Below are 72089 nucleotides of genomic sequence, written 5' to 3' on the forward strand. Positions count from 1 at the left end.
ATTTGAGATGAGCACCCCAATGTCTTTCCAAGGCACCACTCACATCCCTGTAGATTAGGTAATGGATTGCTCTTTCATTGCTTCCTCCAGCTCACTCAAGCATTAGGGGACCCCCGTATCATAGAGTTCATGTACCCAGACAATTAAGCAGCCTAGAACCAAATGTAGGTGCCAGTGGATTAGGTTTGTCTATCCTCACATAATTTCCGTAGGAAACAAGATTTTCAATTTTCTTTGAAAGATATTATGGAAGAAAGTGAAGGAAGGAATTACACTGTCCAGAATGAAATGCCCTCTTTACTTGAATTAGATAATGGTAGCCCATCTACATATCAAATTTAAAGTAAAAAAATGCATTAGAGGAAACAATTAGGGGACTAACTTATAAGTTGAAAATAACTCAAAACCAAAGTGCAGGAGGCAGGATATCTGACTACCAATTAGAAAGTTATTACTTCAAAGACTGCCTAAAAAGGAAAAACAAAAAGGCATGTTTCTGTCCAATTTTATTGAGGTAAAATTTACATATAACAAACTTGCCACTCAATCCTTGCAACATTCTTTGTTGGGCCCACCATCTGCAGACATTCATCATTCTTTACAAACTAACATTTTAAACATTAAAAAGATACATTCTTCCATTTAGAATCTATCTTGATAGATTCTTTTCTAGTAATGGATTGTACTAATGAAACTAAAACAATTAGGTATTCAAACAGGTAGAATTTATCTGATTCCATGTCAACTTTGGTGCTTCTGCAAAACAGCTCTTGGTTTGAACAACCTCCTCAGGGCACTTTTGAGGTTCTTGTTCCTCAGGTTGTAGATGAAGGGATTCAGGAGAGGAGTGACCACTGTGTACATTGCTGAGGACACAGTAATGCTCCTGGGAGAATGTGACATGGCCGATGTAAAGTAGACCCCCAATCCTGTCCCAAAGAATAAACACAGCAGTGACAGGTGAGAACCACAGGTGAAGGCTTTGTACTTCCCTCCTGTTGATGGAATTCTCAGCACTGAAGAAATAATTTTATAATAAGATAAATGATTCCAGAGATTGTAGGAATCCATATATTGTAGCAACAACATATTTGAAGATAGCATTTGTGAGTGTGTGCTTACAGGAAAGATCCTGCACTTGAGAAGTATCATAGAAGAAACTTGGGATTTCCACTTCCTTGAAATCAGTCATATGTAAGGCCATCCACACGTGCATCTGTCCACCAAAGATGTTGTTAACAAATGACGGCAGAGCCAAGGAGACACATTGAAGAGGGTTCCTGATGAGAGGGTAATTCAGGGGGTGACAGTTGGCCACAAAGCGGTCATAGGCCATCACAGTAAGAAGGAAAAGATCCATACAACCAAAAGTGACAAAAATAGATATCTGGGTGAGGCAGCCCGCATAGGAGATGGCTCTGCCGTGAGTCTGGATGTCCACCAGCATCTTGGGGACGGTGGTGGAGGTGAAGACAATGTCAACCAAGGACAGGATGGAGAGGAAGAAGTACGTGGGGGTGTAGAGGTGAGGGTCAGATGGGAAAGCCAGGATGATGAGCACATTTCTGAGCACAGTGATCAGGTACATGGACAGGAAGAGCCCAAAGAGCATGGGTTGTAGCTCAGGGCCATCTGAGAAGCCCAGGAGATAAAATTCAGAGATGTGTGTTAGATTGCACAACTCTGCATTAATTGGAGATCTTTGATATGAAGAGAGAGCAATACATAATGAAGAAGTCAGAATTCCACAATCATTTTGAACTCAAATACACATAGTCGATATCGACATTCTGTCCCACACTTTTCACTTGTGACAAACACAATCATCCTAGATTTTTTGTCTCATTTATTACCATTTTAGTATTCACTGTAGATACTCAACTATGTTAGAACATTATATGCAGTGTTTTCTGATCAGAAAAAATACAGATTATTCTGCATTTCAGGGTAGTTCACAGCAGTGATTTTTTTTAAATCTGTGAACTTCATTTTGATCCAATGTGCCTGCAGTCTCCCAGGATATTCTGCATCATTGCTTTGTTTTCTAATTCTGTCTGTCTGTCTGTCTGTCTGTCTGTCTGTCTGTCTGTCTGTCTGTCTGCCTGTCTCTCTCCCCCTGCCGTGTGTGTGTGGGGGTGTGTGTGTGTGTGTGTCCATGTGCGTCCTAGGATTTTGACTCTAGGCCTGGGTACAGGTCTTGAGGCTTTCCTGCCCAAAGGAAAGCTCGAACAGTTCAGTAAGAAACTCCACTTTTGGCTTCCTGGTAGCTAATTGGAGATGAGAGCTCACAGGTCTTTGCTGCCCATGCTGGCTTTGAACCTCTGTCTGTCGAACTCAGCCAGTTAAGTAGCTAGGATTCCAGGTATGAGACACCAGGGCTGGGACTGAATTATACTTAAAAAAACATGAAGTCTTCAGTCCTACATATAAATAAATCAAGATCCCCGATTGCCGGGGCCTACCGGCAGCAAATTGGGGTTCCTGTAATAGGGGGCAGGGACTGGAAAAATTAGAAGAGAGACAAACACATCGGGTCCGGGAGGTCTGCAGCCCAGGCAAAAACTGCAGCGCCCCGTTTATTCTCAACTCAAAGTTTATATCCCTTCTTGAGACCAGGGCACTGCCAGGTGTTACATCCAGATGGTTAATCAGGGAACTGTTGGGGATTACATTCATATGGTAAATCTCAGATCAATTGAACAGGAGAAGGCCAAAAAACAATAAGACAATCAAGCAATTATCTGATGCAAATCAAAGTACAGTTTGATTCCACTCTTGCTCCCGACATATCCCCCATTTTTATTTTAAAAGAAACACAAGTGCAATTTCTATTCTTTCCACTATCTCTAATTATCTCTAATTATCCTGTCTCACTTTCCAAAAATGACTGGTCCCTTCATCTAAAGGGGATTGATGGGCGGAGATTCAGCTTCTGTGACTTCTTCAAGCTGACTCAAGGGCGTTGTGTCTGTGCTTGACCAGGGACCTTAAGAAGCCTAGCCTGTTGTATCAGGGATTGCAAGGATTAGATATCAGGAATAATAATTTGCTCCAAACTGGAGATCATATTTAACATTTAACAACTGCACAAACCATCTTTGGCTACAATAGTGTAGCTTACATAGCACCCATTTGCAAAGGCTTTTTCTTGATTGTCTGGGGAACTAAATTTCTGCAACCTGAACAATGCTTCAGTTGTCAGATCTAAACAGATTAATAGAGACACAATCCTCAGATCCACAAACTTTTCCTGAATTTGTGGCTGGTGTCAAAAATAAATAAATAAATAAATAAAAATTTCGCTCAATTAGGGCTTTAAACTACCCACTATCACAGAAGATTGACAAGTTCCTGCCCAGTTATGAAAGGCACGGGCATTAGTAAGGCATGCTTACAAACTATTCTATGACCTCCCGGCTCTGATTAATTTGATTGGGCAAGCACAAGTGACTAAGATCTGACACCATCTCTGCCATCCAAGCAGAGGCTTTCGTATCCCAGTAGTGTCTCTCCACACAGGGATAAACATGCCATTGGCATTTCTCTTTGTTGGTTGCTGTACTTGAACTCGGGGCCTGGGCACTGTCTCTCAGCTCTCCAGCTCAAGGCTAGCACCCTACCACTATGAGTCCCGAGCTTGGTGCTTGAGTGCTTCCCCCCAGCTTTTCAGCTCAGAGCTAGCATTCTGCCACTTCAAGCTCCAAATCAACCCTGTCCCAGCATTCTGCTGGCAGATTAGACACCACAGTCTCACAGGGACATTGCTTTGCCCGGGCAGGCTCAAAGCTGCGGCTTTCAGATCAATGAGTCCTACAAAAGGCCACGTTACTCCAATTAAAGCAACAAGGTGGTCAATACAGAAATAGTCTCTAAGCATGAGCTTACCTAGAACCTGGTAAAAGCCAAAGTTATATCTGAATAAGGATTGCTGTCCTTCTCCATGGGCTAGCTGGAAGTTGCTATAAGGTAACTTACAAGAGCAAGCTGAAATAGCAATTAAGCAATTACTTCGGTAGTCCTAATTTTCCTTTTTTCTCTTTCTTTAAACATTTAAGACAACTTCACTTTCAAATATTGTTTAGGAACCCATTTCCAATGTTCTTAATAACTTTTACTGATACTGGCTTTAACAATTAACACCTTAGCCTTTATTTGCAATTGAAAAACCTTTAAGGGCACAAAGAACTCCTTCTGCCCTCAGGCCCCCTAGGGCCCAAGGCACTCCTCTTGCCTTTTAGAAAAAAGGGGCTCTTTTGCAGTTTAGATTACTGTCTAAAACTCCAACAACAGTTTAAACTCAAATAACAGTTTTTCCCTAATGCAAGAACTATAGACATCAGTGCACCAAAAGCCTAAGTCTGGACTTAGTTTCCTTCCTTTTTTAAAATACACCCAATTGCATGGAGATAAACCTTTAAACATTCCTTTAAAATACTAATCACATTATCCACATTTTACCATCAGATTTCTAGTGTCAGTTTGCAAGAAAAGACAGACAGGCAAAGTTTCTGACGTTAATGAACAATTTTACATTGAAATCTCTAATACATGTTTCCAAATTTTAACTTAAAGTAATAAATCCCAAATTCCCTAACACCTCTGTGCTAAACAGGATACAATGTTTACAATGTAAACAGCTGTATGCCTTGCAATAAAATGCAGATTTCAGGATCTAGAAAAATATTTACCAGCTTTTCTTTAAGACAATGCAATAAACCTTTGAAATATAGGAAACATTCAAACCTACTAATTTTTTTGAAGTTCAGACTTAGATTTACCCAATTCCCTTTGTGTTTCAAATGAGCTCAACCATTGTTTTATACAGCATGCTGACAATTTAACCTTGAACATGTTCACTCACACCCATTAGCACACACATTCATACTCAAAGATCTTAAAGCGCGCAAAATTAATATCGGCCGTTCATTTTCCAGAAAATTTTAGTATCATGAAGGTTTTTTGCTAATCTTATTCTTGTGGGTGACAACCAAGTTTTAAAACAAAGCCTTTTTTAACAAAGCGACTAGCTAAAATTAAAGACTGAAGTTTGTGTCCTGCCACCAACTGTCTCTAGACTGTCACTTCAGCAGGTTGTAGGAAAAAGGAAACTAGATGAAGACTGCAGCTGCTTTGTCTGGCCTCTGCTCACCTCAGCTGCAGCCAATTGGGAGGGGCCATACCAGGCCCGAGTGGAGCGAAAAACTTTTTACTTCCCAGAAATATTCAAAAAGATAACAAGGATGTGCTTGTGTACACGCAGAAAAACCATAAGGATCCATATTTAGAACTGGTACCAATTTTAAAGACAAAACTGGACAAAACAAAACAAAACAAAATACCCAAGGAAAACTATGTAACACGAACAAGACAGAGAAGCAGAGACTTTTAAACAGAATCAGACATTGACACATAACAAGAAATTTGGACTCAATCAGATACACTTAAAATAAAAAACATGAGCTCAAATGAATGTTTTCACCAAACAGTTATTTTTAGATTTAGACATGTCTTGCTGGTGGGACTCTCAGGTATGCCTTGTTATCGACAAGAAACTCAGAAGGGGAGGGGGGGGTCAAGGCGTCCCTTGACCACCCAGTCCTCTGTTTTAGGCCCACAGTGCACCTTTTCAAACAAACAAACAAAAATAAAATAGAATAAAATAAAACACAGACATACAGGGGGTCGGCCGACTTCTACTTACCTCTGGAGGCCTTTGCTTTTCACCTGGGCATCTTTTACAAAAAAGGTTATTAAGAAGAGGGATGGTAAAGACAAAATAATGTCACATATTAAATTTTGTAGAGTCAATGAATACGTTAAAAGGTCCCTACATAATAGTAAAAGGAGGAGAAACACAGCTCATATGAATGTGTGGAACAAGTGGATCAGTAGCAGTCCCAATTGACATGCACAAATAACTCAGGTCCTTCCCACGTCGCAGGATGCACCACTGGAGGGTTGGGGGTGTAGGCCCAGTGAGTCGCTGCTTGGATGGCCACTGTCACTCTCCTCGATCCGAACGCAGCGTTCAGGCAGCCAGCGGGTGTCATTTTCTCCTTGTGAAAAAACACATACATGCCCTCGACCCCAGGTTAGAACAGGATCGGGTCCATGCCAAGCACCAGTTAGGGGATCCTTCCACTTTACTAAGGCAAAAGCACGCTGCTTGTTGCTGGGAAATTGCCTTTTCTACAATTTGGATGGCCCTCCTGGCGTCAGGATTTAATTCGCGTAAGGATGTAGGGTTGGTATCTCCTTTTAAGAGATCAAAGAGGGGTTTTAACTCTCCTGTGGAGAGCTTTAGATAAGGCCGAAGCCAATTTATATCTCCTAAGAATTGCTGAAAATCATGAAGAGTTCTTAAGTGTGAAGTTTTTAATTGTATTTTTTGGCTTTTAAAATAGTGTGGGCCTACTATATGGCCTAGATATGTCCAAGGGGGTTGTTCCTGAACCTTTTCAGCTGCTATTATAAGGCCAAAGAGGCTCAGATCTTGCTTTAGTTGTCCAAAGGCTTGTTGTACGACGATAGGGTCAGAACAAGCCAACAAGATGTCATCCATATAATGAACAATATAAACAGAAGAAAATTTTTCACGAGTGGAAGAAATGGCTCTAGCTACAAAACTTTGACATAAAGTTGGGCTATTTGCCATGCCCTGTGGAAGCACAAGCCAGTGATATCGCTTCATGGGTTCTTTAAAATTAACAGAGGGGATGCTGAAGGCAAAGCGCTTACAGTCTTGAGGCGCCAGAGGTATAGTATAGAAACAATCCTTCAAATCTATAATAATCTTGTAAGTATCCTTTGGGATTGCCATGGGTGAAGGCAAGCCAGGCTGTAGGGCCCCCATCAGTTCCATTGTGGCGTTCACTTTTCTCAAATCCTGTAACAGCCTCCATTTACCTGACTTTTTCTTTATAACAAAAATTGGAGAATTCCATGGAGAGTTAGAAGGGGCCACATGTCCCAAGTCCAGCTGTTCCTGTACCAGCTGCTGTACTGCAATGATCTTTTCTAGTGAAAGAGGCCACTGTTCGACCCATACCGGTTCTCCAGAGAGCCAATTTATGGGATCAGCATGAGGGGCAGGACAAACGACAGCTCCCGTTAAGGAATACCCTAATCCTTGTCTCGTAGGGTGAGACTGGGGTTGGAGTGGCTCTAGCTCCCCCTGTGCTGCTCGGCCTAGTCCCCTAAAGGGGAGGAGGCCTTGATCAAGTAACTGCTTAGTGACCGCAGCACTAGGACTAAACATATACACTCCCATTTTTTCCATGATGTCACGACCCCATAAATTAATTGGCAGATGATCCAGGACAAATGGCTGAAAATGACCAGAGTGCCCCTCCTCATCTCTCCAAACAAGGATCGCACTGCTCTGCTGTGGGTCAGTTGCTTGCCCAACCCCCTGTAGGGAAGTCATAGAGGTTGTCAGGGGCCATTGGGCTGGCCAATGTTTTTTAGATATCACAGACACATCTGCTCCAGTGTCTAATATTCCTTTAAAGGGCTTTTCTTGTATAAATATAGTCATCTCAGGCCTCTCTTGTTTTATGCTTTGTACCCAATAGATATCAGAAGATCTAAATCCTCTCTGTCCACATGGGGAATTAGCAGTCTCCCCGGGAGGTAAAGGCACAAGTATTAGTTGTGCTAATTTTTGACCGGCTGGGATCCATACCACGTGTTTCGGGGCAGAGGCCATAACTTTGATTTCTCCAGTAAAATCCTGGTCAATTTTGCCAGGTGTAATCTGTATCCCTTTAAGGGCTGAGCTACTTCGCCCTAACAGCAATCCAGCCACACCCGGGGGAAGGGGGCCGAAGACCCCCGTGGGGAGAGCTTGTGTCCCCATCTCTGGGGTCAATACTGAGCAGGTAGAGAAACAGAGGTCCAATCCTGCACTGCCTGTGGTGGCACGGAGGAGGCTGGAGACTGATCTTGGGGGGTTGTTAGAAGATGCACTTGTGGCCGAGAAGAGGGAGGGACTGCCCCATGGTTTTGCGGGGCCAGGGGCTGGCCCCTTCTCCAGTTTCCCGAAAACGGGCGGCCATTGCGATTTGTTGCTGACTTGCAATCTTTAGCCCAGTGCTTCCCTTTACCACAGCGTGGACATGTGCCAGGTGATTTTTCTCTCTTTAACCTGGCTGTCCCTTGGTTATTTCATATTGTTACAATATTTCACCTCGTTATCTGATATATCTCATATGTGCTTAATTGGTTATTTGAAATAGGAGAGGGAAGGGGGAAATCAAGAGGAGCGGGGAGAGGGGGGAAGGGAAATGGGGACCATGTCATGAGAAAGGATATCAATATTCGTGAAGTAATGTACCTTCTATCGGGTGAATATAATGTAACCCTTCTATTAATTACAATAAAAATATATGAAAAAAACCAAAAAACGGAACCCCTACTTCAAGAAACACCTTGACCTAACCAGAAACTTTTTCCAGTATTCGTGTGTCATGAATGATACTAATGAAACCAGACAATACAAATAATGTGTTCAGAGAGGTAGGATTTACAGGACTGAGAGTTAACTATTCTTCCTTCTGCAAAACCATATTACAGATGTATTTCCTACCTCCTGATGTCAGCTCCTGGTTTGTACAACCTGCTCAGGGCTCTTTTGAGTTCCCTGTTCCTCAGGCTGTAGATGAAGGGGTTCAGGAAAGGAGTGACATCACTGAGGACACAGCGCTGCCCGGGGAGAATGTGACACTGCTGATGCAAAATAAACTCCCAATCCTGTCCCAAAGAATAAACACACCACTGACAGGTGAGAGCCACAGGTGGAGAAGGCTTTGTACTAACCACCTGATGATGGAATTCGCAGAACTGAAGAAATAATTTTATAGTAAGAGAAAAGGATTCCAAAGATTGGAGGAAATCCATATATGGCAGCCACCACATATTTGAAGATACCATTTGTGAATGTGTGCTTACAGGAAAGATGCAGGACTTGAGAAGGGTCACAGAAGAAACTTGGGATTTCCAATTCCTTGAAATTGGTCATCTGCAATGCCATCCACACGTGCGGCTGTCCTTCCCAAGAAGCTGACAACAAGTGACAGCAGAACCCAGGAGACACAGAGACGAGGGTTCAAGATGAAAGGGTAATTCAGGGGGTGACAGATGGCCACAAAGCAGTCATAGGCCATCACAGTAAGAAGCATAGCATCCATGCAGTCAAAAATGGTGAAGAGACACATCTGTGTGAGGCAGCCTGCACAGGAGATGGCTCTGCTGTGACTCAGGAGTTTCACTAGCATTTTGGGTACGGTGGTGGAGATGAAGTAGATGTCATCCAAGGAAAGGAAGGAGAGAAAGAAGTACATGGGGGTGTGGATGTGGGGGTCTGAGCTGACGGCCAGGATGATGAGCAGATTTCCCAATAAGGTGGTCAAATACATGGACAGGAAGAGTCCAAAGAGCATGGGTTGTAATTTTGGATCCTCTGAGATTCTAAGTAGACGAAAATGTGTAACAAGGGTTAGATTTTGTGCTTCTTTATCACCTGGACATATGCTCAAAGACAAAAACATCTTGATAGAAAAAAAACACATATCCAGGAATTGTCAGCTCTAATTACTTGAAAGTCAAGTATTTACAAGCCTGAATTTTGCACCACTTTTACAAGCTTGAATTTTGCACCACCTATGCAGTACAGTATACTAGTGTTTGTGAATTGTGGCAATTCTCTACTTCTAGAATCTTCTCAATCTCGGATGCCTTGTTCCTCAGGCTTTTGTCTCCATATGTGCCCCAGTGACACGCAGTTGTGTTGGAAAGCAAGAAGATAAAGGCTGGCTAGAGCAATGTCACCTGACAGTACAGCCCATGCTTGTAATGTAGTGTGGGGGAACAGGTTCCAGGGCAGCAGGAGAAATCCAAGAATTTACACATTTATGATGCATGTCTCTGTCTAGGAGCCTACTTTTGGAGCCAGTGCCCTGCCCTAGGCTCTAGGAAGCCCATCCACTGAGAGGGCTGGAGAGTGGGCTTTCATGTGTAGATTGAGATTCTGGGCTGTAAACAGGGCTGGAGGATTTCAGGAAGATTCCCCTGGGGGAAGGGCCAGCAGTAGGTCAAGCTAGGGCAATATTGAGTTAGGAGAACAAAGCAGTTTCCCATCCATTAGTGCAGTGAATATTTCTATCGCACTGAAAAGAAAATCCAATCCCATGAACAGTCACTCCTTATTTATCTCCACTGTGACAGCATGCAGGCACAAATCTAGTTCTGGTTCCTCTCAACTTTCCTCTTCTTGTATTATGGCATTGGTAGGGAAATGAGTAAGCCTGGAAATGTGATATTGAGTGAAATAAGTCAGGTTCAGAGAAACAAAGGACATGTATCCTTCTATAAAACATAAAAACATAAAATTAAATCTCAATTATCACACTATATGAATGCACATAGGGTCATGTGTATCAATGCACACACAAATTGAGTAAAGTGTGGCAGGAAAGGATTTTTATGGAACAACTCTCATCAAGTAAGCTATGGTTTAACCACATGAATAGGAGGAAGCTGAAACAGCCTGCTTGTTAAAAATATACAATGTTCCAGGAGTAGGTGGCTCAAATTTCTAATCCTAACTGTTCCAGAGGCTGAGGTCTGAGATTCACAGTTGGAAGCAAGTCTGGGGCAGGGAATTCTGAGAATATCTTGTTTTGAATCGGGAAGTTAGGAGCTGGAAGCTAATTGAGAAGACCTCCAGGATATGGAAACAAGAGCCATATGATGTGTAATTGTTGTTCTTAGTGTCCTAGGTTATTTTTAATCTCTTTTATTGTCCCTTGGGTATTCTCATATTGTTACACTATCTTAGCTTGTTATCTGTTTTATTCTATATTCATTCATTTGTTTATTTGGAATTGGATAGGAAGGGAGGAAACAAGATGAAGGGAGTGGGTAAGGAGAGGCAAAAGGGCACAAAAACATGAGAAATGGTATCAGTGTTTGGGAAATAATGCACTTTCTATCTGGCAAATACAACGGTAACTTTTCTATTAATTACAATTAAAAAGGAAGGACTAAAAGCAAGAAGTGGAGCTGTAGCTTTGAGCAAAAACCTCAGGGACCTGAGCACCCAGGCCCCGAGTTCAAGCCACAGAACCTACGTGTGTGTGTGTGAACCCACACACATGCACACACTACAGAAGGTGAACGATATGAAATGAGCAAGAATGCCCTAAAACCCAGAGCTCTGAGAAGGACACAGGGCATTCTGCCAAAAGTTTCATGGATGTAGTGTCCTTTTGTCATTTTCACCATAATCACAATCTTCCTACTCATTCCCCTCCTTTCTCCTCCTCCTCCTCCTATTTCTCCTTCTTCTCCTCCTCTTCTTCCTCCTCCTCTTCTTCCTCCTCCTTTCATACAGCCTTTAGGAGAACTTAGGAAACTGGTTTGAACCATTTATATCCTGCTACATTTGGGGAGCCCCAAATGAGAATAAAATGCACAGTATGTAAAGAATTCTCCATTACATATACTGGTAACCCTAACCTTCAACCCCTTCCTGCAAATTCACTGAGGACATACACATTGCAGTCTCCTTGTCTCCAAGTCCTTCACCAACCATCCTGCCCACTCAGTTGCTTAAGCTGCTTCTCTCTTCAGCTATGGCCCAAGTAGACAGATATGAGGATCCCAGATCTGGTGCCCGGCGCAAATCCAGCCTCTGTCCTCAGGAAAGAGATGAAGACACAGAAGGAACAGAGATGGTGGTGATGAGGAGAGAGATATAGGACCAGTGTCCTGGAGACAGGAGAGGGAAGGCTCATCCTTGACTTCTACATGGCCTTGGAGGGTTAATACCCACAGGGCACAATTAACCAACCTGTGTGTATTAACAGGCCAAGTCTCTGGACATTTCAAACATAGGGATGACAGAATCATAAAAAATTTCCATGACTCGTGGCTGGGAGTGTGGCCTAGGGTAGCGTGCTCGCCTAGCATGCACAGAGCTCTATGTTCGATTCCCTGGCATCATATATACAAAAAATTCCAGACCTGTCCACCTGGATCATGGCTAAAGAGAGAGGCAGCTTAAGCGAGTGAGTGCTGAGGGTGGATGGAGAAGGGATTTCGAGGTGTGTTTTGTGGACTATGAGGAAGGCTTTACTGAGAGGATGTTGATGATAATGATGATGATGATGCTGATGATGATGATGACGACGAGATGGAGGAGGTGGTGGAGGCTGCTGCTGCTGTCTGTGACAGGAACACCACACAACAATGAGGCATGGTTTACAGAATGCCATGTGATTATCTCTGAGATCAGTTTGGATTTTTCTTTTTGAACTCAGAGTCTGAGAGCTGTTCCTGAGCCTTCAGCTCAAGGCTACTGCACTACACCCTGACCACCGTGCCACTTCTGGTTTTCTGATGTTTAATTGGAGATAAGCATCTCACAGACTTCATGCCACGGGTGGCTTTGAACCATGATCTTCAGATCTCAGCCTCCTGAGTAGCTAGGATTACAGAAGTGGGTCACCAGAGCCTGGCTTCAGGGCTCAGTTTTAGAAGTCATTCATTCTCATTTCATATGCATCACTTTTCCTCCATAGTTTTGTGAGTGTGTACGTGTTTGTGTGTGTGTGTGTGTGTGAGAGAGAGAGAGAGAGAGAGAGAGAGAGAGACAGAGACAGAGACAGAGAGAGACAGAGAGAGAGAGACAGAGAGAGAGACAGAGAGAGAGAGAGAGAGAGAGAGAGAGAGAGAGAGAGAGAGAGAGAGAGAGAGAGAGAGAGAGAGGGAAAGGGAGAATATATTAGTGTCAGGTCTTGAATTCAGGGATGTAACCTATCCCTGAGCTATTTAGTTCAAGGTTGGCACTTTACCACTCGAGCCACAGCTCCACTTCCTGCTCTTTTGGTGGTTCCCTGGAGTTAAGAGTTTCAAAGACATCCTTGCTCAGGTTGACTGAGAGCTGCTATCCTCAGATCTGAGGATTACAGGCATGAGTCACTGGAAACTAGAATGTTGTATATTTTTTTAAAAGTAGGAGCTGAATGAGGTGGCTCCTGCATGTAATCCTAGCTACTAAAGAGGCTGAGTTCTGAGAATCCTGGGCACAAAAGGACCTGAGATTCTTATCTCCAATTAACCTCAAGTAAATGGGAAGTGGGGTTGGCTCAAGCGTAGGGTGGTACCCTTGAGCTGAAGTGCTCAGGGAACAGTGCCCAGGACAAGTTCAAGCCCCAAGACACCTCCAAAATAATAAATAAATAAAAACAATTAAAGTGGGTTGAGCATTCTGATATTCATTTCATTTTTTTAACTCATACACAAAGAAGCGTATTACAAAAGTGGAAGATTAGACTTACTCTTTCCTCCAGAGTAGTTGAAAGAAATAGCAAAGACTTAAAAAATAATTTTTGGCAGTCCAGGGCTTGATCACAGGGCCTGAGCACTGCCCTTGGGCTTTCTCAAGGATACAGCTCTACCACTTGAGCCATAGCACCACCAAGAAATCAGACCCCAGTCTTCATGAATGCTAGGCAAGCACACTACCACTAGGACAAACTGCTGGCCCAAAAGATAGCAAGGACTTTTAAGAAGAGTTAAAAGAATAAAGAGGAGGGCCAGAGTTTGTCCTAGTGGTAGAGTGCTTGTCTAGCATGCACGAAGACCCGGGTTTGATTCCTCGGTACCACATACATAGAAAAAAAAAAGCCAGAAATGGTGCTGTGGCTAAAGTGGTAGAGCTCTAACCTTGAGAAAGTCCAAGGACAGTGCTCATGCCCTGAGCTCAAGCCCACGACTGGTAAAAAAAGAAGAGTAAAGAGGAAAATGACATGTAAAATCATATGTATGAACTTCTACAGACCTGTTAGCCACATCAGAGACCATAAAAAGGGCATGGGGGAACTCCCACCCCTCTTTAAAAAGAGTTTATTAACATTGATTTTTACATCATATTTCAAATGTCATGTTTAACAAACAAGTATTCAAGAAGGGATATTCATTTCATTAAACTGCAGCTTAGGCGATCAAGGAGTTAACACCCTCAGAATCCTCTTCTACTCATCACACATTAATTTGTGTATAGATGCACATGAACCTGTATATGGATTTTTATATGGATATAAATGACATCTAACAGCCATGTCTGAGAGAGCACAAGTGACCTTTGTCTCTGAGCCTGACTTACTGAACTCAATAGCACATGTCTAGGTCTACTCATTTCCCTGCAAATGCCGTAGTACCAGAATAGGAAAGTCAACGGGGACAAGAAGCAAATTGGTCTGTCTGGGTTGCAGTGGGACAGTAAGTGACTGTTGGTGGGTCTGATTTCTTCTCAGTATAGTGAAATCCAACTAGGCTAAAAGCTGTCTTACTGTGAATCTATTGCAAATGATGGAACTGTATACTTACTATGATTCTTATACGAATGATCTCCCAAAAAAGCTGTTCTAAAAAGAAAATAAGAGTAGGCTGTATTGTTGTACTGACATGCTCTAGCTATTTTTATGATTTTGGATTACTAATATGTTGTTCTCCCAGTGGGTCAGCTGTGTAGGCACAGGACTGGGGAAAAAAGGCCTACCTGAGTTACCAGAGGCTACAAGTGTGGGATTGCCACAGCAGAGAAATATTTCCAAGTACACTGCACCTCAGTATGTTACACATTTAAACGTATACATATTTGAATATCAGGTATATACAGTTGAACGTTCCTAGACAAACATTATGCTTTTGTAATGAGATTTCTTCCTTTAGCAGTTGTCCAAGTCATCTCAGAGCAGAAAATCTAACCACAGTTTCTGAGTTCCATCTCCTGGAACTCTCAGATGACCCTGAAATACAGCCAGTCCTCTTTGGGCTTTTCCTTTTCATGTATCTAACCACCATACTGGGAAATCTGCTCATCATCCTGGCCGTCAGCTCTGACCCTCACCTCCACAACCCCATGTACTTCTTCCTCTGCAATCTCTCCTTGGCTGACATCTGCTTCACATCTACCACTGTCCCCAAGATGCTGGTGAACATCCAGAGTCACAGCAGAGCCATCTCCTATGGGGGCTGCCTCACCCAGATGTCTCTCTTCCTCTTTTTTGGCTGCATGGATGACATGCTTCTGACTGTCATGGCCTATGACGGCTTTGTGGCCATCTGTCACCCCCTGCACTACTCAGTCCCCTTGAACCCTCGGTGCTGTCGCATCTTAGTATTGGTGTCTGCTTTCTTTAGTGTTTTGAATTCCCAGTCACACAATATATTGATCTTACAATTTACTTGCTTTAAAAGTGTGCAAATCCCAAATTACTTCTGTGATGCTTCTCAAATATTTAAACTGTCCTGTTCTGGTTCCCTTACAAATAACTTGTTCATATATTTAATTACTGTAGTCTTGGGGTTATTTCCTCGTTCAGGAATCCGTTAGTCTTACTACAAAATTATCTCTTCCATCCTCAGGATCCCCACAGAAGTGAGAGGCACAAAGCCTTTTCCACGTGTGGGGCTCACCTGTCGGTGGTTTGCTTTTTCTATGGCACCTTGCTTGGTGCGTACTGTGGTTCCACTATGTTCCATGGCTCCAAGAAGCTCGTGGTGGCATCGGTGATGTACACAGTGGTCTCCCCCATGCTGAACCCCTTCATCTACAGCCTGAGGAACAGGGACATTAGCAGGACTCTGAGGAGGCTGGGCAGCAGGATCCTCGGAACCCAGGACTTGGGTAGGACACTTAACTAACTGGAAGAATTAGGCAGCTCTCTGCTTCTTCTTCCATATGGAAAATGTGAAGAGTAATTGGCTAATTAATTCCCCAGCTTGTTCCCTCGTTGCACAGTAGTTAAGAGCTTTAGGAGTCTGAAGACTGAGTATTTATAGACGGATGCAAAGATTCAGTTCAGGAGAATAAATGGTTTTTCTACCGATCAGTAGTGTCTGTGAGGCTCTCAATGCAATTGGTTTAAATAGAATGTGCACAGAAAAAAATTACAATGGTACTTTAGACTCTAAGAATTTCCTGGAAGAAATGGAAAGACTTAGAAAAAAATCATATTAAGTAAAGTAAGCCAGACTCCAAAGAACATAGGCTCAATGGTTTCCCTCATTTGTCATAATCAGTAGAAACCTTGGGCTCTCCCATCAGACATCTACAATAGAACAAAACCTAGATACATAAGGCCATATAGAATGACACTAAATGAAAGACCTCCAGGATATAGAGACAAAAGCCATATAATGAGTCATTGTTGTCCTTCATGTACTATGTTATCTTTCATATTTTTTGCTGTCCTTTGTTATCTCATATTCTTACAGGATTTAACCTGATTTTCTCAAATATTCTATATATGCATATTTGATTACTTGAAGTTGGACAGAGAAAGGAGGAAAAGAAGATGAGGGGTGGGGTGGTGGGAGGGAAATGAGGACCAAGACATGAGAAAGGGTATCAATGTTTGTGAAGTAATCCATCTTCTTTCTGGTGCATGTAAATAAACCCTTCTATTAATTATAATAAAAATATATGAAAAAAATAGTTTTCCTGGAAGGGGCAATGATAGAGAAGGGAAGAGTTGAATGAAATTAATTTGACCTTTGAGTTTCTCCTGGAATATATGAAGAGTCTGAACAAATATTTCTGTGGAACTATTCTAATTTGTTCTTCAAGCGCAAGCATATATTCTGAGAGACAGGGGACTTTTGAGGTCTGTGCTGTAACTTTAAGGCTCCTTACAGTAACTAATAGGCCTGGTCTGCACCCACATTCATTTTGAACGACTGCAGTTCTGATGGGCTCACAGCTGAGTATCTCGTGCCTGTGATGTTTGACCCTGGAAGCTAAACACTGGCTGCCCTCACAGGAACCCTAGAGTTGAGCCTTGAGCTTTCATCGACCTTCAGTCGTCGGGGAGGTTTGGAGTCAATACTGCCTTGTCATGATCTGGATGAGTAGATGAAGTCATGTGCACTCAAGGTCATTTTTCATCAAGAAGAAAACCACTGGCAAGAGAATATGAATAACTTTAAATCTGAAGGTCGGGAATATCTTTTGTCTGTTATGGAGGTTGAACTCTGCCGGTGTGTATGGGCCTAGTCTAGGCCTGTGGGTGAGCTGGACATGCCTGTACATCTGGAGCTGAGGTGGTGGTGAGACGTTGCCCCATTGCTGGACTTACTGAATCTAGTTGGAACTGGTTGAAAGAGACTGGTGAAGTGTCTGTTGTGTTAACTGAAACAGGTTGGCACCACTAGTGAGTATTTTATGTTCTGTGTACAAAATGAACCCACATTGGACCTGAATCCACTGTAAACTGGACCACAACTGAATCAGGATAGGTAAGTGCTGCCTTTGGGTGAGTTGAGCCTACCTGCAGAAGGTTGCTTCTGGTCAGGTAGAAAGTGGACTGAGTAGGGGGAGGAATTTCCTTCTGAGCTGGTTTACACAGCCTCTCTGGATCTTTTTCTGGGTCTGTGTTGGATGTTCTGCAGAATGATGTAGGGGAGCTGGGAATGGCTCACACAACCACCCACCCACTGTCTAGCACTATAGGGGACAGGAAGGAGAAGCTAGGCTCAGTGGGGTCTGTGCTCCTGGCTCCAGAGCTGGTGGTATGATGAACTGAGTGGGATGAGGGGCTGTGTCTAGAGAACACCCCCTGCTAGGTTGAACCCTCTTGGTGAAAATGATGTGGTGAGGACACAGGTGGTCACTTTACATGGCTGTGGAAGGGCTCCTTTGTGTGTTTCTCCTCTTCCCTCTACCCTCCTCCCAGTGCTTTCATGGACAGGAAGTGTTGTTTTCTCCAGTAGCCTGGTGGTGAACTGCCTGGCTACAGTGTGTCTCTGCCAACTCACAGGCTGAAGCCCACACTGAGGGACGCGGTCTGTGTCCCCTGCCTTTCCACCAATCATCTGTCCCAGGGATATACTTTAAATGATTTAAACTCTTTTATTCACCAAGTATTTTTAATGTTTTTATATTAGTGTCGCTATTAAGTGTGAATTTATTTCTTGGGCTCTGGTCCTGGTGCTAAACAAAGTATATAAGGCTGTCCAAATCTAAGAAATAGTTTTTATCTACCAATGCAGAATTGAATTCTTACAATATATTCGGGCAATTCATATCACAGGGAATATCTGGTTATGCCATAATACATACACACACACACACACACACACACACACACACACACACACACACACACACAATCATTTTGTCTTTCTCTTTCTCTCTTGGTCTGTTTGTCCCAAACAGGTTAAATGAGAACCTATCAAGTCCTAAACAGGTTAAATGAGAAGCTATTAACACAACCCAAAATCATAGGAGGTATTTCCTTGTGTACACATTTGTGTGGGTCCAAGGTCATTGACCCCACGGTCATGGTCACTTACCCCACAGACGGTCACTGACCCCACAGTTGGTCCCCAACAGTTATCAATTCTAGCTCCTCAGGAAATGGCAATCTGAAGTTCATGGTTACAATAAGGTTGCTGGAGAAGTGCAGGGGTCTGTTTTCTCTAATGAAGTAAGCTCCTCAAAATGCATACCACCTCCAAAAAGTGAGGAAATGAGAATTTTGACACAGTGGTACAGCACCATCCTTAAGCAAGGAAATCTCAGCAACAACTAATTTTCTACTGTAAAGATTTAGTTACTCAGTTCGTTGGTACTGAAGAACCAACACTCAATCATGTAGTTTTTCTGGTTGGTCTGCAATGTAAAACTGACCTAAGTGCCAGTGAAATACTAGAAAACTTGAAATACAGTTAAGTAGTATTTGTTTCAAAAACTGGAGTTATTAGCAGTGATGTTTTACCCTCAATCTAAGGCTATGTGTAACTATAATTTACTAGAAGAGAAAAGCCACTATTATAAATTTTTAATAGTTGGCCTATGAAGGTGAAATGTACATGGTTGGAGTGAAATAATTTTTGTCATGAATGTAGGGAATAGATAGAAAGATGCTTTCTGTCAACAACAGTAAAATTATCAACTAAGGATATACTGGAGTAGCACTCAAACAAAGTTCACACTCATCCTAGCTACCAGAGAGGCTATCTGAGGATCAAGGTTAAAAGCCAGCTGGGTCACAAAAGCACCCAAGACTCTTAACTCCAATTAACTTCTAGAAAATGGAAGGGGTGCTTGCCTCAAGGGTAGGGTGGTCGACTTGAGCTGCAGAGCTCAGGGACAGAACCCAGGCCCAGAGGTAGGGTGGTAGCCTTGAGTCTAAGAGCTCAGAGACAGTGCTCCATGTCCCTAAGTTCATACTCCATGACCCTAAAAACATTAAATAAGTAAAATTTAGACTTTTTTACATTTATATTCTTACAGAATCTACCTTCCCACAATATGTCATCCTCCTGTGTTATGGAAATAAGCCTGTCAGGAAAAGCCCAGTAGTTTGCCTTTAGAGATCAGCCTAGATAACCTCCTGTGGCCTAATGTAACATATCAGCCCAATGCATACAAAGCAGTGCTTTGGATCTGATAAAATCATAACTCGCTTCCTTATGCATGGCTTATCACAAGTCCAGGATTTGGGAAAGCTTAATATCAGAGCCAAGCTAAACCATATCTTTTGAATATTTCTCAATGATATAGGTGTACTTTACTTCCTTCTTGTGTCACTTGCATTTTCCTCTTCAGTCTTCAAGATTTTCTATCTGTCCTGTGAATGTCATTAAGTCAGTATGGCTCGGAAAAAAATGTTTGAAAACCCATTTTAACTATTCAGCAAAAAGGCAGGCTGGAGATATAGTTCAAATGAGCAAACAATCTGAGCAAACAGAATATAAACAGGAGATCCTGAATTGAAACCCTGGTATTGGACAGAAAACCCCACTGGTGTTATCATTCCTTTTCATGTCAATCCATGAAATTGTAATTGTGCCTATATGTATACTTAGAGTAGCACACATATAAGTATTAGAAAAGTACTACCTCTCTATATTCATAACTAGAAACCTATACAAATTGTTTCTGTGCATGTGTGTGAATTGTGAGCATGCAACTATCAATAATACAGGGGTTTCTTCAATCTCCAGGTACGGGACTGCTGAAACTTGGACCAAGCCGATGTCCCTTACTCTTGTTTTTTCTTCAAGTGAATTTGAGATGAAAACTCAACTCTCCAAGGAACCACTCACGTCGCTGTAGATTAGGTATTGGATTGCTCTTTCATTGCTTCCACCAACTCACTCAAGCATTACGAGACCCCCATATCATAGAGTTCATGTACCCAGAAAATCAAGCAGCCTAGAACCAAATGTAGGTGCCAGTGGATTAGGTTTGTCTATCCTCATGTAATTTCACTAGGAAACAAGATTTTCAATTTTCTTTGAAAGATATTATGGAAGAAAGGGAAGTAAGGAATTACACTGTCCCAAATGAAACACACTCTTTTCTTGAATTATATAATGGGAGTCCATCTACATATCACCTTTAAAATAACAAAATGCATCATAAACAATTAGGGGACTAAATTATAAGTCTAAAATAACTCAAAACAAAAGGGAAGGAGCCAGGAGATCTGGCTACCAATTAGAAAGTCATGACTTCAAAGACTGCTTAAAAAACATAAAGGTCTGTTTCTGTCCAATTTTATTGAGGTAAATTATACATATTAAAAACTTGCCATTCAATCCTTAGTAAATACTTTGCTGTGCCCACCATCTGCAGACATTCATCATTCTTTACAAAGTAACAATTTAAATATTGAAAACATACATTCCTCCTTTAGGAATCTATCCTGATATAGCCAGGACCTTTCTAAGGATGGATTGTACTAATGAAACTAGAATAATCAGGTATTCAAACAGGTAGATTTTATCAGATAATATACTCAAGTTTGTTGCTTTTGCAAAAACTACATAACAAATAAACTTCCTACATGCTGTTGTCAGCTCGTGGTTTGTACAACTTGCTCAGGGCACTTTTGTGCTCATTGTTCCTCAGGCTGTAGATGAAGGGGTTCAGGGGAGGAGTGACCACTGTGTACATTGCTGAGGACACAGCACTGTCCCTGGGAGAATGTGACAGAGCTGACTCAAAATAGATCCCCACTGAGGTCCCAAAGAATAAGCAGACCACGGACAGGTGAGAGCCACATGTGGAGAAGGTTTTGTACTTCCCACTTGAAGAGGACATTCTCAGAACGGAAGAGATAAACTTGTAGTAAGAGAAAAGGATCCCTAAGATAGGAAGGAAACCGAAAATGGTAGCAATAAATTATTAATGAGTGTGTGCTTACAGGAAACTTCCAGGACTTGAGAAGGGTCACAGAAGAAACTCGGAATTTCTACTTCCTTGAAATTGGTCATCTGTAATGCCATCCACACTTGCAGCTGTCCATCCAAGAAGCTGGATGGACATTCATGCACATGTACAATGCATCTTAAACTGAGTCACCCCTTCCAAAATTCTCCCTCCTCCCTCCCCCAGCTGCCACATTAATATCCACACATCGTCTTATACATACACATTGAATATTGTGACAAAATTCTCCCACTGTCTGTTCACTGATTCCATGTGATCCATTCCTTCCTGCTAGTCCCCCATTCAAGACACTGATATTCTAGGTATTTCCTTTATGAAATGTCTGGGAACTGTCCAAAGGGTTTGCAACACAGAATTGCCTTCTTGTATAGCCTATAATTAGTCATACTTTTCATCTCATCATCTATGCATAAACTAGAACAGCTTTGTTTATCAAAGGACATGCTTCAAAACTATTCTTTTAGGCATTTTTCTCCTCTACCACAGCCCGTCCATGTTAGTGGGTTCTTAGAGATGATTTGTTTGGCACCAGTTTGCCAAATTGTGAGCTCTGTGCATTGTGCATCCACGATCATAGAAGAGCCTATTACTGGCCAGTCCCCTGACATTTCCCTAAATATCTCCAATGCAATATTAGCCCCAGTTGGAAATTCTCCTGTGTTGTCTTTTCATGGTCCACTGTGAGGATTGAACCTGAGGTTTTCATACACTTCAGGCATGGGATAATCTTTTCATCTGTACTTCATGGACATGACCCAACTGAGAAGCTACACAACCAAGTGTGTAGTGAGTGTACTACACTATTCATACAAGCGAGCTTTCTGCAAGCATCCTGGTGATTTAGAGTTTTCCTTCTTGTCTGGAATAGAGTCAAACGTCTTATGTCCTAACTAAAGAGCAAAAGAACTGCAAGGACTCCTTCTACATAATGAAGACAAGCCAGCAAGTCGGTATCCTGTTAAAGGAGTCCAAGGAATAACAGTAGTGAAGGATGTAAGTTATTACTCTGTTCTATTCTTATATCAAATCTCTTATTGTTTTCCTGTAGTCTACCTTGCTATCTAATAGAATATGACTGAACACAGGATTCTTATGGAACTGGTGGTCTATCATTAGATTAAAAACAGTGTGAATCTAACTTTCTATTTGTCTACTGTCATGGAATATTAAATACTGGAATGTTGTTTATAAAAGGCCTTGATAGGCCCCCCGTGAGAATCTGGGCATCTGTCTCATTTCTCTTTGACTTCCAGGAAGAGAATACTAATTTCTTCTTTAGGGGACTATCGACTGATCACGAACTAAGACAAAGGTGGTCACAGCAAAAAATCAGTATAGGAAGTACAATAGGTGAGGTAGATGATTGAAAAGGAAGAAACCCAGTAACTAATTGCCAACCAACATTGCCTATATCTCAGGAATCCCTTGCTATTGTCAGCAAATTCCTCAATTCCTGAAATTAGTTTAGAAAGAAGCAGATATCATATCAGGTGTTGATTCATTTATATGTAGGAGACAGCAGAGTTTTTTTAAAGTACAATTCAGTCCAAGTCCTCATACTTGGAATCCTAAGGAATTAAGATGCTGAGTTCTGTAGACAGAGGTTCAAAGCCAGCATGGGCAGCAAAACCTGTAAGGTCTCATCTCCAATTATCTACTAAGAAGCCAAAAGTGTAGTTTGTTACTCAAGTGGTTGAGCTCTCCTTTGTGCAGGAAAGCCTCAAGGCCAGTTCCCAGGCCAAAGTCGAAATCCTAGGACACACACACACACACACACACACACACACACACACACACACACACACACACACACATACAGAGTCAGAGATAGAGATAGAAAGAGAGAAAGACATACAGACACACAGACAGACAGAGACATAGACAGAGAGACACACAGAAAGATAGAAAGAGGGGAGGGAGGTCAAGAAAGATGGGAATTAGAAAAAAGCAAGGATGAAATCTCCAGGGGGATTGCAGGCACATAGAGGGTTTCTGAACTGTCTATATGAAATTGTTTTAGATCATGAAGTTCTGTATAATTTACAGAGTGTTTATAAGTAGGATAACTTGAATTTTTCATCATAGCACCATTCACTATTTCCTTATCATAAAAGGAAGCATGAGGGAATGCTTCTTTGCAGATTGGATGACAATGAATTTCACAGATTAAAAAATCACAGCTGTGAACTAGCCTGTAATAAAGAATAAGCTGTATTTTCTGTGATCAGACATTATTGTACTAACACAGTTGAGTATCTAAAATGAATACATGAAAGGGAATCAATGAGAAAGAAAACAATTCTAGGATGACTGGGTTTGTGACAACTGAAAAGTTTGGGACAGAATGTTGTTATGAACTGTGCATATTTGAGTTCAGAATGATTGTGGAATTCTGACTTCTTCATTACGTGTTGTTCTTTCTCTCTCTCTTTTTTTATTCAAGGTCTGCGATAAATGAAGAGCTGTGTAATCTAACACACATCTCAGAATTTTATCTCCTGCGACTCTCAGATGACTCTGAGCTACAACCCATGCTCTTTGGGATTTTCTTGTCCATGTACCTGATCACTGTGTCTGGAAATCTACTCATCATCCTGGCTGTCACCTCTGACCCCCACCTCCACACCCCGATGTACTTCTTCCTCTCCAACCTGTCCTTGGCTGACATCTGCTTCATCTCTACCACCTTGCCCAAGATGATGGTGAACCTGCAGAGTCAGAGCAGGGTCATCTCTTCCTGAGGCTGCCTGACCCAGATGTCTCTTTTCATTTTATTTGGAAACACAGATGTTTTGCTTCTTACTGTCATGGCCTATGACCGCTTTGTGGCCATCTGTCATCCCCTGAATTACCCTCTTATCTTGAACCCTCGTGTCTGTGTCTCCTTAGTTCTGTTGTCATTTGTCGCCAGCTTCTTGGAAGGACAGCTGCATGTGTGGATGGCGTTATAGGTGACCGAATTCAAGGAACTGGAAATCCTAAGTTTCTTCTGTGACCCTTCTCATGTCCTGGATCTGTCCTGTAAGCACACACTCACTAATAATTTATTTAAATACATTATTTGTACCATATACACTTTCCTTCCTTGGGGATCCTTTTCTGTTACTATAACATTCTTTCTTCTGTGCTGAGAATGTCATCTTCAAGCAGGAAGTACAAAGCCTTCTCTACATGTGGCTCTCACCTGTCCGTGGTCTGCTTATTCTTTGGGACAGCATTTGGTGTCTACTTTGTGTCAGCTGTGTCACATTCTCCCAGGGGCAGCGCTGTGTTCTGAGCAATGTACACAGTGGTCACTCCTCTCCTGAACCCCTTCATCTACAGCCGGAGGAACAGGGACCTCAAAAGTGCCCTGAGCAGGTTGTACAAACCAGGAGCTGACACCAGGAGGTAGGAAGTTTATTTGTTATGTGGTTTTGACAGAAGCAAGAATCTTCAGCATATAGTCCTATAAATTCTATCTGCCTGAATGCTGTATGCGTCTAGTTTAATTAGTACAATCCATTAGCAGTGGAAAACCATTCTGGCTATGTCAGGATGGATTCCTTAAGGAGGAATATATCTTTGTAATGTTCAAATTGTTAGTTTGTAAAGAAAGATGAATGTCTACATATGGTAGGCCCAACAAACAATTTTGCAAGGATTGAGTGATGAATTTTTAATATGTATAATTTACCTCAATACTATTGGACAGTCTTTGAATTCAGAACTTTCTAATTGGTATCCAGCTATCTTGTCCTGCACTTTTAGTTTGAGTTAATTTTAAAATCATAACCTAGTACCTTAAGTTTTCCCCAATGCCTTTTGTTTTTTAAAGGTGTTATGTAAATGGGCTACTATTACATAAGTCTGGCGAAGAGTGGAATTCATTCTGGACAATGTAATTCTTTCCTTCCCTCTCTCCCAGTTTTTCCCTCCCATCATCACCTATGAGTCTTTAAATTCAATTTCAACATAGTATCTAGTGAGTTTCACTGCTTTATATGTTCACCCTCTTCTCTTCATTTCTGTTTCCCCTTACATTCCTAAATACAGATAAAGAAACAAACAAGGTAAAAGGAAAAGAAAGTAAAAATAACAAACAAAATGAACCTCTTGTTTACGTTTCCTGGAGTTCATTTTGATAAATAATGTTTTATGTGATCAGATGATCACAGGTATTGAGCCTTTGTGAGTCTCCCCTGAGTGTAGCTGACTTTGCTTGAACCACATGTGCATGCCTAGAGTCTTGTATAATTTATCATGAAGTGTATTACCAATAATACATCAGGCAAATGCTTAATATCCAGTATCTACAGTAAACTCAAGAAACTAGTCCTCCGCAAAACCAAACAAAACAATAACTAAATTGGCAAGGGAACTAAAGAGAGACTTGTCCAAATGTAAATACATAGACTTAAAAATCTTTGATGGGCTATAGACTCTATAGACCTAATATTTTACTACATATATTAATGGGTATCTATGGCATACAAAGATGCAACTTAATTTGAATCATGTTCTATGCAAATGCTAGTGATTGTATATAGAGATTTCCATCTTGAAGACTTTTTGTTTAACACGACATTTGAAATATGATGTAGAAATCAATGTAAATAAATGTTGGGAGCCAGAGTGGAATCAAACTGTACCTTGATTTGCATCAGACAATTGCTTTATTGCCTTATTGTTTTCTGGCTTTATTCTGTTTAAATGACCTGAGATTTACCATATGAATGTAACACCTGGAAGTTCCCTGGTTTCAAGAAGGGATATAAGCCTTGAATTGAGAATAAACGGGGCTGCAGTCTTTACTAAGGCTGGAGACCTCCCGGACCTCATGTGTTTGTCTCTCTTCTATTTTTTCCTGTCCCTGCCCCCTATTTCAGGAACTCCAATTTGCTACCGGTAGGCCCCGGCAAATAAAATCTTTAAAAACAAAAAAGTATCACAGAATGTATTCTATATGAGTGGACATGGAGGATTTCCACCTGCAGTGTCATATGGTGTTGGAGATTTTGAAGACAGGCTGATGACGGGCTTTCCTACCATCATGGACCCTGATTTGCAGAACTCAGAATCAAATCTTTCAATCAACTCACTAACATCTATGGAGGGGTAAGAAAATAAAAAAGGATGTCCAAAATAATAGATTTTAGCCTTGTCTTCTGGTAAACAAAGGTTCCAAATATTATGTCAAAGGACAGCATCTAAAATATAGCTAATTGGGGCCAGGAGTTTTGGTGGTAGAATGTTTGCCTAGCAAGCATAAAGACCCGGGTTTGATTCCTCGGTACAACATGCACAGAAAAAGGTGGAGGTGATGCTGTGCCTCAAGTGGACATGAGCTCTAGCCTTGAGGAAGTCCAAGGACAGTGTCCAGAACCTGTATTCAAGCCCCCTGTCTGGCAAAAAGTATGGTTAATTATAGGATATACAGGAGTGCAATTCCAAGTTGTAAATCTTTTGAGTAGTCCCCAGAAACTTTAACAACAGAAATTTCCTATCAGTGTCGTGAGTGGGATTCCATTAAGAGGTACAGGAATGAATGCAAACAAACAATTGTGGGAGAATGCAGTCATAATACTCAATGTTCATGTGTGTAAAAAAGGAAATTTGGATCTTTTTAGGGGTGTGGGGGTCATGGTGCTTGAACTCTGGCCTGGGTCGTGTGCCTGAGCACTTCAGCTCAAGGTTACTGCCCTACCGCAGGACCTGGGTGCTGTCCCTGACCTCTTCAGCTCAAGGATATTGCCCTATCCTTGAGCCACAGTTCTGCTTCCAGATTTCTAGGAATTAATTGTAGATAAGAATCTCTGGGCTTTGTTTTGCCTGGCTGGCTTTGAACAAGATCCTCAGACCTCTGCCCTCTGAGTAGCTAAGATTACAGCTGTGAATATACATTATACAAGAGTGTGGACATATTAATTTGTAATCCCTTTCTACAAAGAAGTCAAGATAAAAAGTTTTGAAGAGAGAAGGTAGCTTAGTCCTATTATTAAATTATATATACTTCAACGATCATCAGTGATTTTGGTGAAATGCAAACTTTTATAAAATTGTACCAGTTAACTATATGGGGAGAGCCAATCACACAAGTGACATGAAAGTGACATCAGCAAGCATTCATCTCCCCATAGTTCATAATAATACATGATCAGTCACACTCTGATATTATATATTGTCATTTGATATGTCTCAAACACATTCTGTAAATCAATGAACCTTCTGCAATAGCTTATGCATTCATTTTACAACCAAGTCAAAAATAATGTTTGTTTATTGTTTCCCTGATGTAAAACACTTTTAGCTGTGCACCTGTGCTTCACACCAAGAATCCTAGCTACTCAGGAGGCAGAGACCTGAGAATTTCTGTTTCAAAGCCATCCAGGGCTGGGAAGTGCATCAAAATTTTATGTCCAATTAATCACATACACACAACCCCCCACAGCAAGAAGTCAAGCTATGGCTCAAGAAGTAGAACAATAGCCCTGAGCAAAAAAGCTCAGGGAAAGTGTCCATATCCTAAGTTCAAACTCCAGGTCTGGTACAAACAAAGAAACAAAGAGGCAAGCAAACAACAACAAAAAATCATCCACCATGCTTTCATGAGCCAGCAGTTAGAGGCTCACCTCTGAGATATGAGCATTCAGCCAGACCTGTGCATTAAAAAGTCCTAGATCCTATCTATAAATTACTAAAAACAAAAAAGGAGGTTGTACATAATTTGCCAAGAAATCACAAAACCCTGAGTTCAAACACCGGTGCTACCAAAACCAAAATGATCTGTTTCTGTCCACTTTTTAAAAAAATTATTTTTTTGTTTTATTATAATGTATTGTGGGACTACAGGTATATTTCACACATAGTTGGAGTTTTCATTATTCATTAAGATTGGAATAAACAAAATAAATATGCTCAGAATGGTTAAAAATCAGGAAACACTAAAGGTAAATAGAGCCGTATGATGGTGGTTTATGCCTGTCATCCTAGCTACTCAGGGGACTGAGATCTGTGGGTAATGGTTCAAAACCAGTTCATCAGGAAGGACCAAGAGACTCTTGTTTTCAATGATCCCCCAGAAATCCTGAAGGTGCCTCCTGTCTCAAAGGGGTAGAGAATTAGTCTTGAGCAATAAAGCTCAGGGAAAGCATTCAAAAGAATATCATGGCTGCATTTGGTCATATACATATGGGGAAAGCGATCCAGACAAAGTGAGGGGATGGGTAGGGCATGAGAGAGTCTAGAAGAACTGTAGAATGAATGACTTTGATCACAGAGCGATAAATAAACATGACAAGTTGAATCCTCTGGTACAACTATTTAACCATAATAAAATTTTGAGAAAGGGAAAAGAAAGAAGTCACTGAGATTGAGAGATCTAAAGTGGTGAGATTTCAAAACTAATGCTGTTAAGATTTCTGGAATTTAGCACTGCAATCCTTTTATCTGAGTCTTGAACTCTGGACCTTACCCTGTTCCTGATTTTTTTCTTTTTGTCAAGGCTGGCACTGCTTTCATTGAGACATAACTCCTTTCAACTTTTTTGGTGTTTAATTGAAGGTCAGAGTCTTGTTGTCTTTCTCCAACACATAAGGATGTCCATTTCTAGAGCCCTATGTAGATTTGTTCTGTATTGGAAAACAAATTGTTTCCTTCCTCATGTGAGAAGCATAAAGCTTTAGCCTCTACCTCATTTCCCTGCCATCTGCTTAGGATCTGCCACAACATCTCTTACACCCGAGGGAATTCCTGCACTAGTCACCACAGCAGATGTATGGTAATGGTGAAGATGCTATTCAGTGGACAAATGTTAATCTGATATTAGAGTGCTTATCTAGCATGCATAGAGCCCTGGGTTCAACTGCTCAGTGCCACATGCACGGAAAAAGTAGGAAGTGGGACTATGAGCATAGCCTAATGGTAGAGTGCTCAACTCCCATGCAGAAAGCCCTGGATTCAATTCCTTGGTAACACATCCATAGAAAAAGCTGGAAGTGGCAGTTTGGCTCAAATGGCAGAGTATTAACCTTAAGTAAAAAGTGTCTAAGGACATTGCCCACGCCCCAAGTTCAAGCCCCAGGACTAACAAAAATGCAAATCAAAAACCTTGAGATTCCACCAAACCTCAGTTAGATGACCACTATGAAGAAAACTGATAATCACAGATGCTGGTGGGGATGTGGCCAGAAGGGGACATTCCTATGTTGTTGGTAAAATTTCTGAAAAGCTATGGAGATTCCTCAAAAGACTGAACAGAGTGTCCCTGGGACCCAGCATTCCCACTCTGGGCCATTTGATCAAGTCCACTACAAAAATGGCCCCACTGCATCTAGCAGTACCACCATTTTCATTGAAGCATTGTTTACTTATCCAAGATATGGAATCAACCGAGATACCCCTCGGTGGATGAATGGATGAAGAAAATGTGGTCTATATGCACAATGAAATTCTATACTCACATCAGAAAGAATGATAGTGTACAGTTTGTAAGGGAATAAGCAGATCTGGAAAATTAACACCCAACTTCTCAACTCTTCATCTGTATTGTATTTGTAATATCAGGGTTTGTACTGTAATGTTAACCTTAAATCATAGAATGTTTTCTGTATGTATTTGGGGATGGGAAGAAAAGGAAATATTTGAGTAAACGTTTATATGAATAATAAAACAAAATAAATTAGAAAAATATGAACTTTGAAGATGGAATCATGATGTTTCTGAAGATATATGGTATGGATAGAGAACAATGAAAATTTATTAAAAGTCACCCCAGTTTGGAGATCAATTATAAGGATTGTGAAAAGTCCATGCCACCTGTCCATCAGATAAGCATAGGTGATAGAAGTTTAATGTATTAATCATCTGGATAGACAGAGAGTCTTGAACCAGCATGGATTTCCTTCAGGTCCTCTCAGCTCTCTGTTTGAAATGTCCACAGAGACTTGGTCATTGATATGCTCAATTTGGCTAATTGGGAACTGTGGGCCACAATCCTCCAAGGCCATCTAGAAGTGGAGGGGGAGCCCTGCCCTTCCCTTTCCTGCCTGCAGGACCCTGCTCCTCCATCTGCCTCCTTGTCAGCATCCCCCAGCTCTGCTTCCATGGTGTCTTCACATCCACCCTGAGGCCAGAGGCTGAACTAGTTCTGCACGGCAGGTCTGGGGTCCTCAGATCTGTCCACCTGGGTCATGGCTGAAGAGGGAGGCAGCTTAAGCAAGTGAGTACTGAGGGTGGATATCTGAGAAGGGCTTTGGAGATGTGTTTTGTGGATCATGAGGACAGCTTAACTGAGAGGATGTTGTTGTTGATGATGATGATGATAATGATGATGATGATGGTGATGCTGATAATGATGAGAAGGAGCATGATGAAGAGGAGGAGGAGATGTACGGTGATGGTGCTTGTACTGCTGCTGCTGCTGTTGGTGACAAGAACACCACACAACAATGATCCACGGTTGACATGTTACCCTGTGCTCGCTTCTGAGCTCAGTTTTATGTCATTTTTTTCTCATTTCATATGCTTCAACTTCCTCCATGTGTGTGTGTGTGTGTGTGTGTGTGTGTGTGTGTGTGTGTGTGTGTGCGTGCATGCCTGCGCTGGTTTCAGATCTTTTACCCATGGTCTGGAAGATGTCCTTAAGTTGTTTTGATCAAAATTGGCCCTTTACCATGGAAGCCATAGCTCATACCATTTCCAGCTGTTTTGGTGGTTCCCCAGAGGTAAGAGTCTTATGGACATTCTTGCTCAGGCTGACTGGGAACTGCCTTTCTCAGATCTCACAATTGCAGGCAGGAGCCACTGGAAACCGGAATTGATATATATATATATATATATATATATATATATATACATATATATATGTATATATATATACATACATACATACATATACACACACATATATTTTTTATATATATATATTTTAACTAGCTGTTTTTGCTTTCGGGTGTTCATTTTTATTAATATGTAGCTTAGGTGATCCAGGAGTTGACACCCTCAGAATCCTTTGCTACCCCTCACACTTTACGAACTTTCTGTATAGATGCACTGACATGTTGATCATTGCATGTTGATAAGTGACATCTAACAGCCATGTCTGAGAGAACACAAGTGCTATTTGTCTCTGAGCCGGACTTACTCTCCTCAATAGCAAATTTCCACGTCCACCCATTTCCCTGCAAATGCCTTAATACCAGAATAGGCAAGTCCAGTGGGACCAGAAGTAGATTTGTGTCTGCCTGGGGTTGCAGTGAAATAAGAAGTGACTGTTCAGGGGTCTGGATTTCTTCTCAGAATTGTAAAATTTGAGTAGGTTAATAGCTGCCTCATTGTGAATGCATTATAAGTGATGGAACTGTATCCTTTAGATGATTCTTATGAGAATGATCTTCAATGAATCTGTTCTTGACTCAAGACATGAGTAAGCTGTAGTATCATATCAACATATTCTAGCTCATATTTCTGTTCTGTTTTTGGATTTCTTAAAAAATTAATTTAGGAAAGTACATTACTATCCCTTCCCCCTTTTCAATTTCATTTTATTGCCAGGATAATGTACAGAGGAGTTACAGTTACATACGTAATCTAATGAGTACATTTCTTGTTGGACATTGTTAAGCCCACCCATGTTTTTCTCTCACTTTCCCTCTCTCCACATCCCCAGTTGTAGAGTGCATTTTCAACACATGGTCTTGTTTGTGTTACTTTTACATATGGTTATCCTTTGTCCTTTGTCTCACCATTTTGTTGTTTTGCTTCCCTTTCCTAATTCAAGTACATATATATATATTTATACAAATCACCAGGTACCAAAATCAGATTCAGTGACAAGAAAGGAAAAATCATAATGGGGGGAGGCATTAGAAACAAGAAATACCTTCACATACTATATTAAAATCATGAAGAAAACCCTCTTGTTTCCATATCCTGGAGTTCATTGACCTTAGCATCATCCTATATGGTCATATGCACATAGATTTGAGCTATTGTGATCCTCTGCTTGGAAAATCCTAGACATGTACTAATTATCACAAATGAGGGAAACCATGCAGCCTACGGTTCTTTGGGTCTGGCTCGCTTCACTTAATATGATTATTCCAGGCCTTTCCATTTCCTTAAGAATGGGTTGATGCCATTCTTTCTCATGGTTCATAGAATTTGGTTATGTATATGAAGCACATTTTCTTGACCTGTTCATTGATAGAGGGGCTTCTCGATTGGTTCCATATCTTAGCTTTGGTAAATAGTGCTGGAGTGACCATGGCTGTGGCGGTAGATTTCCTGGGGCCTTGTTTATGGACATTTGGGTAGATGCCCACAAGTGGGATTGCTGGGTCACAGGGAAGCTGTATGTTTAGCCCTTTGAGGACTCTCCATACTGCTCTCTACAGTGGCTCAACACATTTACACTCCAACCAACCGTGTAGTAGTGTTCCCTTCTGGCTCCATACCTGCCAGCAACTGTTGTTATTACATGTCTTGGTCATGGCCATTCTAACTGGAGTGAGGTGGAATCTCAAAGTTGTTTTGATTTGCATTTCTTTTATAGCCAGAGATGGAGCGCCTCTCTTCATATGTCTACTGGCTATTCTTATTTCTTCTTCAGATAAGTATCTCTAGAGCTCAACAAATTAAAGCTCCCCTAAAGTAAACCATCTAAGAAACAACAACCCCATTTAAAAATTGTTTTGGGATTTCTAACAATGCTGTTCACCAGTAGGACAGGAGGATAGGCAAACTTCTGGGTGAGAAGAGGCTGGAAGTGGGGGATTGCCATAACAGAGAAATATTTCTAAGTATACTCCATCTCAAATATGTTACACATTTAAACTTATAAATATTTGGATATCAGGTATGTACAGTTGAGCATTCCTGGACACACATTTTGTTTTTCTAATGACATTTCTTCTTTAAGCAACTGTCCGAGTGATCTCGAAGCAGAAAATCTAACCACAGTCTCTGAGTTCTATCTCTTGGAACTCTCAGATGACCCTAAACTACAACCAGTCCTCTTTGGGATCTTCCTGTTCATGTATTTGACCACTGTGCGGGGAAATCTGCTCATCATCCTGGCCGTCAGCTCTGACCCTCGTCTCCACACCGCCGTGTACTTCTTCCTCTGTAACCTCTCCTTGGCTGACATCTGCTTCACTTCTACTACGGTCCCCAAGATGCTGGTGAACATCCAGAATCACAGCAGAGCCATCTCCTATGGGGGCTGCATCACCTAGATGTCTTTCTTCCTCTTTTTTGGCTGCATGGATGACATGCTTCTGACTGTCATGCCGTATGACTGCTTTGTGGCCATCTGTCACCACCTGCATTACCCAGTCCTCTTGAATCCTTGCTGCTGTCGCATCTTAGTACTGGTGTCTGCTTTGTTTAGCTTGTGGATTACCAGTCACTCAATATATATTGATCTTACAATTAACTTGCTTTAAAAGTGTGGAAATCTTGGACCTCCTGAAGCGCTCTCTCATTTTTCCGAGGTTTGGATTGACTCATTTTCTGTTCTTTATCTATAGTAACTAAATTATCTTCAGCTCCGGAAATTCTCTCCTCTGCATTGTCTAACCTGATATCAATGCTATCTACTTTATTTTTGATCTCCCTTGCTTCTAATTGCTCATTGTTGATGACTTGCATCTCTTCTTTTAGATCATGTATGGATTTCGTTAGCTCCTTGATTTCCATTTGACTGGTTAGCTCAGTAGCTTTATTTTCTTTGGACATTTGCTGGAGTTCGGTCACCTTTTTATTTGTGGATTGTATAAATTCATCCATCTTCCTTTGAAAATCTTTTATTATGGCCTCTCTTATGGCTTCTTCTTTTTCACTTATCACCTTGTTTATGGTTTCCTCTTGTTTAGCTATGGCTTCCTCCCTTATTCTCTTTCTTTATATTTTCACATTTTTCATTAATGATGTTTATCAATTGCATTTGTATAGCACTTGGAAGACTCTCCTTTAGGTTTGCCAGTGACTGTTCCATTGTCTGTTTACATTGGGTGGGGGATGTTGTTTCTTGATTTGACATTTTTCTTGAGTTTCTTGTTCTGCCCATTAGAAAATGGGAGCAAGATTAATACTAAACATAATTACAGGTTTCAGATATAACCAACCTAGACCTCTGTAGCTAGCAGACACTAGAGGTTCACAAGTTTTGATTGGTGTTATCACTCTTTCTTTTTGTGCACTTACAAACCAGTCTAATACAACCACTGATGAGCGATTTATACCCAAAACAATAAGCCTCTCAATCCAATCCCTATTTTCTTTAAGTCCCTCTGAGCCTAGAGAATAATTAAACACCTAGATATACAGTATTGCTCAACAGCCATCAAGTGTAGATCCGTGCAGTATAAGAGTTGAAAGACGAACAGAGATCCAGAGATAGAAAAATAGAATGAGAAAGGTCAGGGGAGGTACAAGAGGATTAACGTAGGAGTGTAAGAATATTTTAGTAATGAAGAAAAAGGATAGCATAAGGATTACTTGCCTAAGTTGGTAACTAGGTAGTGTATTTGAGTACAACGTTTGGAAAGAATTAGAATAAAAGTTATGTGTTGATGCACAACTAGCTCTCAGACCAACAAGTGGCCTCACAGTGGACCATGGGATGGATCTGTGAGCTTTAGACTGAGAGTGCTGGGCAGAAATTTTCCTGTGCTGCTTCCAGGGGCGGCCCCAAGACAAGGGTCTGGGGATTGAGAGTTTCCAGGGGCTCTCAGCAGGACCAGCAGGAGACCCCTCTTTTCCGAGGGGTGGGGCCCAGCTGAGAATGTTGGCTCCAAGGGCGGAGCCGCGCCTTTTTGATTCTCAGAAATGGAACTTGGCTGCTGGTAGGCCCTTCAGGTCCCTGCTGTGTTTCCACTGCTTTGTCAGAGTCTGTGACTTTGGGGGGGCCCCTCGGTGCTGTCTTGCTCAGGATTCCCAGCTGGAGCATGCCCTGCTCAAGAACTGAGGGGGGCAGATGCTGGCTTCTATTTTCCTGCACACCCTACCCGCTGTTGTAAGGCAGGGTCCCAGAGTCCTCCACTCTCCAGATCCAGTGGCCTGGGAGAGGAGCCTGGTGGGCGGGTGGGAGTTGGGACAGCCCGCCTCCCTTGGTGGGGTGCTGGGTCTTAGTTAGCCCACCTATCAATCTCCAGTCAATGGCCTGAGGAGGGGGCTGTTTAGGGAAGGGACAGGATTCTAACTTCCTTGCCTCCCTACTCCCGCCAGTCTTCCTAGGGCAGGGTGGAGGGGTCTGAGTTAAGTTGTATTGCTTGGCACGAGCTCTGCTTTCGGATGTGTTTGGGAACCCAGTGTATTGCTCACGCCTCTGTGTTCCTTCTGCCGGTGACCCACAGTGGTGGGGAGTCTTTCACTGCCCTCGGATCTCTGCCACCACCGCCTGTGTTCCTCGTCTGTGTTCCGCTGTTTGCTGTTCTGGTTCCGCATTTGGGTTCCGCTGCTTCTGCCCTTCGCTGGCCTGGTCCTGTGCTGGTTTCTGCAGCAGTCTGGCTCCTGGCCTAGTGCCCTCCACCCACCACCACTTCTTGCGGCTTGGAGTCGGGGGAGAGAGGTAGGGGAGGGGTCCTCGCGTTCTGAATTCTTTGAGAAAGTTGGATGTGAGCTTTACCTGGATTGCTTTTCCCATTTGAGTCTTTTCCATTGCTTTTTGAGTTTGTTGTTGTGGATTTCTTAAGATGATTGGCTCGTGGGAACCCTCGTTCTCTCTTTTTGTGAAAGAGAGCTAGGCCGCGTCCGTATTGTCTCAGAAGACTAATTTAAGGATAATTGGTATTGAGGAGGGCCTGGAGAAAGAGGTCAATGGTATTGGAAATATACTTCAGGGAATCATCTCAGAGAATTTCCCAAATATCCAGAAGAGCAGGCCCATCCAGATACAAGAAGCTTTGAGAACCCCAAACAGACATGACCAGAAAAGAACATCCCACCGCCACATCGTAATCTGAACTGGATCAATACAAACTAAAGAAAGGATCCTAAAGGCAGCCAGGGAGAAGGGATCAGTAACCTATAATGGCAAACCAATCCGAATAACCCCAGATTTCTCAGCAGAGACCATGCAAGCACGAAGTGACTGGAAGCATATATGTCATGCCCTTAAGTCAAATAACTACCAACCAAGAATACTGTACCCAGCTAAGCTCTCATTCATAACTGAGGGAACAAAAAATATTTCATTCCAGGGAAAAGCTGCAACAATATGTCGCAACAAAATCAACACTACAGAGAATTCTCAAAGATGTTCTATACATAGAAAACCAAAATAAATGCAATATAGGGAAAGAAATGGCACCTAAACAGCATACCATCTAAGGACCACAAGAACGGTCAAGACACAGACACTAATAAAAACTTTTAAAACTGGTAGGAACTAATAAATATCTCTCAATCCTAACTCTCAATACCAATAGACTTAACTCTCCAATGAAAGGCATAGGCTCTCTAGTTGGATCAAAAAGCAAGAGCCATCGTTCTGCTGTCTTCAAGAGACACATCTTACCCAAAAAAACAATCATCTTTTGAAAGTGAGAGGTTGGAATAAACTCTATCCAGCTAACGGCCCCCATAAACAGGCTGGAGTTGCCATCCTCATATCAGATAAAATAGACTTCAAACTAAAATTAGTAAGAAAAGACAAAGAAGGTTACTACATACTACTATAGGGATCGTTCCCCCAGGAAGACATAACAATCCTAAATATTTACAAACCCAGTCCCGGAGCTCTGAAGTTGATCAAGCAAACTTTACTTACACTGACACCATACATAGATCGAAACACAGTGATTGTCGGTGACTATAACACACCACTCTCACCTATGGACAGATTAACAAGGTAAAATCTCAACAGATAAACCTTAGAAGTGAACAACTATATAGACCAACTAGATCTAACAGACATATGCAGAATATTCCACCCAGCAACAAAACAATATACGTTTTTCTCAGCAGCACATGGAACATTTTCCGAAATAGACCACATCTTAGACCATAAAACAAACCTGGACAGATTCAGAACACTGAAATTATTCCCTGCATGCTCTCAGACCACTAAGGCATCAAATTGGAACTGAACACACATCTCCACCAACGAAAACCCTGTAACTGATGGAGACTGAACAACACATTGTTGAATCACCAAAAGGTCATCGAAGAGATCAGAACAGATATCCAACAGTGTATGAAATTTAACAATAAGGAGCACACAAAATACCAACTACTTTGGGAAACAGCAAAGGCAGTACTCAGAGGAAAATTTATAGCCCTGAGTGCCTACAACAACAAGTTGGAAAAATCGAAAACAAACAAGTTAATGTCTCACCTTAAGCTTCTGGAAAAAGAGCAACAAACCAACCTTAATCCCAGTAGAAGAAAGCAAATTATTAAAATCAAAGCAGAATTAAATAATTTGGAATCAAAAAAAACTATAGACAGAATCAAAAAAAGAAGGAGTTGCTTCTTCGAGAGAATTAACAAAATTGACAGACTCTTAGCAAATCTTACCAAAAAAAGAAGAGAGCATATCAAAATAAACAAAATTGCAGAAGAAAATGGTAATATCACGACAGAAATTACCAAGATCCAGAATATCATGAGGGAATACTTCTCAAACCTTACACCAACAAATTTGAGAATCTAGAAGAAATGGATGAATTCCTAGCTAATGTTAACATACCCGCCCTAAACCATGAAGAACTAACCCGACTCAACAGGCCTATTTCAAGCTATGAAATAGCAATGGCAATTAGAGAACTTCCACCTAAGTAAAGCCCAGGACCAGATGGATTCACAGCTGAATTCTATAAGGTCTTCAAAGCAGAGCTCACACCAATACTCCTCAAGCTTTTCAACGAACTTGAAAATGAAGGTTCTTTACCAAACTCATTCTATAAAGCCAGTATAACCCTCATCTCACAACCAGACAGAGATTCATCAAAGAAAGAGACCTATAGAACTATTTCTTTGATGAACATCGATGCAAAACTTCTCAACAAAATACTGGCTAACCGTCTACAACAACTCATCAAAACAATTATGCACTATGATCAAACTGGATTCATCATAGGGAAGCAAAGCTGGTTCAACATATGCGAATCAATTAATATAATTCAACACATCAACAGGAGCAAGGACAAAAATCACATGATTGTCTCAATAGATGCAGAAAAGGCATTTGTCAAGATCCAACACCCCTTTATGTTAAAAACTCTGGAGAAACTAGGAATCTATGGAACATTCCTCAATATAATAAAGGCTGTGTATGAGAAACCCACTGCCAGTATTACACTTAATGGTGAAAATCTAAAGCCATTTCCTCTAAAATCAGGAATGAGGCAAGGATGCCCACTGTCTCCATTTCTCTTTAACATAGTACTAGAATTCCTAGCCAGTGCAATAAGGCAAGAAGCAAGCATAAAGGGGATCCACGTAGTCAAAGAGGAAATCAAAATATCCCTATTTGCAAATGACATGATTTGTACTTAAAGAATCCTATAAACTCTACTCCCAAGCTCCTTGAGGTGATTCAAAACTTTGGAAGCGTAGCAGGCTATAAAATCAACCCTCAAAAATCAACTGCCTTCCTTTACGCCAACAGTGAGAGGAACGAGGCAATTAGCTTAACTAAGAATGCAAAGGACCTTTTTGATAAAAACTTTCAAATCCTAAAAAAGGAAATTAAAGCAGAACTAAGGAAATGGAAAAACCTCCCATGCTCCTGGATTGGAAGAATCAACATTGTGAAAACGAGAATCTTGCCAAGGGCTATCTACAAATTCAATGCCATACCCATCAATATCCCAATGGCATTCTTTAAAGAAATAGAAGGAGCAATTCAAAATTTTATATGGAATAAGAAAAGACCCCGTATAGCAAAAACACTTCTTAGCAGAAAGAACAGCGCTGGAGGAATTTCAATTCCAAAATTAGATACTATTACAGAGGTATAATTCTCAAAACAGCTCGGTACTGGCACAAGAACAGGCCTGAAAACCAATGGAATAGAACTGAGGACCCAGATATTAAACCACAGACCTGTGGCCACCTAATCTTTGACAAGGGAGCCAAAAAAATAGAATGGAAGAAAGACAGCCTCTTCAACAAGTGGTGTTGGCAGAACTGGTTAAGCACCTGCAGAAAACTGAAGTTGGGTCCTTTTTTTTCACCCAGCACTAGAATTAACTCCAAATGGAGTTAATTCACCTGGAGGTGAAACCTGACACACTGAAAACTTTACAGGAAGGAATAGGTGATACACTAGGCCTCCTTGGCACAGGTCAAAACTTTCCTAATGAGGACACAGAAACACAACATATCAGAGAAAGGCTGAATAATTGGGAATGCATTAAACTGTGGAGCTTTTGTATGGGAAAGGTTATAGTTAGTAAATTAAATAGGAAGCCTCCAGAGTGGAGAATATCTTCACCAACGAAACAACGGACAAAGGCCTCATATCTAAGATATATCAACAACTCAAAAAATTGAATCACTCCAAAACTAATCTCCAAAGTAACAACCATCCCATTAAAAATGGACCAAAGACCTAAAGAGAGACTTCTCTGAACAAGAAACATAAACGGCCTCTACACACATGAAGAAATACACACATGAAGAAATACACAACATAAAAGAAATGCAAATCAAAACAACTCTAAGATTCCACCTCACTCCAGTTAGAATGGCCAGGATCAGGAAAACGAATACTAACAGATGCTGGAGGGGATGTGGCCAGGAGGGATCACTACTACACTGTTGTTGGGAGTGCAAACTCGTTCAACCACTATGGAAAGCAGTGTGGCAGTGCCTCAAAAGGCTAAACATAGAACTCCCCTATGACCCAGCAATTCCACTACTTGGCATTTACCCAACCATCCAGAAACAAGGGCACACTAAATCCACTAGCACAACAATGTTCATTGCAGCACTATTCACCATAGCAAAGATATGGAACCAACTTGGATGTCCCTCAGTTGATGAGTGGATCAACAAGATGTGGTATTTGGACACAATGGAATTCTATGCTGCTGTCAGAAAGAATGACATCGCCCCATTTGCTAGGAAATGGAAAGACTTAGAAAAAATCATATTAAGTGAAGTAAGCCAGACTCAAAGAACATAGGCTCAATGGTTTCCCTCATTTGTCATAATCAGTATAAACCTTGGGCTCTCCCAGCAGAGATCTACAATAGAACAAAACCTAGATACATAAAGCCATATAGAATGACACTAAATGTAAGACCTCCAGGATGTAGAGACATAAGCCATATAATGAGTGATTGTTGTCCTTCATGTACTATGTTATCTCTCATCTTTTTTTTGATGTCCTTGGTTATCTCATATTCTTACAAGATTTCACCTGGTTATCTGATATATTGTATATACGCATATTTTGATTATTTGAAGTCGGATAGAGAAGGGAGGAAAACGAGATGAGGGGTGAGGTGGTGGGAGGGAAATGAGGGCCAAAACATGAGAAAGGGTATCAATGTTTGTGAAGTAATGCACCTTCTTTCTGGTGCATGTAATGCAATCGTTCTATTAATTACAATAAAAATACATGAAAAAAATAATTTTCCTGGAAGGAGCAATGATAGAGAAGGGAAGAGTTGAATGAAATTCATTTGACGTTTGAGTTTCTCCTGCAATATATGAAGAGTCTAAACAAATACTTCTGTGGAACTTTTCTAATTTGTTCTTCTTCAAGCACAAGCATATATTCTGAGAGACTGGGTACTTTTGAGGTGTGTGTTGTAACTTCAAGGTTCCTTACAGTAGCTAATAGGCCTGGTCTGCATCCACCTTCATTTTGAACGACTGCATTTCTGATGGGTTCACAGCTGAGTATCTCGTCCCTGTGGTTTTTGCCTCCTGAAGCTGGACACTGGCTGCCCTCACAGGAACCTTAGAGTTGAGCCTGGAGCTTTCATCCACCCTCAGTGGGCAGTGGGGTTTGGAGTCAATATTGCCTTGTCATGATCTGGATGAGTAGATGAAGTCATGTGCACTCAAGGTCATTTTTCATCAAGAAGAAAACCATTGGCAAGAGAATATGAATAACCTTAACTCGGAAGGTCGGAAATATCTTTTGTGTGTTATGGAGGTTGAACTCTGCCGGTGTGTATGGGCCTTGTCTAGGCCTGTGGGTGAGCTGGACATGGCTGTACATCTGAGCTGAGGTGGTTTTGAGACATTGCCCCACTGCTGGACCTATTGAACCTAGTTGGCACTGGTTATTACTTCAAAGACTGCTTAAAAAAGAAAAACAAAAAGGTATGTTTCTGTCCAATTTTATTGAGGTAAATTTTACATATTACAAACTTGCCACTCAATCCTTGCAACATTCTTTGTTGGGCCCACCATCTGCAGACATTCATCATTCTTTACAAACTAACATTTTAAACATTAAAAATATACATTCTTCCATTTAGAATCTATCCTGATAGATTCTTTTCTAGTAATGGATTGTACTAATGAAACTAGAACAATTAGGTATTCAAACAGGTAGAATTTATCTGATTCCATGTCAACTTTGGTGCTTCTGCAAAACAGCTCTTGGTTTGAACAACCTCCTCAGGGCACTTTTGAGGTTCTTGTTCCTCAGGCTGTAGATGAAGGGATTCAGGAGAGCAGTGACCGCTATGTACATTGCTGAGGACACAGTGATGCGCCTGGGAGAATGTGACATGGCCGATGCAAAGTAGACCCCCAATCCTGTCCCAAAGAATAAACACAGCACTGACAGGTGAGAACCACAGATGGAGAAGGCTTTGTATTTCCCTCCTGTTGATGGAATTCTCAGCACTGAAGAAATAATTTTATAATAAGGTAAAAGATTCCAAAGATTGTAGGAATCCATATATTGTACCAACAACATATTTGAAGATAGCATTTGTGAGTGTGTGCTTACAGGAAAGATCCAGGACTTGAGAAGTATCGCAGAGGAAACTTGGGATTTCCACTTCCTTGAAATCAGTCATATGTAAGGCCATCCACACGTGCATCTGTCCATCAAAGATGCTGTTAACAAATGACAGTAGAACCAAGGAGACACATTGACAATGGTTCATGATGAGAGGGTAATTCAGGGGGTGACAGATGGCCACAAAGCGGTCATAGGCCATCACAGTAAGAAGGAAAAGATCCATACAACCAAAAGTGACAAAAATAGATATCTGGGTGAGGCAGCCCACATAGGAGATGGCTCTGCCTTGAGTCTGGATGTCCACCAGCATCTTGGGGACGGTGGTGGAGGTGAAGACAATGTCATCCAAGGACAGGATGGAGAGGAAGAAGTACGTGGGGGTGTAGAGGTGAGGGTCAGATGTGATGGCCAGGATGATGAGCACATTTCTGAGCACAGTGATCAGGTACATGGACAGGAAGAGCCCAAAGAGCATGGGTTGTAGCTCAGGGCCATCTGAGAGTCCCAGGAGATAAAATTCAGAGATGTGTGTTAGATTGCACCTCTTTGCATTAATTGGAGATCTTTTATATAAAGAGAGAGCAGTACATAATGAAGAAGTCAGAATTCCACAATCATTTTGAACTCAAATACGCATAGTCGATATCGACATTCTGTCTCACACTTTTCAGTTGTGACAAACACAATCATCCTAGATTTTTTTTGTCTCATGTATTACCATTTTTGTATTCACTGTAGATACTCAACTGTGTTAGAACATTATAGGCAGTGTTTTCTGATCAGAAAAATACAGATTATTCTGCATTTCAGGGTAGTTCACAGCAGTGATTTTTTTTAAAATCTGTGAACTTCATTTTGATCCAATGTGCCTGCAGTCTCCCAGGAGAATATGCATCCTTGCTTTGTTTTCTAATTCGGTCTGTCTGCCTGTGTGTCTATCTGTCTCTCTTCCCCTGCCGTGTGTGTGTGTGTGTGTGTGTGTGTGTGTGTGTGTGTGTGTGTGTGTGTGTGTGTGTCCATGGGCGTCCTAGGATTTTGACTCTGGGCCTGGGTACAGGTCTTGAGGCTTTCCTGCCCAAAGGAAAGCTCGAACACTTCAGTAAGAAACTCCACTTTTGGCTTCCTGGTAGCTAATTGGAGATTAGAGCTCACAGGTCTTTGCTGCCCATGCTGGCTTTGAACCTCTATCTGTCGAACTCAACCAGTTAAGTAGCTAGGATTCCAGGTATGAGACACCAGGGCTGGGACTGAATTATACCTAAAAAAACATGAACTCTTCAGTCTCCACAATATAAATAAATCAAGATCCCCGATATGATATCTGCTTCTTCTTGAAGAAATTTTAGGAATTGAGGAATTTGCTGACAGTGTATCAAAGGATTCCTGGCATGTAGGCAATGGTGATTGACATTTACTTACTGGGTTTCTTCCTTTTCAATCATCTATCTGATCATTGAACTTCCTATACTGGTTTCTAACTGTGACCCCTGTGGCTCTGTTTTGTTGTCAGTCTATAATGCCCTAAATAAGATATTCTCTTCCTGGAACTCTGAGAGAAATCAGACAGATGCCCAATTAGAAAATTGATCCAAAGCTTACAAATGTCAATGAATTCACTAACATGGATGGGGGGAAAGAATGTCCAATACAATAGATTTTAGCCGTGTCCTCTGGACAGCAAAGCTTCCAAGTTATATGCCCAGATGACAGCTTCTAAAATATGGTTAATGAGGTCCAGGAGTTTAGCCTGTTGATGGACTGTTTGTCTAGCATTCACAAAAATCTGATTGTATTCCTCGGTACCACATACACAGAAAAACGTGGAAGTGGTTCTGTGGCTCATGTGGCCTTGAGCTGCAGCATTGGGAAAGCCCAAGGACAGTGTCCAAACCCCAGGACTGGCAAAAATATGGCTAATTACAGCATATGCAGGAATTTAATTCCAAGTTTTAAGTCTATCAAATAGTCCCCAGACAATTTAACAACAGAAATATCCCGAATATCAGTATCTGGAGTGGAGTTCCATTAGGAGGTAGTGGAATGAATGGAAACAAGTAGCCAAAGGACAATGCTGTGATAATACTCACTGTTTATTTGTTTTAAAAAAATCTGGATAATAATGTGTCTATTGGTGATAAGGCAGGTGAAGGAGGAGAATGGTGGAACAGATAACTCAGATGAACATACATTATAAAATTACAAGGACATGTTAATCTGAAATCTGTTGCTGCAAGTAAGTCAAGATAAAAAGTGTTAAAGAGAGAAAGTACCTTACTCGAATTATTAAATGATATACAATCCATGTTTTCTGTGAAATACGAAATTTTGTTAAAATGTTTCAATTAAGTACATGTGGAGAGCCAAGCACACAAGTGACACCAAAACACATTCATCTCTCCATAATTAAAAATACATGATGAGCCACGCCTTTTACATTATTTATCTTACATCATTTGATTTGTCTCAACCATGTTCTCTAAATCAATAAACCTTCATCAGTGTAAAGTAGCTTATGTATTCATTTTCCTACCAAGTCACAAGTAATGTTCATTTAGTGCTTTCCCTGTGTGTCTGTGCTTCACACCCAGAATAATAGACACTCAGGAGGCATAGACCTGGGAATTTCATTTCAAAGCCATCCGTGGCTGGGAAGTCCATTCGAATTTTATATCCAATTAAACACACACACACACACACACACACACACACACACACACACACACACACACACCACACACTCATACACACAGAGACAGCAAGAGGTCGAGCTATGTCTGAAGTAGGAGAATAATAGCCTGGAGCAAAAAAGCTCAGGGAAAGTGTCCAGGCCCTGAGTTCAAGCCCAAGGATAGGTATAAATGAACAAGCAAACAAGCAAGCTAACAAGAGCAAAAAGTACCCACCTTGCTTTCATTAGTCAGCAGCTAGAGGCTGACCATGAGATATGAGCATCTGAACACACCTGTGCATTAATTACCCCTAAATCCTTTCTCAACAATGACTACAAACAAACAAAAAATCTGGTTGTACATCATTTGCCAAGAAAGAAGAAAGCCCTGAGTTAAAGTAACAGTGCTACCAAAATGGAAAAGATCTCCATTTGTGCACTTTGATTGAGATAAGTTATCCATGATAGAAAATTCACATCTCAACCACTGTAAAATTCAGTTTGTTGGGCAACCATCTCCAGACATGTGCTGCCTATACAAATTTAAATTTTTTGCATTACAAAACTATATTAAGTGAAGTAAGCCATACCCAAAGGAACATAGGCTCAATGGTTTCCCTCATTTGTCATAATCAGTAGAAAACTTGGGCTCTCCTAGCAGAGATTTACAAGAGAACAAAATCTGGAGACATTAGGCCAAATAGTATGACACTAAATATAAGGACTTCCAGGATAAGGAAACAAAAGCCATATAATGAGTTATTATTGTCCTTAATATACTGTTATCTCTCATCTCTTTTGCTGTCCCTTGGTTATTTCATATTATTACAATATTTCACCTTGTTATCTGATATATCTTATATATACTTAATTGGTTATTTGAAATAGGAGAGGGAAGGGGGAAATCAAGAGGAGCGGGGAGAGGGGGAAGGGAAATGGGGACCATGTCTGAGAAAGGGTATCAATATTTGTGAAGTAATATACCTTCTATCGGGTGAATATAATGTAACCCTTCTATTAATTACAATAAAAATATATGAAAAAATGGAACCCCTACTTCAAGAAACACCTTGACCTAGCCAGCAAATTTCTCCAGTATTCATGTGTCATGAATGATACTAATGAAACCAGAGAATACAAATAATGTGTTCAGAGAGGTAGGATTTACAGGACTGAGGGTCAACTATTCTTCCTTCTGCAAAACCATATTACAGATGTATTTCCTACCTCCTGATGTCAGCTCCTGGTTTGTACAACCTGCTCAGGGCTCTTTTGAGTTCCCTGTTCCTCAGGCTGTAGATGAAGGGGTTCAGGAAAGGAGTGACCACTGTGTACATCACTGAGGACACAGTGCTGCCCCGGGGAGAATGTGACACCGCTGATGCAAAATAAACTCCCAATCCTGTCCCAAAGAATAAACACACCACTGACAGGTGAGAGCCAAAGGTGGAGAAGACTTTGTACTTTCCACCTGATGATGGAATTCGCAGAACTGAAGAAATAATTTTATAGTAAGAGAAAAGGATTCCAAAAATTGGAGGAAATCCATAGATGGTAGCAACAACATATTTGAAGATACCATTTGTGAATGTGTGCTTACAGGAAAGATCCAGGACCTGAGAAGGGTCACAGAAGAAACTTGGGATTTCCAATTCCTTGAAATCGGTCATCTGCAATGCCATCCACATGTGCAACTGTCCTTCCCAGAAGCTGGTCACAAATGACAGCAGAACCAAGGAGACACAGAGACGAGTGTTCAAGATGAGAGGGTAACTCAGGGGGTGACAGATGGCCACAAAGCGGTCATAGGGCATCACAGTAAGAAGCATAGCATCTATGCAGCCAAAAATGGTGAAGAGACACATCTGTGTGAGGCAGCCTGCACAGGAGATGGCTCTGCCGTGACTCAGGAGTTTCACCAGCATTTTGGGTACGGTGGTGGAGATGAAGCAGATGTCATTCAAGGAGAGGAAGAAGTACATGGTGGTGTGGAGGTGTGGGTCTGAGCTGACGGCCAGGATGACCAGCAGATTTCCCAATAAGGTAGTCAAATACATGGACAGGAAGAGTCCAAAGAGCATGAGTTGTAATTTTTGATCCTCTGAGATTCTAAGTAGAAGAAAATGTGTAACGAGGGTTAGATTTTGTGCTTCTTTTCACCTGGACAACTGCTCAAAAACAAAAACATATTGATAGAAAATAAAACATATAGCCAGGAATTGTCAGCTCTAAGTACTTGAAAGTCAAGTATTTACAAGCTTGAATTTTGCACCACCTTTACAAGCTTGAATTTTGCACCACCTATGCAGTACAGTATAGTAGTGTTTGAGAATTGTGGCAATTCTCTACTTCTAGAATCTTCTCAATCTCGGATGCCTTGTTCCTCAGGCTTTTGTCTCCATATGTGCCCCAGTGACATGCAGTTGTGTTGGAAAGCCAAGAAGATAAAGACTGCCTAGATCAAGGTCACCTGACTGTACAGCCCATCCTTGTAATGTAGTGTGGGGGAACAGGTTCCAGGGCAGCAGGAGAGATCCAAGAATTTACACATTTATGATGCATGTCTCTGTCTAGGAGCCTGCTTTTGGAGCCAGTGCCCTGCCCTAGGCTCTAGGAAGCCCATCCACTGAGAGGGATGGAGAGTGGGCTTTCATGTGTAGATTGAGATTCTGAGTTGTAAACTAGGCTGGAGGATTTCAGGAAGATTCCCCTGGGGGAAGGGCCAGCAGTAGGTCAAGCCACTAGAGCAATATTGAGTTAGGAGAACAAAGCAGTTTCCCATCCATTAGTGCAGTGAATATTTCTATCGCACTGAAAAGAATATCCAATCCCAGGAACAGTAACTCCTTATTTATGTCCACTGTGACAGCACGCAGGCACAAATCTACTTCTGGTTCCTCTCAATTTTCCTCTTCTTGTATTATGGCATTTGTAGGGAAATGAGTAAGCCTGGAAATGTGATATTGAGTGAAATAAGTCAGGTTCAGAGAAACAAAGGACATGTATCTTTCTATAAAACATAAAACATAAAATTAAATCTCAATTATCACAATATATGAATGTACATAGGGTCATGTGCATCAATGCACACACAAATTGAGTAAAGTGTAGCAGGAAAGGATTCTTATGGAACAACTTTCATCAAGTAAGCTATAGTTTAACCACATGAATAGGAAGAAGCTGAAACAGCCTGCTTGTTAAAAATATACAGTGTTCCAGGAGTAGGTGGCTCAAATTTCTAATACTAACTGTTCCAGAGACTGAGGTCTGAGATTCACAGGTGGAAGCCAGTCTGGGGCAGGGAATTCTGAGAATATCTTGATTTGAATCAGGAAGTTAGGAGCTGGAAGCTAATTGAAAAGACCACCACGATATGGAAACAAGAGCCATATGATGTGTAATTGTTGTTCTTAGTGTCCTAGGTTATTTCTCATTTCTTTTATTGTCCCTTGGTTATTCTCATATTGTTACACTATCTTAGCTTGTTATCTGTTTCATTCTATATACATTAATTTGTTTATTTGGAATTGGATAGGAAGGGAGGAAACAAGATGAAGGGAGTGGGTAAGGAGAGGCAAAAGGGCACAAAAACATGAGAAAGGGTATCAATGTTTGGGAAATAATGCACTTTGTATCCTCCAAATATAACGGTAACTTTTCTATTAATTCCAATTAAAAAGAAGGACTAAAAGCAGGAAGTGAAGCTGTAGCTTTGAGCAAAAACCTCAGGGACCTGAGCACCCAGGCCCCGAGTTCAAGCCACAGAACCTACGTGTGTGTGTGTGAACGCACACACATGCACACACTACAGAAGGTGAAGGATATGAAATGAGCAAGAATGACCTAAAACCCAGAGCTCTGAGAAGGACACAGGGCATTCTGCCAAAAGTTTCATTGATGTAATGTCCTTTTGTCATTTTCACCATCATCACAATCTTCCTACTCATTCCCCACCTTTCTCCTCCGCCTCCTATTTCTCCTTCTTCTCCTCCTCTTCTTCCTCCTCCTCCTCCTCCTCCTCCTCCTCCTCCTCCTCCTCCTTCCATACAGCCTTTAGGAGAACTTAGGAAACTGGTTTGAACCGTTTATATCTTGCTACATTTGGTGAGCCACAAATGAGAATAAAAAGCACAGTAGGTAAAGAATTCTCCATTACATATACTGGTACACCTAACCTTCAACCCCTACCTGCAAATTCACTGAGGACATACACTTTCCAGTCTCCTTGTCTCCAAGTCCTTCACCACCCATCCTGCCCCACTCAGTTGCTTAAGCTGCTTCTCTCTTCAGCTATGGCCCAAGTAGACAGATATGAGGACCCCAGATCTCGTGCCCGGCACAAATCCAGCCTCTGTGCTCAGGAAAGAGATGAAGACACAGAAGGAGCAGAGATGGTGGTGATGAGGAGATAGATATAGGACCAGTGTCCTGGAGACAGGAGAGGGAAGGCTCATCCTTGACATCTACATGGCCTTGGAGGATTAATACCCACAGGGAACAATTAACTAACCTGTGTGTATTAACAGGCCAAGTCTCTGGAAATTTCAAACACAGGGATGACAGAATCATAAAAAATTTCCATGACTCGTGGCCAGGAATGTGGCATAGGGTAGCGTGCTTGCCTAGTATGCACAGAGCTCTATGTTCGAATCCCTGGCATCATATATACAGAAAAATCCAGATGTGGTGTTATGACTCAAGTGGCAGAGCACCAGCCTTTAGCAAAATGTGTCCAAGGACAATGCCCAGGCCCTGAGTTCAAGCACCCAGACTGACAAAAAAAAAAGAAAACCTTTTTACGTAGGGGTACACTGGTTTCTTTATTATCATGATTATTATTAATTTGTTGTACCAAGATCTTACAGTTCAACATATCAGTTTGTGTAAAAATGAATTTTGGTTGTTTACACCCTTTCTGTTTCACCAACTCTCCCAACCTCAATAATATCTTCAATATTCTATTTTTTAAATAAATATTTGAATTACATTAATGTATTTGTACCAAGGAGTTGACACTCAATAGAGCAGTTGATGAACACAGTGTATCTTGATCCATATCAGCAGTATTTTCTATTTCATTCTACCCAAACTCCCCTCCCTTCAATTGTCTTAATTTTGTAGGGTATGTATGGAATTTTTAATAACATTTCCCCCTTCTCACTTCAGTATACCATCCTCTGTCTTATCCTCTACATTTCCAGTACATTATTTTTTTCATATTTTTATTGTAATTAATAGAAGGGTTACATTATATTCACCAGATAGAAGGTGCATTAATTCACACACATTGATACCCTTTCTCGTGTCTTGGTCCCAATTTCCCTTCCCCTAACCCCACCCCTCATCTTGTTTTCCTTTCTTCCCCATACAATTTCAAATAACCAAATACAAATATATCCAGCTTCCTGGCATTCATTCTTGTGGACTGAGAGTGAGTTTTCTAAGGAATGACACCATTTAAACTCCCTCCCTGAACATAGAGCACTTTAGGGTATAAATTGGGTATCTTTGCAAATTACCCCACATGAATATAATTATATAATTATAAATTATATCTAACTACCACATATGAGAGAAAATATGCATCCTTAGCATCTCTGGGTCTGGCTTGACTTCATTTGAATTTTGTCCTTGAAATTTATTTCTTCACAAATGATGGAAGCTCATTCTTCCTAAAGGAGGAGGACAATTCCCTTCTGTAAATATTCTTTCTTCACTAAGAAGCAGGTTTGAGTTCTCCTTTCTCCTCTTCATCTGTTAACAACAGTACGTCCACAGAGCCCTGGACCAAACACACCAAAAATCTAACTAATCACCAGCTCTGAGCTTGTGTGTCCAATTCTACCTAACATTCAAAGTTCAGCCCTTCATCCCTGCAGTGAAATAGCCCCAGCCCAGCTGGGTCCCCATGCGACATTTCTTCAATGGATTAGGATGGTCCCATATGTATGGGGAATGCATTGAACTTGCACCCCGTGGAATGATCCTGAGGATCAGAAACATAAAGCAAGTGCACAGAGGCCCTACAGATGTGAGGATTCTTAGGGTCACAGATTCCCCATTGCAATGAGTAACTGGGGAGCCATATGAGAGGACAGCACCATGGAAAAGAGAAAAACAAACTATATGAAGGATGTGAGGATTCTGCTTTTGGTAGTTTAACAGACATGGATGGAATCAGCCCAGAGCACCCTCACTGGGTCAATGGAGCCAAGAAATGTCATATCTAGACATAGTAAAATTCTAGTCATTCATTGGTGAGGATAGTATTTTATCACTGGGAAGGAACTGGAAAGTCCTTGAAAAAAATTATGTTAAAGGAAGTAAGTTAGACTCAGAGAGATACAGGATCCATGTTTTCCCTTGTATGTGGAAGTTACATTTAGCTCATAAACTCCTTAGTAAATACATCAGGTAGTGTATTTGGATAGAAAGGCAAAATCTGGGTTCAGAGAAATTAACATCAGGCAGTGGGTAGTGACAGGGTTTGGGTGGTGTCTAGGGATAGATGAGGAGAAGGAGATTGGGAGAATGCAGGCACGCATCCAATGTATATCCCACAAAATTATGACGAGTGAGTGATGGGGTGAGTAGGGGATGGTGATAATATGGGAGGTGTGACTTTGATCGAGATATATTATATTTAAAAACTGCTTTGGTAATTGTCAAATCCTTAGTACAACTACTTAAAAAATAATAATAGGGATAAAAGAACTTGTCATTGGCAGAATATGGCGGTGGTTCAGTGTTGAGTCTTTCTGTGCTCTCTCCAAGATACCAGTTCTGGCATCATAGGGGAAAGTTCATACCGCAAGATCGATCCTAAGTTAGCTTTAGCACCACAGAGATCTAAGTCAGAGAGAAAAAGGCAGAAAACTGGAACAACAAGACAGCATGGAGCAGAGCCAGCTGCTTGGAGCCACTGTGAAGACAAAACCTTTCTCCTGAACCTGAGCAGTCAGCGCTTCTCGGCAGCTGAGACCTGCCGTTCGAGAAAGAGCCAGACCAAGCCTGCTCAATGCTAGAGTGGTCACCAAGCCTGTCACGAACCTGTCAGCTTTATGAAACCAGAAAACCCATCAAATTGTGAAAAACTCCGTGGAACACACATCCGGCCAAGCTGCCTCTGGGAATATATTTGCCCTTTTGAACGATGGCGCTGCCAGCACCACTTCTCAGACTACAGTTGTTTTGGCTGGGTCTTTGTCAGCAGTCACGATGGCGCTGCTCTAGGCTGGTGGAGAAGAGGATCCCTTCACAATGTCTTTCTATGGAGGTACTCAAGAATTGATGGGTTTTCTGGTTCTGTGAAGCTGGCACTTCCATGACATGGCTGGGTGATGGCTCTGGGCTCGCGCAGGCTCTGTCTGGCAATGGTCTGTGCTGCCAAGAAGATCTGTGTGCTCAGGTTCAGGAGAAAGGCTTTGTCTCCGTGGTGGCTCCAAGCGGCTGGCGGCCCTCCACACTGTCTTCTTGCTTCAGTTTTCTGCCTTTTTCCTCTCTGCCTGATATTGCTGTGGTGCTAAAGCTTACTTAATGTTGATCTTTGGGTATGAACTTTCCCCTATGATTCTATAACTGGTATCTTGGAGAGAGCACAGAAAGACTCACACTGAACCGCCGCCATCTTCCACAACTGACATGTTCTTTTATCCTTATTATTATTATTATTATTAATATTTTAAGTAGTTGTACTAAGGATTTGACAGTTACCAAAGCAGTTTTTGAATATAAAATATATCTCCATCAATGTCACTTCTCCAAAAATATCACCTTCCCCTCCTCGTGCCTTCACTCTCTCCTCGCTCCTAACTTTTTAATGACCCATCTGCTTCTTTCCATTTTACTGCAAGAAATCATACAACACAAAGCTTTGACTTCTCCCCCATATTAAGGTCAAACTTGAGAGCACATATTCATATTATAGTAGAAGGACAGTGACATATGTTTTAAGAAAACCCCCTATTTATTTCTACAAAATGAAGAATTTATCATTATGTTTCTGAGTAGCAGAAAATGGGGTAATGGAAATCTAGAGGGTAGGAGAGAGTATGGTAGAAGAATGAAGACAGAAGGGAGGAAATGTTATTAAAGATTTTATACATACCCTTCAAAATGAAGACAATTTAAGGGAGGGGAGTTTGGGTAGAATGAAGGAGAATGAAAGTGTTGATAAGGATCAAGATGCATTGTGTTCATCAACTGTTTTATTGAGTGGAAACTCCTTGGACAATTACTTTAATGTAATTCAATTGTTTATCTTTTTTAAAGAATAGAATATTGAAGATATTGTTCAAGTTGGAACAGTTGGGGGGACAGAAAGGGTGTGAACAACCAAAATACATTGTACTCACAAACTGATATGTTGAACTGTAACATCTTGGTACAACAAATTAATATTAATATGGTAATGAAGAAACCAGTGCACAACTACTTAAAATCCTATTCTTTTTTTGCCAGTCCAGGGGCTTGAGGGCAGAGCCTGGGCATTGTCCTTGAACACATTTTTCTCAATGACACTCTTCTTCCACTTGAGTCACAGCACAACTTCTGTTTTTTTTTTCTGTTTATGAGTTTCAAGGGAATCGAATGTAGGGCTCTGTGCATAATAGGCGAGGACACCACTCTAGGCCACACTCCTGGCCACATGTCATGTATTTTTTTCATGATTCTGCTGTCCCTGCGTTGGAAATGTCAAGAGACTTGGCCTATTAATACACGCAGTTTGGTTAATTGTGACCTGTGGGTATTAATCTTTCAAGACCATGTAGAAGTCAAGGATGAATCGTCCCTCTCCTGTCTCCAGGACACTGGTCCTATATCTGTCTCCTCATCAACACTGTCTCTGCTCCTTCTGTTTCTTCATCTCTTTCCTGAGGACAGAGCCTAAACTTATGCTGGGCACATATTCTGGGGTGCTCAGATCTGTCTACCTGGGCAGAAGAGGGAAACAACTTAAACAACAGAGTGGGGCGGCATGGGTGGTGAAGGAATGTTTTCTCTCCAGCATGAAGACAGGTAGGATGGTTTGGGCTTCACAGGTGGTGAGGATGCTCTTGTAAAACCTTACACACAAGGAGTCTGGAAAGTGTATGTCAGTGAATTTGCAGGTAGGGGTTGAAAGTTAGGAGTCCCAGTATATGTAATGGAGAATTCTATAGCTACTGTGCTTTTCATTCTCATTTGTGCGTCACCAAATGTAGCAGCATATAAATGGTTCAAACCACTTTCCTAAGTTCCTGGAGGTCCTTTCATTTTGCCTCCTCCTAACTTCCTGCTTTTTGCTAGTGAATTGTAAACAAGAGTTTCCCAGAATTCCCTGTCACAGACTGGCTTCCACCTGTGAATCTCAGACCTCAGCCTCTGGAATAGTTAGGATTAGAAGTGTGAGCCAACTGCCCCTGGAACACTGTGTAGTTTTAAGGAGCAGGCTGTTTCAGCTTCCTCCTATTCATGTGGTTAAACTATAGAGAGGGGTTGTTCCATCAGAATCCTTTCCTGCAACACTTTACTCAATTTGTGTGTGCATTGATACTCATGACCCACTGTATATTCATATATCCTGAAAATTGAGATTTAATTTCTGTGGTTTAGAGAAGGACAAATAACTTTTGTTTCTCTGAGTCTGACGTTTCAATCAATACCATATTTCCAGGCCTGCCCATTTCCCTACAAATGCCATAATACCAGAAGAGGCAAGTCCAAAGGAATCAGAAATAGATTCCTGCCTGCCTGATGAAAAAATAGAAATGAATAAGGAGTGACAGTCCATGGGATTCGATTTTCTTTTCAGTGGGATAAAAATATTCACTGCACGAATGGATGGGAAACTGTTTTGTTCTCCTAACTCAATATTACTCTAGTGGCTTGAACTACTGCTGGCCCTTCCCCCAGGGGAATCTTCCTGAAATCCTCCAGCCCAGATTACAACCCAGAATCTCAATCTACACATAAAATCCCACTCTCCCCCCCTGATAGTGCATGGCCTTCCAAGAACCTAGGGCAGGGCTCTGGCTCCAAAAAATAGGCCCCTAGTCAGAGACAGGCATCATAAACATGTAAAACTCTTAGATCCTTTCTGCTGCCCTTAAACCTGCTCCCCCACACTACAAAAGGGTGGGCTGTACTGTCAGGTGATCTTCCTCTAGCCAGCCTTTACATTCTTGGCTTTCCAACACAGCTGTGTGTCACTGGGCAGACATGTACCCAAAAGACAGGAACAGGCATCACAGAGTGAGAAAATTCTAGAAGTAAATCATTGCCACAATTCACAAACCCTGGAATACTGTACTTCATAGGTGGTACATGGTTCAAACTTGTAAATACTTGAGTTTCAAATATTTAGAGCTGAAAATACCTGGATATTTGTTTTCCTTTGTATCAAGACATTTTTGTTTTTGAGCAGATGTCCAGGTGATAAAGAAGCACAAAATCTAACCCATATTACAGATTTCCTTCTCCTGAGAATCTCAGAGGATCCAAAATTACAACCCATGCTCTTTTGGCTCTTCCTGTCCATGTACCTGATCACTGTGATGGGAAATCTGCTCATCATCCTGGGTGTCAGTTCTGACCCCCACCTCCATACCCCCATGTACTTCTTCCTCTCCATCCTCTCCTTAGATGACACTTGCTTCATCTCCACCACCGTGCCCAAGATCCTAGTGAACCTGCAGAGTCAAAGAAGAGCCATCTCCTGTGTAGGCTGCCTCACACAGATGTGCCTCTTCATCTTTTTTTGCTGCATGGATGGTATGCTTCTTACTGTGATGGCCTATGACCACTTTTTGGCCATCTGTCACCCCCTGAATTACCCTCTCATCATGAACCCTCATCTCTGTGTCTCCTTGCTTCTACTGTCACTTGTTGTCAGCTTCTTGGAAGGACAGCTGCATGTGTGGATGGCATTGAGGATGACCGATTTCAAGGAATTGGAAATCCCAAATTTCTTCTGTGACCCTTCTCAAATTCTGGATCTTTCCTGTAGAGAAACACTCTCAAATGATGTCTTCAAATATGTTGTTGCTATCATTTTTGGATTTCCTACAATCTTTGGAATCCTTGTCTCTTACTATAAAATTATTTCTTCAGTGCTGTGAATTCCATCATCAGGAGGGAAGTACAAAGCCTTCTCCACCTTTGGCTCTCACCAGTCAGTGGTGTGTTTATTCTTTGGGACAGCATTGGGTGTTTATGTTGAATCAGCTATCTCACATTCTTCCAGGGGCAGTGCTGTGTCCTCAGTGATGTACACAGTGGTCACTCCTATCCTGAACCCCTTCATCTACAGCCTGAGGAACAGGGACCTCAAAAGTGTCCTGATCAGGCTGTTCAAATGAGGAGCTGACACCAGGAAGTAGGAAATCCATCTGTAATATGGTTTCGCATTGTAACAAAATTTAATCCATATTCCTGTATATCCCTACCTGTCTCTGCACATTCTTTGTATTTGTCTGTTTTCATCAGTATAACTGATGACCCAGGAGCACTAGAGAAAATTCCTGGCTATGTGAAGGATATTCATGAGGAAGGATTCAACTGTTTTAAATGCATAAAATTTTAGTTTGCAAATATGACACATGCCTGGAGATGATATTCCAACTGAAGTTTATAATGGTGGAGATATGACGTTTCTGTCATTGATATTTTACCTCAATAAAAGTGGAGAAAAACAGATTATTTTGGTTTTGGTAACACTGGTGTATGAACTTGGAGCTTTCTCATTTCTTGGCAAATGATTTACAACCAACACTTTGTTTTTAGTTATTTTATGCATAGGTTCCAGGGATTTTTTTGTGGTTCAAGGGGATGAACTCAGCGTGAATGCGTTCCCTGAGCTCTTTAGATCATGTCCAAGCCCACCTTTGACCAAAGCCGCACTTGATATTTTATAGAGGTAATTTTGAGAAAAAAGTCTCAAGTCCTTTTGTGCCCACGCTGGTTTTGGATCTTAATCCACAGATCTAAGCCACTCGATTAGCTAGGATTACTGCCTTAGCCACCCCACAGGCTAGGATCTAGTGCTTGTTCAAGAACAGGACAGGCCAGATACCCAAATCTGAGGGGTGAGAGTCAAGATCCTGACTAACAAAAGTAAGGTGGGTGTTATTTTTGAGGTTTCCGTGTGTTTTTGTTTGTTTGTTTGAAGCAGTGCTGGTGCTTGAACTCATGGTCTGGACACTGTCCCTGAGCTTTTTTGCTCAGGTCTATTCTTCTACTACTTGATGCATAACTACACTTCTGAGTTTGTACGTGTGTGTGTGTGTGTGTGTGTGTGTGTGTGTGTGTGTGTGTGTATCTTTAATTGGAGCTCAAATTCTGATGGATTTTCCAGCCTTACATGGCTTTGAACCTGAAATTCTCAGGTCTCTGATCCTGAGTCTCTTGGCTATTCTGTGTGAACCACAGGCACACAGCTAAACCTGTTTTTCTCCATAGAAACCAATAAATGATTATTATTTGTGACTGGGTAGGAAAATGAGTCCATAAGCTATCTTACATTACAGAAGGTTTATTGATTTAGACAGTATGTTTGAGACAAATAATATGATATAAGATCAATAATGTAAAATATATTTTTTTAATTATCGGGAGAAGAATGTGTGCTGATATCATTTGTGTGCTTGCCTCTCCACACATACTTAAATGAAACAGTTTTACAATAGTTTGTATTTCAAAGAAGTCACTGATGATAGTTAAAGACTATATCATTTAATAATTTGACTAAGCTACCTTTTCTCTTTAGCACTTTTTCTCTTAACTTCCTTGTAGAAACACATTTCAGATTACCAAAGTATCCTCATCAGATTCATCTCTTCCATCATTCTTCTCTTCCACCTACCCTTTCACCAATATGCACATTGCGATCCAAATTTCATTTTTTACACACATGGACATGGATTATCATGACTGCATTCTCCTATGGCTCCTGGTTTCCATTCATTCTCATACCTCCTAATGGAACCCCACTCAAGACAGTGATATTCAGAATATTTCTGTTGTTAAATTGTCCTACTCAAAAGTCTTACACCTTGGAATTGCATTCCTCTATATGCTATAGTTAGCCACATTTTTTGCCAGTCCTGGGTCTTAAACACAGGGTCTGGACACTGTCCTTGGGCTTTGTCAAGGCTAGAGCTCAAGGTCACTTGAACCACAGCACCACTTCCAACTTCTTTTTCTACTGAGGTATCAAGCCCAGATCTTCGTGTATGCTAGGCATACAGTCCATCACCAGGGAAAATTCCTGGCCCCAATTAGCCATATTTTTGATGCTGTCATCTAGGCATAGAACTTGGAACCTTTGCTTTCCAGAGGACAAATATAAAATCTATTGTTTGGGACATTTTTTTTACCTCTCATCGATGTTAGTGACCTGTTTTTTATTTGTAAGCTTTGGATTAATTTTTCTAATTGTGAGTTCTGCAAATCAGGTTCCATGATGGTAGGAAAGCCTATCATCAGCCTGTCCTCTGGCATCTCATCAAATCTCCAACATCATATGATCCTGCAGCTGGAAATCCTCCATGTCCACCTATACAGAATACATTCTGTGAGACTCTTTTCATTTATTTTCTTGTCTTTTCTGCTTCACCAATCCTGGAGCCTGAACTGAGCACTGGGGCACTGCCCTTGGGCTTTCTCAAGGCTAGTGCTCTACCACTTGAGACATAGCCACTTCTTCCTTTTTCTCTCAATGTGGTATCAAAGAATCAAATCCATAGCTTTGTGCATGCTAGGCAAGCATTGTATCACATAAGCATGCTCTCAGCCCTGCATAATCCATTCTGAAGAGGGAAAGCTGTGTTTTTTGTTCAGCTGTGGAGCTTAAACTTGGGGCCTGTGCACTGTCCCTGAGCCTCTTATTCTCAAGTACAGTGCTCTCCCACTTGAAGCATTTAGGTTGTGTAAACTGGAAAAAAGTTTTGTTTACTTTTTCATATATTTTTATTGTAAATAAAAGAAGGGTTACATTATATTCACCAGATAAAAGGTACATTACTTCACAAACATTAATACCCTTTTTCATGTCTGGGTCCCCATTTCACTACCCCCACTTCCATCCCTCAACTTTTTTGTCCTTTTCCTTATCTGATGTCAAATAAATATCTAAACATATATACAATATATTAGATAACAAGGTAAAATACTTTAACAATATGAGATAACCAAGGGATAGCAAAAGAGATGAGAAATAATCAGTAGATACCTTGGGATCTCCTGGCAGACGTTTACAATAGAGCAAAATCTAGATATATAAGGCCATATATTATGATGCTAAATGAAAGGAACTCCAGGATATAGGAAAAAAAGCCATATAACGAGTGATTGTTTTCTTAAAGTATAGTTCGTTTGGGGTACCTATGGCTCACACCTGTGTTCCTAGCTATTCAAGGCACTGAGATCTTAGGATCCCAGTTCGAAGCCAACAGAGGCAACAAAGGCCATGAGAATCTTATCTCCAATTAACCATCAAAGAGCCAAAAGTAGAGGTGTGACTCAGGGGTAGAAAGAGAAGAAAAATCTCAGTGAATTTCCCAGAATCTGAATACAAGTCCTTGAGCTATCATACACACAGAAAGAAAGAAAGAAAGAAAGAAAGAAAGAAAGAAAGAAAGAAAGAAAGAAAGAAAGAAAGAAAGAAAGAAAGGAATGAAGGAAAGAAGGAAGAAAGGAAGAAAAGGAAGGAACCAGGATGGGAATTAGAAAACCAGGAAGAAGAACCAGGATGAAGAAGAGAAATCTCCTTAGAGATAGATGGCTTAGCATAGTATTTTCTACTGCTGAATTATCTGTATGAATTAAGGGTGAGAAACCAATTGTCTATGTTTTCCAGAACATTTACAAGCATAATATCTTCAGAAAATGTCACTATTTCTTTATTAATAAAGAAAGTATACATGGGTGTTTCTTTATAGATTGGATGAGATTGAGTTTCACCAACCAGGATGACTTCTGTGGATTTTTCTCCAGTGATCTTGGAAGAGGAGCCTCTATTGCTCTTTGATCCAAAAACATTCCATATAATGTTCATTCTCTCTCTCTCTCTCTCTCTCTCTCTCTCTCTCTCTCTCTCTCTCTCTCTCTCTCATTTTCTTTCTTTCTCTATTTCTTTCTCTATTTCTTTCTGTCTCTCTTTCTTTTTCTTTCATGATTGTTTGGATTTTTTTGATAGTCCTGGGGATTGAACTCAAGGTCTGGGCTCCATCCTGAGCCTGTCTGTTCTCAAAGCTAGCACTTTAACACTTGCAGCCACAGCACCACTTGCAGAGTCTTCTGTGTATGTGGTACAGAGTCGGTCAACCTAGCGCTTCTTACTTGCTAGGCAAGCACTCCACCCCTAAGCCACATGCCCAGCCCCTTCTATTCTAATATAGTTGAATGTCTAACATGAGTACCTAGAAGTTGATTGAAATGAGGAATATGGAATAGAGTACCATTTTACAAATATACATATAAAGACCTGCTGGATCACAGGTGACTATGAACAAATGCATTGACAAACAATGGACTATACAGGAGATGATTCCAATGGTGTGATTCTTTCAGCCATGAACTTACTAGGTAACCTAAAAAATATGAAGTATCTTGTACTTGAAGTGTTGGGGATGGGGATTAAACCAAGAGGAAGGGTGTAGAAGGGTGAAGATGGAATGGTAAGGGAGAAAACACTCATGACATTCAGTAAGCATATTCAATATTATCCACTATACGTGAAAATGAAAGTAGGACAATCAGGAGATGTGTAGGGTTGAGAGATATGGGGTGGAATGATGAAAGGTGTGAAGCAGACCCAGATACATAAAGTGACATACTAAATTGTGAACACTTTGACATCCACTTAAAAACAATAAAACTATTCCTTGAAAGGAGTGTGGTTATTTCCATGCTGATTTCAATGGTCACTTATACACCGAATTACTCAATCTAAAACCTTAAAAGCCTTTATCTACAGATCTGGCCAGATGCTCTGATGTTACCATAGCATGTTACCATAGCCTCTGTCTCATGGTTAATAAAAGTTGCATCGTATGTTGGGGTGGAGAATTCGTTATTTGTTTGTACCAGTCCTCAGGACTTTTTACTATTCGTAAATTTGTTTCCTGAAGACTAGTGACCTATCACTGGAACTACACCCCACCTCTGACTCTGTGTGTGTGTGTGTGTGTGTGTGTGTGTGTGTGCGTGCGTGCGTGTGTGTGTGTGTGTGTGTGTTTAGTTGGAAATAACAGTTTTATGGGATTTCCAACTGTGGCTGACCTCAAAATGGAAATCGTGAGATTTCTTCCTTGTGAGCAGCTAGGGTAGCAACCGTGGACCAACAGAGCCTGGCTGTTAGTGTTTTGGGTCAGGAGAAAAATAATAAATGACCTTTCCTTGCAAATTTCCCTAGAAAAATATTAAATACACTCTCTCACATGACAGAAAGGTCATGGGCCTGCAGAATAAGGTTGAAACAAATGAAATGGCCTAAAATAAATCATATGATATGAGTGCCTCATAGTTCATAGTTTTTAATTATGTGGAGGCTATGTGTGTTCTGATGTCACTTCTGGAATCTGCTATAGCATACTCCTACGTGCATTTAAGTGACAATTCTAAATAAAATTTTGCAATTCACATGAGTCATTAATGAGAGTTAAATATAAGTTACATTCTGTTTTTAACCTTTATTGTACTGTTCCTTGTGGTTGAACTCAGGAATTAGACACTGCCCATGAGCTTTTTGGCTCAAGTCCTGTGCTCTACACCTTGAGCCACAGTGCCATTTCCAGGCATTGTTGAGTTGTTTATTGGAGATCAGAGTCTCACAGACTTTCCTGTGCATGCTGGCTTGAAAACCTGATCTTGCAAATATAAAAGCATAATGAAAGAAATTAAAGAGGACACTACGAAAGGGAAAGACATCCCATGATCATGGATAGGGAGAACCAACAATGAAAATGACTGTACTGCCAAAAATGATATAAAATTCAATGCAATCCCCATCAAAATGCCAAAGACATTCTTTACTGAAATAGAAGATATAATCCAAGGATTCATATGGAACAAGAAAAGACCTAGAGTAGCCAAAACAATTCTAGGTGGTAATACAACCAGACTTAAACTCTACTATAGATCCATAATAACAAAAACCACTTGATATTGGCACAAAAACAGACCAGAAGATCAGTGGAACAGAGTAGAAGACCCAGAAATAGAACCACATACCTATAGTCACCTTGTATCTGACAAAGGAGCCGAAGATATACAGTGGAACAAGCACAGTCTATTCAATTACTGCTGTTGGTAAAACTGGGCAGCCACATGCAGAAAACTAAAAATTGACCCTAGCCTTTCAACATGCACAAGCATGTTAACTCAAAGTGGATTAGAGACCTCAATGTCAGACTGGAAACTGAAACTGCTACATGATAAAGTGGGAGAGACACCGGAACTCATAGGCAAAGGCAAAAGATCCCTGAACAGAATCCCAGGGTCACAACACATTGGAGGGAGACACGATAAATGGGACTACCTAGAAATATTGTCATTTTCACGATGTTGCTTCTTCCAATCCAGGATCATGGGTTTTTCCACTTCCTCGGTTCTGCTTTAATTTCCTTTTTCAGGGTTTTAAAGTTTTCATCAAAAAGGTCCTCTACATTCTTAGTTAAGCTGATTACTAGGTATTTTATTTTCTTTGAGGCTATTGTGAAAGGAGTTGCTTTCCTGGTTATTGCCTCGTTCTTCTCACTGTTGGTGTAGAGGAAGGCAGTTGATTTTTGAGGGTTAATTTTATAGCCTGCTACCCTTCCAAAGTTTTGAATCACTTCGGGAGCACATATACTAAAATTAGAATGATACAGAGAAGATTAGCATGGCACCTGTGCAAGGATGACACGCAAATTCGTGAAGCGTTCCGTATTTTTACAGTTGCTGGTGGGGTTGTGGAGAAAAAGGAACAATACAACACTGCTGATGGGAATGCAGACTAGTTCAGCCACTCTGGAAAGCAGTGTGGAGGTTTCTTAAAGAACTGAAAATAGACCTTCACTATGATCCCACCATACCACCTCTGGGCATCTATCCTAAACATCATGACCCAAGATATTACAAGGACACCTGCTCAGCTATGTTCATCTCTGCACTATTCGCAATAGCCAGGTGATGGAAACAATGCAGATGCCCTACTGCAGATAAATGGATACAGAAAATGTGGTATATATACACAATGGAATTCTACATAGCCAACAGACAAGATAAACAATGACATTCACAGGAAATGGATGAACCTAGAGCGAATCATGTTGAGTGAGACAAGTCAAGACCTAAGGAACAAAAGGCGCATGGTATAGCTAATATGTGGCTATTAAATCCAAAGAGTACCAGAGCAAGGACACAATATTTACATACCCAATGCTATGGACATGGTAATGGAAATATAAACATAACTATGTAGACATAAAAACCTATGACTCTATAGACATAATGTCTTATTTCTTAAATTGTTTCTATGACATACAAACCCTTTGCCTAATTTTGATTAAGTTCTGCGTTCTAAGTCCCAGTGATTGTAAAGAGAGATTCCCTCCTTGAACACTTATTTGTTAAACTTGTCATTTAAAATATGATGTAAAAAATCAACATTAATAAATTCTTTAAAAAAACCAAAAAGTCTTAGATCCCATCTGTAAATTACTAAAAACAAAGAAAGCACATTATATAACATTTGCCAAGAAATCAGAAAGCCCTGAGTTCAAACACCAGTGCTACCAAAACCAAAATGATCTGTTTGTGTCCATTTTTTAAAATTTTATCTTTTTATTTTTCATTGTAATGTATAGTGGTGCTACAGGTATATTTGACACACAGTTGGGATTTTCATTATTTATTGAAATTGGAATAAACAAAATACAATGTGCTCAGAATGGTTAAAAACAGCAGGAAACACTAAAGGGAAATAAAGCTGTGTGATGCTGGCTTATGCTTGTCATCCGAGCTACTCAGGAGGCTGAGATCTGAGGGTCATGGTTCAAAACCAGCACTAGGGAAAGCACCCAGACCCTGAGTTCAAAAGAATATCATGACTGCATTTGTTCATGTACGTATGTGGAAAGGGATCCAGACAAAGTGAGGGGATGGGTAGGGCATGAGAGAGTCTAGACGAACTGTGGAATGAATGACTTTGATTATAGAGTTTGTAAATAAACATCACAAGTTGAATCCTCTGGTACAGCTTTTAACCATAGTAAAATGATGAAAAAAGGGAAAAGAAAGAAGTCACCGATATTATGAGATCTCAAGCAGTGAGATTTCAAACTAAAGCTGGGAAGATTTCTGAAATTTGGCACTGCAATCCTTTTTTCTTGGTCTTGAACTCTGGACCTTACCCTGTTCCTGATTTTTTTCTCTTTTTGTAAAGGCTGGCCCTCCTTTCATTGAGACATAACAACGCTTTCAACATTTTGGTGTTTAATTGAAGGTCAAAGTCTTGTTGTCTTTCTCCAACACATAAGGATGTCCATTTCTAGATCCCTATATAGATTTGTTGTGTATCAGAAAACAACTTCTTTCCTTCCTCATGTGAGAAGCATAAAGCTTTAGCCTCTACCTCATTTCCCTGCCATCTGCTTAGGATCTGCCACAACATCTCTTACATCCAAGGGAATTCCTGCACTAGTCACCACAGCAGATGTATGATAACGGTGAAGATGCTATTCAATGGACAAATGTTAATCTGATATTAGAGTGCTTATCTAGCATGCATAGAGCCCTGGGTTCAACTGCTCAGTGCTACATGCACAGAAAAAGCAGGAAGTGGGGCTTTGAGTGTAGCCTAATGGTAGAGTGCTCACCTCCCATGCAGAAAGCCCTGGATTCAATTCCTTGGCACCATACACACAGAAAACTCTGGAAGTGGCACTGTGCCTCAAATGGCAGAGTACTAAAAAGTGTCTAAGGACAGTGCCCAGGCCCCGAGTTCAAGCCCCAGGACTGGCAAAAATGCAAATCAAAAAACTTTGAGATTCCAAAAAACCTCAGTTAGATGACCATTATGAAGAAAACTGATAATCACAGATGCTGGTGGGGATGTGGCCAGAAGGGGACATTCCTATGTTGTTGGTACAATTTCTGGAAATCTATGGAGATTCCTTAAAAGACTGAACAGAGATTCTCTATGACCCAGCATTCCCTCTCTGGGTCATTTGATGAAAATCCACTACAAACATTTCCCCACTGCAACTGTCAGTACCACCATTTTCATTGAAGCATGGTTTACTTATCCAAGATATACAATCAACAGACATACCCCTCGGTGGATGCATGAATCAAGAAAATGTGGTCTATAAACACAATGAAATTGTATACACCCATCCGAAAAAATATGTTGTACTGTTTGTAGGGAATAGACAGACCTGGAAAATTAATACCCAAGTTCTCAACTTGTTGTCTTTATTTTATTTGTAATTTCATGGTTTATACTGCTTCAGGATTTATATATCCTTAAATCATGAAATGTTTTCTGTAGGCATTAGGGGGTGGGAAGAAAAGAAAATGATTAAATATTTATATGAATAATAAAACAAAATAAAATTAGAAAAGATGTAAACTTTGAAGTTGGAATAATAATAATTCTAAACATATATGGTATGGATAGAGAACAATGAAAATTCATTAAAAGTCACCCCACTCTGGAGATCAATTTTTTTATTGTAATTAGTAAAAGGGTTACATGATATTTGTCAGATAGAAGGTGCATTAATTCACATACATTGATACCCTTTCACATGTCTTGGTACCCGTTTCCCTCCCCCCCCCACACCCCCAACCCGTCTTGGTTTTCCCCCCTTCCCTATCAAATTTCAAATATCCAAATACAAATAAGTTCAATATATCAGATAACAAAATGAGATACTATACCAATATGAGATAACCAAGGGACAGCAAAGGAGATGAGAGACAACATAGTACATTAAGGACAACAATCATTCATTATATGGCTTTTGTTTCACTATCCTGGAGGTCCTTTCAATTAGCTTCACATTACATGGCCTTATGTATCAAGAGTTTGCTCTATTGCAAATCTCTGCTAGTAGAGCCCAAGGTTTCTACTGATTATGACGAATGAGGGAAACCATTGAGCCTAAGTTTCTTTGAGTCTGGCTTACTTCACTTAATATGATTTTTTCTAAGTCTTTCCATTTCCTAACAAATGGGGAAATGTCATTCTTTCTGACAGCAGCATAGAATTCCATTGTGTACAAATACCACAACTTGTTGATCCACTCATCAACTGAGGGACATCTAGGTTGGTTCCATATGTTTGCTATGGTGAATAGTGCTGCAATGAACATTGTTGTGCTAGTGGGTTTAGTATGTCCTTGTTTCTGGGTGGTTGGGTAAATGCCAAGTAGTGGAATTGCTGGGTCATAGGGGAGTTCTATGTTTAGCCTTTTGAGGCACTGCCACACTGCTTTCCATAGTGGTTGAACGAGTTTGCACTCCCACCAACAGTGTAGTAGTGATCCCTCCTGGCCACATCCCCTCCAGCATCTGTTGTCATTCGTTTTCCTGATCTTGGCCATTCTAGCTGGAGTGAGGTGGAATCTTAGAGTTGTTTTGATTTGCATTTCTTTTATGACCAGAGATGTTGAGCATTTCTTCACTGGATCTGCAGAGTGGAGCGCTTTGGGACCCTGCCTTACAACAGTGGGTAGGGGGTGCGGGTAAATAGGAGCCAGCATCTGCCCCCCCTCAATTCTCGAGCGGGGCATCCTCCAGCTGGGAATCCTGACCAAGACACCACCGACGGCCCCCCCACAGTCACAGACTCTGACAAAGCAGTGGAAACACAGCAGGGATCTGAAGGGCTGACCAGCAGCCAAGCTCCCCTTCTGAGAACCATAAAGGCAAGGCTCTGTCCTTGGAGCCCACGTCCCCAACTGGGCCCCGCCCCTGGGAACAGAGGGGCCTCCTGCTGGTCCTGCTGAGAGCTCCTGAAACTCTCAATCCCCACACCCTTGGCTTGGGGCCGCCCCTGGAAGCAGCACAGGAAAACGTCCGCCAACCACGCTCAGACGGAAGCTCGCAGATCCATCCCATGGTCCACTGTGAGGCCACTGGTTGGGCTAAGAGTTCGTCGTGCAGCAACACATAAGTTTTTTTCTAATACTTTCCAAACATTGTACTCAAATACTCTACCTACTTACCCCCTGACCTCTCTCATTCTATTTCTCTATCTCTGGACCTCTGCTCCTCTTTCAACTCTTATACTGCATGGATCTACACTTGATGGCTGTTGAGCAACATTGTATATCTAGGTGTTTAATCATTCTCTAGGCTCAGAGGGACTCAAAGACAATAGAGATTGGATTGAGAGGCTTATTGTTTTGGATATAAATCGTTTATCAGTGAATAATTAGACTAGTCATTAACTGCACAAAAAGAAAGAGTGATAACACCAATCAAAACTTGTGAACATCTAGAGTCTGCCAGCTACAGAAGTTTAGGTTGGTTATATTTGAAAAACTATAATCGTGTTTAGTATTCATCTTGCTCCCATTTTCAAATGGGCAGAACAAGAAACTCAAGAAAAATGTCAAATCAAGAAACAACACCTCCCACCTCCCCCACCCAATGTAAACAGCCAATGGAACAGTCACTGGCAAACCTAGAGGAGAGTCTTCCAATTGCTGTACAAATGCAATTCATAAACATCATTAATGAAAAATGTGAAAATATAAAGAAAGAGATAGGGAGGAAGCCATAGCTGAACAAGAGGAAACCATAAAAAAGGTGATAAGCAAAAAAGAAGAAGCCATAAATGAGGCCATAATAAAGGCTGTTCTGGAGATCAATTATAAGGAGTGTGAAAAGTCCGTGCCATCTCTCCATCAAATAAGCATAAGTGATAGAAGTTTTAGTGTATTAATCATGTGTATAGACAGAGAGTCTTGAACCAGCATGGATTTCCTTTAGGTCCTCTCAGCTCTGTGTTTGAAATGTCCACAGAGTCTTGGTCATTGATGTGTTCAACTTGGCTAATTGGGAGCTGTGGGCCTCAGTCCTCTAAGGCCACCTAGAATTGGAGGGGGAGCCTGTGCTCCCTGCCTTTCACTCTCCTGTCTGCAGGACCTGCCCCCTCCTTGTCAGCGTCCCCCAGCTTTGCTTCCATGGTGTCTTCAAATCCAGTCTGAGAACAGAGGCTGGACTTGTGCTACACGGCAGGTCTGGGGTCCTCAGACATGTCCACCTGGATCATGGCTGAAGAGAGAGGCAGCTTAAGCGAGTGAGTGCTGAGGGTGGATGGAGAAGGGATTTGGAGGTGTGTTTTGTGGATCATGAGGACAGCTTTACTGAGAGGATGTTGATGATAATGCTGATAATGATGATGACGACGATGAGATGGAGGAGTTGGTGGAGGTTGCTGCCGCTGTCTGTGACAGGATCACCACACAACAATGAGCCATGGTTGACAGAATGCCATGTGATTATCTCTGAGATCAGTTTGGATTTTCTTTTTGAACTCAGAGTCTGAGGGCTGTTCCTGAGCCTTCAGCTCAAGGCTACTGCACTACTCCTTGAACCACAGTGCCACTTCTGGTTTTCTGATGTTTAATTGGAAATAAGCATCTCACAGACTTCATGCAAAGGGTGGCTTTGAACCATGATCTTCAGATCTCAGCCTCCTAAGTAGCTAGGATTACAGAAGCGAGTCACCAGAGCCTGGCTTCAGGGCTCAGTTTTATAAGCCATCCATTCTCATTTCAAATGCATCACTTTTCCTACATACTTTTGTGAGTGAGTGAGTGAGTGTGTGTGTGTGTGTGTGTGTGTGTGAGAGAGAGAGAGAGAGAGAGAGAGAGAGAGAGAGAGAGAGAGAGAGAGAGAGAGAGAGAGAAATAGAGGGAGAGGGAGAGGGAGGGGGAGAGGGATAGGGAGAGGGAAAGGGAGAATATATTAGTGACAGGTCTTAAATTCAGGGATGTAACCTATCCCTGAAATGTTTAGCTCAAGGTTGGCACTTTACCACTCGAGCCGTAGCTCCATTTCCTGCTCTTTTGGTGGTTCCCTGGAGTTAAGAGTTGCAAGGATATTCTTGCTCAGGATGACTGAGAGCTACTATCCTCAGATCTCAGGATTACAGGCATGAGTCACTGCAAACTAGAATGTTATGTATTTTTGTAAAACTAGGAGCTGAGGGAAGGAAGATGGTGCTGAGACAATAGGGACGCTGCCTAGCTCTCTCTCACAAAAAGAGAGAACCAGGGAGTCCCACGAGCCAACTACCTTAAGAAATCCACAACAACAAACTCAAAAAGCAACGGAGAAGGACTCAAACCAGAAAAGAAATCCAGATAAAGCTCACATCCAACTTTCTCAAAGAATTCAGAACGCGAGGACCCCTCCCCCACCTCTTGCCGCAGGACCCAAGCCGTGAATGCCGCGGAAAGCCGCGAAAAGCGGCAGCTGGCGCCGGCTCCAAGCCGCGAAAAGCTGCTGCGAGTGCAGGTTCCCACCAGAAAAGTGGCAGCAGGCACCGACCCCAAGCCACGAAAAGAGGCGGCAGTGGAGGGCAACAGCCCAGGAGCGCAACTTCTACAGAAACCAGCACAGAAACAGGCCAGCAAACGGAGGAAGCAGCAGAACCAGAACAGCAAGCAGTGGAACCCAGACGCAGAACACAGGCGGCGGCAGAGACGGGAGAGGAGTGAAAGACTCCCCACCACCGTGGAACACCTGCAGACTGACCCAGAGGCGTGAGTAATATAGCGCGTCCCCAAACACATCGGGAAAGCAGAGCAGGTGCCAAGCAATAGAACTTAACTCAGACCCCTCCACCCCGCCCGAGAAAGACTGGCGGGAGCAGGGGGGCAAGGAATTTAGAATCCTGTCCCTTCCCTCAACAGCTCCCTCCCTCGGGCCATTGACTGGAGATTGACAGGCTGGCTACCTAAGACCCACCACCCCACCAAGGGAGGCGGGGCTGTCCCAACTCCCACCTGCCCAAAGGGCTCAACCACCAACCCTCTGACTGGAGACTGACAAGTGGGCGGACTGTAAGATTTAGCACCCCACCAGGGGAAGCTGAGCTGTCCCAGCTCCCACCCGCCCACCAGGCTCATCTTCCAGGCCACTGGATTTGGAGAGTGGAGGGCACTGGGTCCCTGCCTTACAACAGCCGGTAGGGGGAGCGGGAAAAAAGGAGCCTGCATCTGCCCCCCTCAATTCTTGAGCAGGGTATCCTCCAGCTGGGAATCCTGAGCAAGACAGCACCAAGGGGCCCCCCACAGTCGCAGACTATGACAAAGCAGTGGAAACACAGCAGGGATCTGAAGGGCCCACCAGCAGTCAAGCTCCCCTTCTAAGAATTAAAAAGGCGCAGCTCGGCACTTGGAGCCCTTGTCCTCAGCTGGGCCCTGCCCCTGGGAACAGAGGGGTCTCCTGCTGGTCCTGCTGAGAGCCCCTGAAACTCTCAATCCTCAGACCCGTGGCTTGGGGCTGCCCTGGAAGCAGCACAGGAAAACGGTCTGCCAACCACGTTCAGACTGAAGCTTGCAGATCCATCCCATGGCCCACTGTGAGGCCACTGGTTGGGCTAAGAGCCAGTCATGCAGCAACACATAAGTTTTATTCTAATACTTTCCAACCTTTGTACTCAAATACGCTACCTACTTACCAACTTAGGTTAGTTATCCTTCTGCTATACCTTTTCTACATTACTACAATATTCTTACACTCCTACGTTAATCCTCTTAAACCTTCCCTGACCTCTCTCATTCTATTTTTCTATCTCTGGACCTCTGTTCATCTTTCAATCCTTATACTGCACGGATCTACACTTGATGGCTGTTGAGCAATACTGTATATCTAGGTGTTTAATTATTCTCTAGGCTCAGAGGGACTTAAAGACAATAGAGATTGGACTGAGAGGCTTATTGTTTTGGGTATAAATCGCTTATCAGTGGATCATTAGACTGGTCTGTAACTGCACAAAAAGAAAGGGTAATAACACCAATCAAAACTTGTGAACATCTAGTGTCTGCCAGCTACAGAGGTCTAGGTTGGTTATATCTGAAAAAGCATACTCGTGTTTAGTATTAATCTTGCTCCCATTTTCAAATGGGCAGAACAAGAAACTCAAGAAAAATGTCAAATCAAGAAACAACATCCCCCCCCCACCCAGTGTAAACAGCCAATGGAACAGTCACTGGCAAACCTAGAGGAGAGTCTTCCAAGTGCTATATAAATGAAATTGATAAACATCATTAATGAAAAATCTGAAAATATAAAGAAAGAGATAAGGGAGGAAGCCACAGCTGAACAAGAGGAAACCATAAACAAGGTGATAAGTGAAAAAGAAGAAGCCATAAAGGAGGCCATAATAAAGGTTTTTCAAAGAAAGATAGATGAATTCATAGAATCCACAAATAAAAAGGTGACCGAACTCCAGCAAATGTTCAAAGAAAATAAAGCTACTGAGCTAATGACTCAAATGGAAATCAAGGAGCTAAAGAAATCCACACATGATCTCAAAGAAGAGATGCAAGGCATCAAAAATGAGCAATTAGAAGCAAGGGACATAAAGAATAAAGTAGATAGCTTTGATAGCAGGTTAGAAAATGCAGAGGAGAGAATTTTCGGGGCTGAAGATAATTTAGTTATTATAGAGAAAGAACAGAAAATGAGTCAATCCAAATCTAGGAAAAATGAGAGAGCACTTCAGGAGATCCAAGATACAATTAGGAAGCTTAATTTAAGGCTAATTGGTATTGAGGAGGGCGTGGAGAAAGAAGTCAATGGTATTGGAAATATATATCAGGGAATCATCTCAGAGAATTTCCCAAATATCCAGAAGGGCAGGGCCATCCAGAAACAAGAAGCTTTTAGAACCACAAACAGACCTGACCAGAAAAGAACATCCCACCACCACATCGTAATCCGAACTCGATCAATAGAAACCAAAGAAAGGATCCTAAAGGCTGCCAGGGAAAAGGGATCAGCAACCTATAAAGGAAAACCAATTAGAATCACCCCATTTTGCAGCAGAGACCATGCCAGCAAGAAATGTCTGGAAGCATATATGTCATGCCCTTAAGTCAAATAACTACCAACCAAGAATACTGTACCCAGCTAAGCTCTCATTCATAACTGAGGGAACAATAAAAACATTCCATTCCAGGGAAAAGCTGTAACAATATGTCGCAACAAAACCAACACTACAGAGAATTCTCAAAGATGTTCTATACATAGAAAACCAAAATAAATGCAAT

The 72089-nt window shown here is 41.4% G+C and overlaps 1 non-coding gene and 2 pseudogenes across 1 annotated transcript; all 3 read left to right on the plus strand.

Moving 5' to 3' along the window:
- The first annotated feature begins 826 nt into the window (after window positions 1-826).
- Window positions 827-15711, plus strand: LOC150068184 (olfactory receptor 7E178-like; annotated as a pseudogene).
- Window positions 15712-26192: 10481 nt separating this feature from the next.
- On the plus strand, window positions 26193-56171 carry LOC150068185 (olfactory receptor 7E178-like; annotated as a pseudogene).
- Window positions 56172-62633: 6462 nt separating this feature from the next.
- On the plus strand, window positions 62634-62744 carry LOC150068186 (U6 spliceosomal RNA). Its single transcript, XR_016538409.1, has one exon. It is a non-coding gene; the product is annotated as a U6 spliceosomal RNA (small nuclear RNA).
- The last annotated feature ends 9345 nt before the right edge of the window (window positions 62745-72089 follow it).

The sequence above is a fragment of the Megascapheus bottae genome, chromosome 1, assembly GCF_031878675.1.
Source record: "Megascapheus bottae isolate mThoBot1 chromosome 1, mThoBot2.hap1, whole genome shotgun sequence".
NCBI classification, from domain to species: Eukaryota; Metazoa; Chordata; class Mammalia; order Rodentia; family Geomyidae; genus Megascapheus; species Megascapheus bottae.